This window comes from Apium graveolens, chromosome 3 (genome assembly GCF_009905375.1).
Source record: "Apium graveolens cultivar Ventura chromosome 3, ASM990537v1, whole genome shotgun sequence".
In the NCBI taxonomy this organism is placed as follows: Eukaryota; Viridiplantae; Streptophyta; class Magnoliopsida; order Apiales; family Apiaceae; genus Apium; species Apium graveolens.
The window spans coordinates 194,107,544-194,179,632 of record NC_133649.1 but is presented as its reverse complement, the minus strand read 5'-3'; the positions used below and the strand labels follow the sequence as shown (position 1 = coordinate 194,179,632).

General features: G+C 34.7%; 3 protein-coding genes across 3 annotated transcripts; all 3 read left to right on the top strand.

Moving 5' to 3' along the window:
* The first annotated feature begins 36,756 nt into the window (after positions 1-36,756).
* Positions 36,757-38,766, top strand: LOC141713010 (small ribosomal subunit protein eS10z-like). The gene is made up of 5 exons (XM_074516196.1): positions 36,757-36,885; positions 37,025-37,073; positions 37,200-37,479; positions 37,585-37,720; positions 38,552-38,766. The coding sequence occupies exons 1-5, from the start codon at positions 36,883-36,885 to the stop codon at positions 38,612-38,614; spliced, it is 531 nt and encodes a 176-aa protein (XP_074372297.1). The 5' UTR covers positions 36,757-36,882; the 3' UTR covers positions 38,615-38,766.
* A 745-nt stretch (positions 38,767-39,511) lies between these two features.
* On the top strand, positions 39,512-41,891 carry LOC141713008 (putative serine/threonine-protein kinase At1g01540). Its single transcript, XM_074516194.1, has 7 exons — positions 39,512-40,127; positions 40,207-40,308; positions 40,403-40,525; positions 40,605-40,775; positions 40,861-40,990; positions 41,134-41,343; positions 41,493-41,891. Exons 1-7 carry the CDS (start codon positions 39,604-39,606, stop codon positions 41,541-41,543), a joined length of 1,311 nt encoding a protein of 436 aa, XP_074372295.1. The 5' UTR covers positions 39,512-39,603; the 3' UTR covers positions 41,544-41,891.
* A 140-nt stretch (positions 41,892-42,031) lies between these two features.
* Positions 42,032-44,067, top strand: LOC141713009 (beta-carotene hydroxylase 2, chloroplastic-like). Its single transcript, XM_074516195.1, has 7 exons — positions 42,032-42,594; positions 42,731-42,790; positions 42,877-42,948; positions 43,019-43,153; positions 43,235-43,360; positions 43,573-43,629; positions 43,719-44,067. The coding sequence occupies exons 1-7, from the start codon at positions 42,103-42,105 to the stop codon at positions 43,788-43,790; spliced, it is 1,014 nt and encodes a 337-aa protein (XP_074372296.1). The 5' UTR covers positions 42,032-42,102; the 3' UTR covers positions 43,791-44,067.
* Positions 44,068-72,089: the final 28,022 nt, after the last annotated feature.

Here is a 72,089-nt window from a genome sequence, read left to right as displayed (position 1 = left end):
CCACTGAAGTATTTTGAGGAACTGGAACATGTTATATTCCTACCTCAAGTGAAAGATAGATTAACAGATAGTGCTGCAGGTTATTTAAAGTCTCAAATTCAAAGACAGAAGAAGCTTTATTCTGTAATGTCTGACAGCACATACTGTCCCAAGTGCAGAGATCACAAAGGTGATATTGTCGAAATGAAGCCTAACTCTGCTAAGATCATAACTACTTTTCTGGGTTATAAGGCTGTGGAATTCAATCTAGAGTCTGACAAGGCATATCTGATCAGACTAGATCAGGAGATAAGAAAAGCTAAGATAAATGATCTCAGAGCAGCTATTTTTTAAACTGGTGAAGATACAGCTGAATTGATAAATGCTAAAAGGAGGATGGTCAATGAACTTGAATATGCTGAGAGATGTTTATTGAAGAACTATCTCAGAACAACTCCTGATATCAAAGAGATCAGAAATTGAGGCCAAGTCAAAGACCTACAACTGCTTAAATTATGAAGTGTATACAGACTGAAGCTGTTATCAAACCTTAAGATGGTAAAGCTAAAAGGACTATAAGTTGTAGTTATCTAGACAAATTCTCATGCATTTGTACTTAATATTTTTGACATCATCAAATATCTGTTAAACTTGTATATTATGCTAATTTACAAGTTGGGGGATATTGTTAGATATATTTGATAATGTCATGTGTAATATGATTTGTGTTTAGTTTTCAGATCTTACCTAACAGGATAAATCAGTACTTAACTGGAAATCAGCACTTATACTGAAGACAGAACTTAAGATATCAAAACTTAAGTTATCAGAACTTAAGTTATCAGAAGATATTTATCAGGAGATAATATCAGGACTTAAGATGACTTTCAGATAAGGCAGGCGGCTGATTGAAAGGAAAGAAGATCGAGACTAAGACAGAAAGAAATATGCATGAAGAAGGAATTCTATGAAGAATAGAATACTTGGAAGAAAAGATAACTAGTTGATATATTTTAGGAAGCAGAATTATATTCCATATCAATTAGAACATTATCTTGTAACTGTGTAGTATATAAACACAGGCATAGGGTTTACACTATAAGTGTTATCATTATCGAAGTTATTATTCATTGTAACCCTAGCAGCTCTCGTGATAATTTGTTCATCACTGAGAGAGGATAGTTCCATATTGTAACAGAGTTTATTGTATTGAATAAAATCTGTTTTTTGTTACTTGAGTTCTTATATTCGATTTGATTGTAGTAAATACTGTATTCAACCCCCTTCTACAGTGTGTGTGACCTAACATTTTATCAAAATGAAACTTTTATGATAAATATTAAAATCACTCAAGAAGCTCCTCGAGGTGGTTTTGTATTAAAATGGTAACTTTACGATTTATTAAAAATGATAGAGTGCGAGTTGCATAATAGTAATATTTGGTAAAGTTAACTCTAGAAGACTACTTTGATCGTCCGTTTCGACCAAGGATTGATACTTATTTCGAGCCGGTCGAATATTGAAAATTATTAAGTATTGAACTTATTAGAATATAAGTTGGTGATGAGAGTAGGAATGCTGATTAATATTATGATATTTGTTGATTAGAAAACCCGGAACGAGAGGAAGTCGGGAAACGTATCTTGGACTCCAACAAGTTTTCAAACTCTACCTTTTAAGAACTGTTGTGTTGTGATTGCTTTTAAATACTGCAATATATGCAGGATAAATGTTTTATGTTGATTTACAAATTGATATATATTGAATCATAAGATATGATGATTTTGGTATAATAAAAGTATCAGATTCGAAATGATATATTTAGACCAAGGATTGATCGGTGTAAGTTTATAAATACCCAGAAGTATTCCGGAGTTGTTATATTTGAGAATATTTACGATAACGAGTAGCGTGGTATTATATATTATTGATCAAGTGTCGGTCGATATGATTTATTTAAAAACCCGGAAGCATTCCGGAGACGTTTTGGACGACTAAAAGTCTGCATTTGTTATATTCCAAAGGACTCGATGTCCACTTGTGAAGTATTATATATCTCAAAATTATTTAAAACGATTTCCAAAGATCTTATTCCCTCAACTATAATTATTTATTTCAAATTCGATTAATTATATTATTAATGATTACTTTAATTTTTCCAACATAAATTAGTTGAGAAATATTATTTCAAATATTCTTTTAAAATATATAACTCTTCGAGGTTTAATTATCTAATAATTATTATCTAATTAATAAATATTTATTTAGTAGTGTAAAATGATTTAAAAGTCATAAGACCTACTTTCAAAATACTCTCTAAATTTCAAAACATCATTCGAATACTTTCAAATCGTCGAAAAATATTATATCAACTTACTTTAAATATTTTGACTATAGTTTCAAAAGAAACTCCCCCTATATATTTATCTGTTGACAACGGTCAACTCACATTATCTTAGTACTTCCTTTGAAAATTCTCGAAAATATATATGTATACATATATGTGATAAGCGGTGCCTATCAACAAGCAATAAAACGACTCGTGTATTTTTATTTTAATTCTATTTTATTTGGAAGTGTAATAAAGGTTTAAGTAAATAAATAAAATGTGTATAATGGTTTTTGGCAGCGGTTATTGATTATTATTTAATTAATTATGATTTGTTGATAAGTGGGATTGAATTGTGAGATTTATTAGTGAGTTACATGATTTATTTTGCTTGTAAAAGTGATTTTATGGTAATTTTAATTCCATAAATATTTGGGTTGTCTTTAAAATTGGTTTTCTAATTTTATAAAATTGGTTTTCTAATTTTATAATTTCAATAATTATTTTAAGGACTTTATAAAATTGAGAAATCAATGTTTCGTTAATTATTCATTTTTAAATGATTTTCTGAGTGTGTTAAATGCTAAAATCCATATTTAATTATGGGAATCTTTAAAAATTATGAAATTTATATTTTATTAAATTCATATTATACGAAGAATTTTAAAATTATTTTGAAAAATTTTTGGGATTTGTTTCACGCGTGTCATTTCATTATTTGTTAAAAACTGGGTACCAAGAGTACCTTAAGAATTGTTTTAAAAATTTTGAAATTATGTTTTTGTAAACTTCGGGAAATTTCTGAAATTTTAAGAGTATTTCGAGATTTTTCTGATACATTTAAATCGTATTCTGTTCCGTAAAAAAATAAGAATTCGGGTTAAAAATCGAGCCCCTGAGTATTCAGGGATACGTGTTAACAACTTATATTAAGAAGTTAACACGTATCCAATTTTGCAGGACACGTGTTCACAGCATCTTACACTCCCTCAACCTTATTCTTTTATCTCGGTTGTTTTTTTTCTTTGCCCTGTGCTCTCGGCTTCTTCTTCTCCGATTCACTTCGTTTCCTTTCCGTTTTTCTTCTTCCTTTTTCCCGATGATTCTCCGGCCTCCAGTTCCGGTAATTACTTTCGGTTCTTCTGTTCAATTTCCAGTCGATTCATTCCTTTATATATATTTATGTGTGCGTGATTGTGTATATATGTGTGAATATGTGTGTGTGTGAATATGTGTGTGTGTGTGTGTGAATGTGTGTGTGTGTTGGTGTGTTGGTGTGTATGGGCGGCCGTGTGTTGCCGTGTTCCGGCCGTGGGTGTGGCGCTCCATTCTGTTCTCTGTTGCTTGGTTTCTTTGTTGGGCCTTGCAGTTGGGTTGACTGTTGGGCTGGGCTTTGAAAGCAGTGGGCTAACTGTTATAATTTTAATTACTATTTTCTTTTCTGCAGGAAAATAAATGATTAGTATTCGTGAAATTAAAACTTTCGTTGCGGGAAATAATATTAATCAGTATAATTTATTTGGGAACCCGTATCATATCGGGCGCCAATAAATTGTGCCGCCGTTGACGATGAACTTCGGTGAGTCGACGGTGGACGGTGATGACGATGTTCAGAGTCCTAAATTTTATAAATAAATAAAATGATTTTTCGTAAAATATTTTCGGACTTAAATAATTAATTGTGATTGGTATTGGAGTGTAAGTTGTATAAAAGGATAAAATAATATTGTGGATGGTTGAGAATTGTTGACGTCGATTGCAATCGACGGGTAGTCTTATAAATAAAGAAGATGCTGCCAAAATTTCCTAAAAATATGTTCGAAAATATATATTTATGTGTCACCCTAACAATATTTCTGACTATGTGACTATGTGATTACGGGTTTGTGTGTATAATAATAATAATAATACGAGTCGGGTTGTCGGATTTGGGTTATTAGGATTTGAGGATATCAAGCATGTCGGCATAACTAATTAGGGTATTCTGTAATTGTAGATCCCAATCGAGTCGTTCCAGGATCGAAGTCAACGTGAAAGCTATTAGGGTTTGTAAAGCATTGCAAGGCAAGTACCCCTGACCATTCTTTTATGGTTCATTGTATATGGATAGCTAAATGTTTTATTCTCATAATGGAACAGAAATGTTTTAAGTTACGTATTCCCTGTAGTTATAAAATTTTTGTTTTCGAATTGTTTTGGGAAAAAGTAACTTCGAAAGGTACCTGTCTCAAATGAAATGATTTGCGAAACGGATTTTATATGTGTGCTGGCTAGATAAATTATTTTGAAAATGAGATAGGTACAAGTGTTTTTTTTTGAAAACTGGATAAAACGGTCAGATATGGGATACATTGGGGCCAGAGTAGGCCTATTGAGGTGGCGTAAGAGGCTAATTCGGTTGCGCGAAATATAAAACCGATTAGTCCAGCAGGTCAGAGACCTAGCTAGTCTCTGAGTTCCGGAACAGGTAAATGTGATGGCAGTTAGAGCCGTCTGGTGTTGATAGCCTGATCAGCTGTCTTCACATATCCGCTATGTATCTGATTGGGATTTGTGAATTATATGAAAGCATGATTGATTGATACAGCGGTTTTATAAAATGGTTAGCATGCTAAAATTTGACTCTGGTATTACGCAGCACACTATAATGTTGATTTCACAAAGCATGTTAATTAGTGATATCCAGTTACTTTGATTATCATTATGAAATGTTGATATCGTGATTACAGCTCTGTTCCCATTATTGTTACTTTACTATTTTAATCTGTTATTCATATTTGGTACTGCTGAGCGATTATGCTCACCCTTGCAAACTGTTATGTATATTTCGCAGATGCCTAGAAGATCAGTCAGACCGACCCGTGTTCCCGCCCCTATTGGACCTGGCTCCTCTGAGGTAGTTTGTATCAGACCATGAGGTCTGAAGAGTTGCTGAATAAAGTTGGTGTGTCTTAGATAGTGAATAAAGAGTTTGTATTATTGAGAACCTGAATTATACTTGAACCTGGATCGGATCTTGGTTTGGGGTCAAGTTAATATATTCTAATAATAATTCTGTTGTTTATATTTTTGGAAATTGTGTTTAGTGACGTCAACTCCTGACCCCGGGGTTGAGGCCGTCACAGTTGGTATCAGAGCTACAGGTTCAAGTCCCTGATTCAGGTTAGGGATTGTGTCAAGTAGGTGATAACGTGAGTCTTTAAGTGTGAGTCAGCAACTCATATAGAGGAGCAAACCTTTAGAGTCAGTCGAGGGTTCCGACGGTGTTACCCTGGCATCTATTAAATGTTTTGATAGAATTTCCTTGACCTGGTTGTGTCTTGCCTGTATATTTGTTATGTTGGCAGTGGCCTATTGCGATTTCGAGTTCTCCATCTCGGGCTTCTGATTCGGATAGCTCAGATATGGAGAAACCCCTTGATGCTGTTGCCGAGGAGACCCCTATGCCTCCTCTACCAGTTCCTTCTTATGTACCTCGAGACATTCCTGGATCTGGTCCTCGTCCCCGTTGGGTACGTAGGTCTGTGTCTGCTGTCAGGGATTTCCCTCCTGGCTGCGGTCCCAGTTCTTCCATGATGAGACCTCCGGCACCTCCTGTGGCCCCTAGTGGTATTTCTTCACCGATCCCTTATCATGTGCATAGGGCGGTGAATACTTCCTTTATCAGAGACCAGAGTCCGGAGTTTGCTGCCCAGTTGGACCAGGTACCTATTGCACCATTTCAGGGTATTTCTGCCCCTTCCCCTGAGGTGCGAGCCCGTGTGAGAGCACTGACCCAGATGGTTGTAGAGAGGGCTAGATCTGTTGACCGTTTCATTAGTTCAGAGTTCAGAGCTGTGCAGTATCAGGATCTAGTGAACTGGCTAGTGTTTGAGCTAGGTTCCATTGGTGGTAGTGGTAGAGACTAGACAGAGTTGCAGTAGAGGGATGCAGAGCTCAGAGTTGACTTTTAGGAGTTCTGTGGTTATTTACTTTGTAAATGTACATTATGTTGCGATAGTTTGTAGTAGGCGAGGCTGTTATGACAGCCAATTTTGGTGTGTATTCGAATGGTTCTTTGTAGTTGGATTTTCAGTTGTACCGGTTGGATTCTGTTGGTTATTGTATTGTAGCTGCTTTATCTTGTTTTTCAGTTTTTATATATTGTGCGTTGCTATTATTGTTGTTATTGTTGATTCTGTTGCTGGCATTTTTAGATTATAATCATTCACTCAGGATGGATCCAATTATAATGGGGGATGAGAATATTGTCTTAGTGGCAACGCTCTCATGATGCATGAATATAAACTGCTGGAGCAATCCATTTTCTTATATATATGACTATTATGTTTCAGGAGATGCCACTAAAGAGAAATTCTCAACCCAACAACGGATCTGTTGGGGATCCTTCCATGAGTGATTTGATGAACTTGTTGCGTCAGCAGACTGTACAGCTGGCCCAACAGCAACAACAATTCCAGCAGCAGCAGCAGCAACAATTGCAACAACAACAGCAACAGCAGCTCATACAGCAACAACAACAGCAAATCCAACAGCAGCAACTACAAATCTAACAGCAGCATGAGATGAGAGGGGAAAATCAAGGTGTTAGTTTTAAGTCTTTTCAAGCAGTGAAGCCCTCAAAGTTTAAAGGAGAAGTAAATCCTGTTGCTGCCAGGATATGGTTAAAGGAAATGGAAAAGGCGTTTGCGCTCACTAAGGTGAGTGAGGATTTAAAGACTGATTATGCTAGTTATTTTCTGAGGAATGATTCGAATTATTGGTGGGAATCTACGCGAGCCCTAGAAGGAGAAGGTCCAGTTCCCTGGGCCAGATTCACAGAATTGTTTTTGGAAAAATATTTTCCAGCCTGTCTCCAAAGTCAAATGGAGATGGAATTTTTGGAGTTGAAACAAGGAAATAGGAGTGTTACGGAATACGAAGCGAAGTTTACGGAGTTGGCCCGTATAGCACCGGAATATGTAAGTTCAGAAGCCCAACGAGCGAAGCGGTTTCAACAAGGGTTGAAGCCAGAAATAAGAAGTGGAGTTGTAGCCTTACAACTCAAGACATATACTTCGGTAGTTCAGGCTGCCCTGGTGATAGAGAGTGATCAGAAGTTAGCTGCAAAGGAGCAAAGTGAGAAGAAGAGAAAATTTGAAAGTGGACCCGCTAGATCAGAATCAGGAATAGCGAGTCGGAAGTTTCAGCATTGGTTCGGTAGAAATAAGAATAAAAAGTTTAAAGGGCAAAACTTTCCCCAAGTTAAGCCCGGTACAACATCAGTTAACTCTGCCCCGATGAGGATGAGTAAGCCGATGGTTGATTGTAAGACGTGTGGGAAAAAGCACAGTGGACAGTGCCGAGAGAATGTTAATTGTTTTAAGTGTGGACAGAAAGGTCACTATTCCACGGAGTTTAAGTCTGAGATTCAAGGAGTTACTTGTTTTAGTTGCGGCAAAGTGGGACACATAGCTAGGAATTGCAAGTCAGTGACTCAAGGTAATGCGGGAAGGAGTGTGTCTCAAGGACCAGCAACCAGTACTGCGAGAGCTAGGACTTTTAAGATGACCCAGAAGTCTCCAGTTCATGATTCTGATGTGGTTGCAGGTACGCTTATTCTTAATTCTGTACCTGTTAACGTTTTGTTTGATTCGGGAGCGTCCAAATCTTTTATATCTGTTAATTGTGCGAATAAGATGCAATTGATGCTAGAAGACTTAGATGAACCCTTGACTATAGAAGTGGCTAATAAAGATAAAATACGTGTAAAACAATTTTGTCCTAGTTGTTCCCTAGAGATTTCGGGGTATATGTTCCCTGTTGACTTAATACCTTTCGAGTTGGGAGACTTTGATGTTATTTTAGGTATGGATTGGTTATCTCGATATAGGGCAAATATTGATTGTAAGAAAAAGAGAGTTGTTATGTACACCTCAAATAATAGAAGGATCAGTTACCAAGGGCAGAGGCAAGATAGGAAGTTTCTCTCAGTAATGCAAGCAAGAAAATTGCTGAGACAAGGATGTGAAGCGTACTTAGCTCATGTAGTGGATACGAAGAAAGAGACCCCTATTTTGGATGACATCCCTGTAGTAAGAAAATTCCCTGATGTTTTTCCAGAAGAATTACCAGGATTGCCACCTGATCGTGAGATAGAGTTTTCCATTAATTTGATACCTGGAGCTGAACCAGTTTCTAAGACTCCATACAGAATGGCCCCGATTGAAATGAAAGAATTGGCTAAGCAACTTCAGGAGTTATTGGATAAAGGAGTTATTTGACCCAGTGTTATTTGTGAAGAAAAAGGATGGAAGTATGAGGTTGTGTATTGATTACAGAGAGCTGAATAAGTTGACGATAAAGAATAAATATCCCTTGTCGCGGATCGATGATTTGTTTGACCAGCTTAAGGGAGCATGTTACTTTTCAAAGATTGATTTAAGGTCCGGCTACCACCAATTGAAGATAAAGCCCGAGGATATCCCCAAGACTGCATTTCGAACAAGGTATGGCCATTACGAGTTTCTAGTAATGTCGTTTGGATTGACGAATGCGCCAGCAGCTTTCATGGATTTGATGAATAGGGTATACAAGGAGTATCTGGATAAGTTTATTATTGTATTTATTGATGACATCCTCATATACTCAAAGAATCCAGAAGATCACGCGGTGCATCTGCAGATTGCCCTTCAAAAGTTAAGAGAAAAGTAATTGTATGCTAAGTTTTCTAAGTGTGAGTTTTGGCTGACGGAGGTACAGTTTCTTGGACATGTGGTGAGTAAGGAAGGTATCAAAGTAGACCCGGTAAAGATTGAAGCCGTATCATAATGGGAGCAACCGAAGACACCCACGGAAATAAGAAGTTTTCTTGGATTAGCAGGATATTATCGAAGGTTTGTGAAGGATTTCTCAAAGATTGCATCCCCAATTAACTAAGTTGACCAGGAAGAATGAGAAGTTCGTTTGGACGGAAAAGTGTGAAGAGAGTTTCCAGGAGTTAAAGCGAAGATTAGTGACAGCTCCAGTGTTAGCATTGCCAGATGAGACGGGAAACTTTGTAATTTATAGTGATGCTTCTCTGAAAGGATTGGGATGTGTGTTAATGCAGCATGACAAAGTGATTGTGTATGCCTCCAGACAACTAAAACCTCACGAACAAAAATATCCAGTTCATGACCTTGAATTGGCGGCTATAGTATTTGCTTTAAAGTTATGGCGTCACTACTTGTATGAAGAGAAATGCGATATTTACACCGATCATAAGAACCTGAAGTACATATTCACGCAGAAAGATCTGAACATGAGACAGAGAAGATGGTTGAAGTTGATAAAGGACTATGATTGTTCAATTAATTATCACCCAGTTAAAGCCAATGTAGTGGCTGATGCCTTGAGTAGAAAGGAAAGGCTGAATATGATTAAGATTGCGGAAGAGTTGGCGCAAGATTTAAAAAGAATGGAAATTGAAGTTCGAGTACCAAATGAAAGTCAGGAGCAGCTATATGAAGTTACTTTCCAGCCAGCATTGATGGAAAAGATCAAAAGGTATCAAGAAGGAGTTATGGAACAAGAGTTGGATACTTTGACAGGAGAAGAGCTGTGTACTCAAAAAGATAGTCCAGGTTTGTATAGATTTTCGTCCAGAGTTTGGATTCCTAATGTAACAGAGTTAAAGAATGAGGTATTGCAGGAAGCACACAACTCTAGGTTTTCTATCCACCCTGGTAGTACCAAGATGTACCAGGATTTGAAGAGAAATTTTTGGTGGCCAGGAATGAAGAAAGATATTGCCAATTGGGTAAGTAAATGTCACGTGTGTCAGACGGTGAAAGCAGAGCATCAACGACCGAGTGGATTGTTACAACCTTTGGAGATTCCCCAATGGAAATGGGAAGACATTGCTATGGATTTTGTAGTAGGATTGCCAAAGACGAGAGCGAATCATGATGCTATTTGGGTAATCATTGATAGATTGACTAAGTCGGCACATTTTCTTCCGATTAATGAAAGGTATTCATTGGAAAAGTTAGTTAAGTTATACTTCGATGAGATAGTTACCAAACATGGAGTTCCTGTTTCTATAGTGTCGGATCGAGACCCGAGATTTAATTCCAGGTTCTGGACTAAATTCCAAGAGTGCCTAGGAACGAAATTGAATATGAGCACTGCTTATCATCCTCAGACGGATGGCCAAAGTGAGAGGACAATTCAGACTATAGAGGATATGTTGAGAGTCTATGTTCTAGATTTTAAGGGTAATTGGGATGAGCATCTACCTTTGATTGAGTTCTCATATAATGACAGCTACCATGCCAGTATAGGGATTCCACCTTATGAATCTTTGTATGGACGAAATTGTAGGTCACCGTTGTACTGGGATGAGGTAGGAGAAAAGAAAGTGTTAGGCCCTGAGTTGGTTCAGCAGACTAGAGATGCTATAGTGTTGATTCGGAAAAGATTGGAAGCAGCTCAAGATAGACAAAGAAAATACGCAGATTTGCATAGGAAAGACATGGACTTTGAGATAGGAGCTTTGGTGTTACTAAAAGTATCGCCTTGGAAAGGGTTAGTACGATTTGGTCAGAAGGGTAAACTTAGCCCTAGATTCATAGGACCCTTTGAGGTTTTGAAGAAAGTAGGAAAGGTCGCTTATGAGATAGCGTTACCACCGCAGTGGCAGCACATTCATAATGTGTTCCACGTGTTTATGTTGAAGCCATATTTCCCTAATTCGAATCAAGTCATAGAATATGAACCGATTGAACTTCAACCAGATTTATCCTATGTAGAACAACCAGAAAGCCCCCAAGGGTTGGCTCAGCTGGTTAAAAAGAGGAAAACTATCCTCTTGGTCACAGGTTCGAATCCCACGGGAGGAGAATTTATGATTATGCCTCTTGAGTCAGAGCCTGTCGCTTAAATGCGGTTTACCTTGGTTCACGTGGTTTGCAGGCTATTGCGTGAGCTCGTAGGGTTTACCCAGTGCGCACCCGAAGGGTAGCGGCTGCGGGTTACCTACGATAAAAAAAAAACCAGTTCAAATCCTAGACCGTAAGGAACGAGTCCTTAGGAATAAATCAATTTCTATAGTAAAAATTTTGTGGAGAAATCCTCGAGTAGAAGAGTCTACTTGGGAATTGGAGTCAGACATGCTTGATAAATATCCTCATTTATTTAGTTAAATTAGATTCTGGGGACAGAATCTTTTTAAGGGGGAAGGAATATAACGACTCGTGTATTTTTATTTTAATTCTATTTTATTTGGAAGTATAATAAAGGTTTAAGTAAATAAATAAAATGTGTATAATGGTTTTTTGGCAGCAGTTATTGATTATTATTTAATTAATTATGATTTGTTGATAAGTGGGATTGAATTGTGAGATTTATTAGTGAGTTACATGATTTATTTTGCTTGTAAAAGTGATTTTATGGTAATTTTAATTCCATAAATATTTGGGTTGTCTTTAAAATTGGTTTTCTAATTTTATAATTTCAATAATTATTTTTAGGACTTTATAAAATTGAGAAATCAATATTTCGTTAATTATTCATTTTTAAATGATTTTCTGAGTGTGTTAAATGCTAAAATCCATATTTAATTATGGGAATCTTTAAAAATTATGAAATTTATATTTTATTAAATTCGTATTATACGAAGAATTTTAAAATTATTTTGAAAAATTTTTGGGATTTGTTTCACTGCGTGTCATTTCATTATTTGTTAAAAACTGGGTACCAAGAGTACCTTAAGAATTGTTTTAAAAATTTTGAAATTATGTTTTTGTAAACTTCGGGAAATTTCTGAAATTTTAAGAGTATTTCGAGATTTTTCTGATACATTTAAATCGTATTCTATTTCGTAAAAAAATAAGAATTCGGGTTAAAAATCGAGCACCTGAGTATTCAGGGATACGTGTTAACTGAAAGGAATATGTCCTAAGTCCAATCATGTATTAGGATTTAGGAATAACTTCCTGTGTAATCTGTTTTGATTTCATTGATATTAATAAAAGACTAGTTTTGTTTTTATTACGGGCTTTATCTATTTAAGTGTTTAAATAAGATATATCATAGTTTAGAGTAAAGCTTTTATGGATTATGATGAGATCATAATAGTGAGACCTAAAAGATGATAACTCTAAACTTAAATAGTTCCTGGTCATAGGATTACTAACTGGTAATTAATAATCCGCAAAGATCAGTACATACTATGCTTGCTTCATTTTGAAGGATGTCTGTTCTCATAGATATTTGTGTGGTGATACTATAGCTAGTATGTAGGTGCTTATTATAGAATAAGTTCACTGAACATGACTCGCACAACTGAACAACTGATGGAGTTCACTCACGTGTCAGCAGTTGTTCACATAGTGATAGTTGTACAAGTATCCTTAGACTTGAGGTCATCATAGTCATCTTGTGTACACTGAACTATACTTTGGTTTAGTTCTTAGTCTCCAGGGACAATTATTAGGGCTCTACTGGGTATAGGAATTTGTACACAAAGATAGTGTATGATCAATAAAGGATCTACCCCTTCCAGTGAAGGAAGCGAATGTTCAAGGCTGATCCACTTATGCTAGTTCAAGAATCTCTGGCCAGAGTGAATGAAATTAGAAAGGAGTTTCTGATTTGCATAGAACTAAGCATAGTAAATGGTAAGCAAGTGATTAAATTAGATAGGCTTGACACGAGATCCATGCCTAGTATTTAATCGGGACATTGTAGGGTAGAATGAGTTTATTGTACGGTAATTATTCACTGAATAGGTTCTTGGTATTCTAAGCAGTGAATTCATATTATCCGGATAGTCGCGATATGCTGAGAAGTATCCCTCACGATGTAGAATAAATGTGATTAATTAATTAATCATATTTAATAAATTAGAGAATTTATATAAATAATGATAAAATAGTTTTATTATTATTTATTTCTACTACCGGCTTAATATTGAACCTACAGGGTCACACCATAAAAAGAGAATGATTTAATGGTGGAGGAATTAATTAATAATGGCTAATAATTATTTATTTGTGAAATAAATAATTAATTGGCAAATTTAATAATTGATTAAATGAGATTTAATTGATTATAAATTAATTAAGAAAAGTTCTTAATATTATTAATTAAGGATTTAATTTTTTGGAAATTAAATCAAGAGAGAGAATTATTTCTAAAGTGTTTAGAAAAAGGATTAATAATTAAAAGGTGTTTTAATTATTAATGAGAATAATAAATGGGATAATAATAATAATATTTATGGAAAATTTCAGCTGAAAATTTTGCGTATAAATATACTATTATAAACCCTATTTTTATTTGAACCCCAATTTTTAGAAAAACCTAATTCTCTCCACCTCCTCATCCTCCTTAACGTCGTTTTCTTGGTGGATACCGGTGAAGTGCTTCACGTTTGAGGAGCAGCTGCTAATCTCCGATCGTTGCTTTTGGATCTCATATTAAAGGTTAGTAATCGATCCCTATGTTTTAATCACGATTTATATGCTTTTATTTAGATTTTATATGTGTAAAAGTGTTTTACCATGTCTCCGCTGCGATTAAAATCCAACATTAACAACTTATATTAAGAAGTTAACACGTATCCAATTTTGCAGGACACGTGTTCACAGCATCTTACACTCCCTCAACCTTATTCTTTTATCTCGGTTGTTTTTTTTTCTTTGCCCTGTGCTCTCGGCTTCTTCTTCTTTGATTCACTTCGTTTCCTTTCTGTTTTTCTTCTTCCTTTTTCCCGGTGATTCTCCGGCCTCCAGTTCCGGTAATTACTTCCGGTTCTTCTGTTCGATTTCTAGTCGATTCATTCCTTTATATATATATTTATGTGTGTGTGATTGTGTATGTATGTGTGAATATGTGTGTTTGTGAATATGTGTGTGTGTGAATGTGTGTGTGTGTGTGTGTTGGTGTGTTGGTGTGTGTGGGCGGCCGTGTGTTGCCGTGTTCCGGCCGCGGGTATGGCGCTCCGTTCTGTTCTCTGTTGCTTGGTTTCTTTGTTGGGCCTTGCAGTTAGGTTGACTGTTGGGCTGGGCTTTGAAAGCAGTGGGCTAACTGTTATAATTTTAATTACTATTTTCTTTTCTGCAGGAAAATAAATGATTAGTATTCGTGAAATTAAAACTTTCGTTGCGGGAAATAATATTAATCAGTATAATTTATTTGGGAACCCGTATCATATCGGGCGCCAATAAATTGTGCCGCCGTTGACGATGAACTTCGGTGAGTCGACGGTGGACGGTGATGACGATGTTCAGAGTCCTAAATTTTATAAATAAATAAAATGATTTTTCGTAAAATATTTTCGGACTTAAATAATTAATTGTGATTGGTATTGGAGTGTAAGTTGTATAAAAGGATAAAATAATATTGTGGATGGTTGAGAATTGTTGACGTCGATTGCAATCGACGGGTAGTCTTATAAATAAAGAAGATGCTGCCAAAATTTCCTAAAAATATGTTCGAAAATATATATTTATGTGTCACCCTAACAATATTTCTGACTATGTGACTATGTGATTACGGGTTTGTGTGTATAATAATAATAATAATACGAGTCGGGTTGTCGGATTTGGGTTATTAGGATTTGAGGATATCAAGCATGTCGGCATAACTAATTAGGGTATTCTGTAATTGTAGATCCCAATCGAGTCGTTCCAGGATCGAAGTCAACGTGAAAGCTATTAGGGTTTGTAAAGCATTGCAAGGCAAGTACCCCTGACCATTCTTTTATGGTTCATTGTATATGGATAGCTAAATGTTTTATTCTCATAATGGAACAGAAATGTTTTAAGTTACGTATTCCCTGTAGTTATAAAATTTTTGTTTTCGAATTGTTTTGGGAAAAAGTAACTTCGAAAGGTACCTGTCTCAAATGAAATGATTTGCGAAACGGATTTTATATGTGTGCTGGCTAGATAAATTATTTTGAAAATGAGATAGGTACAAGTGTTTTTTTTGAAAACTGGATAAAACGATCAGATATGGGATACATTGGGGCCAGAGTAGGCCTATTGAGGTGGCATAAGAGGCTAATTCGGTTGCGCGCAATATAAAACCGATTAGTCCAGCAGGTCAGAGACCTAGCTAGTCTCTGAGTTCCGGAACAGGTAAATGGGATGGAAGTTAGAGCCGTCTGGTGTTGATAGCCTGATCAGCTGTCTTCACATATCCGCTATGTATCTGATTGGGATTTGTGAATTATATGAAAGCATGATTGATTGATACAGCGGTTTTATAAAATGGTTAGCATGCTAAAATTTGACTTTGGTATTACGCAGCACACTATAATGTTGATTTCACAAAGCATGCTAATTAGTGATATCCAGTTACTTTGATTATCATTATGAAATGTTGATATCGTGATTACAACTCTGTTCCCATTATTGTTACTTTACTATTTTAATCTGTTATTCATATTTGGTACTGCTGAGCGATTATGCTCACCCTTGCAAACTGTTATGTATATTTCACAGATGCCTAAAAGATCAGTCAGACCGACCCGTGTTCCCGCCCCTATTGGACCTGGCTCCTCTGAGGTAGTTTGTATCAGACCATGAGGTCTGAAGAGTTGCTGAATAAAGTTGGTGTGTCTTAGATAGTGAATAAAGAGTTTGTATTATTGAGAACCTGAATTATACTTGAACCTGGATCGGATCTTGGTTTGGGGTCAAGTTAATATATTCTAATAATAATTTTGTTGTTTATATTTTTGGAAATTGTGTTTAGTGACGTCAACTCCTGACCCCGGGTTGAGGCCGTCACAAGCAAAATGCTTGGGGAACTTCGATATAGTTCGATGTTCCAAAGACATGATAGGATTCTTAAAAGGACAGAGGAGGGGTAGAGATCCAGTACTTCGTGGTTTGGGGAGACTACTAATTTACTACCACATGAGAAGGTATCTTATATACCGAAGAACGTGTGTAATATGCGTACCTGGGAGGGATGGACGCAAAACCGTGTCTTGAGAGGGACAGACGCGAAGTGTGTACCTGAGAGGGATGGACACAGAAAAGGCCTAAATGCGGCCAGGGTGATAACCGATAACAAAAGGGAATCATCCTTCTACTAGTAGAAAAGGTTACTATTACCGTTATACGACTAATCATCGTATCTCAGGGGCTCTAGTGAATGTCCTATTCTTCCAATTTGAATTGAGATGCAATACCGTAACCCAAGCCTAGGTGTTGGTTTACCATTAAGGTATTCACGGGATAATAAGTCTACAAAAGAATTGTTTTCAAAAGAAGGTGTGTATCACCGAGGAAAACTATATTTGAATAAATATATTTATCGTATATGGAATTATACTTGAATTTCTCATACAGTCTTTTCATACTATACATTATTATGGTTGAGCATTATTGCTCACTCTTGCTTTCTTTTAAATGTCACAACACAACATATAACCAGTATGCCGGTGTGGGACTTAGTCGTTTGCAGTCATGGGGAGAATCCCTGACAGCTTTGTCTCAGGTGGGCCAGAGTATTAGATAGGTATAAGATATCAGTCGTAATTATTGTAACTTCATATAGAGGTTATGAATAATTGTTTGAGATCCTGTAAAGTACATATGAGTTTTAATAACAGATGATACTTGTACGATGTTTCTAAGGCTATAACTTGTGAGTGTGTGAGATTGGGGGTCTGTGATATGGAATTATTGAATTATTGAGTTAATACAGGTTAGACATGATTGAAAGATTGCGTGACGACCCAGATTCCTGACCCCGGATTTGGAGGCGTTACAAAATGATTTTGTGGTTTAATTGTCATTTTATATAATAGTAACTGGGAACGTAAAGTAACTCGTTCCAGTTTGATGAGTCAGCTAAGGGCTTAAGCTGTGTTGTCGGGCCATCAAGTTGAACGGAACCCGTATTAAAAGGGATTGAGGTGTTTAAGAGTATGAATGAGAAATATATTTGATGATCTTTTATTTTTGAATGTTATTTGATGTGTGCATGTTCAAATTTGTGTTCGGTGGTATTTTAAATATTTTTAAAAGGATTTATAAAGATTTTATTGATCTTTAAACATTTTTATAAAATTGTAGGAGTGTGATCAAGGTGAGAGATTTCTTTTATTATCTCTAAAATAGTCCAAGGGACTTTTTAAAAATGATAATCGAAATTATTTTGATGTTCTGATATTTTAAAATGATTTTCATGGAGTTTATTTTAATATTTGGGATTTATTTGTAAAATCTATAATAAATGATCTATTCGCCCAAAAATTTATTTCAAAATATGGGAAAAGAGCTAATTGCATGCTCTTTATTTTTAAAAATAGAATTTGTGATATTTTCTAATCTTATAGAGATGATTTATATTTTACAAAATTAATTTCATGTTAAACAAAAGAAAAGAAAAATAGAAATTCAGAAATTGATTGCATTTTACCAAAATGTCCCTGCCATTTTGGCTATATAAACACACCCTTCTCTTTTCTTTTTCTCTCTTCTTCACCCGGTCTCTCTCTCTCTTCTTCTCTTCTCTCTCACTCTCGAGCTCCTCTCTCTCTCTCTCGGTATACTCTCTCTCTTCGACCTCTCTCTCGCATCTCTCAACCATTTTCAGTTTCAAACCCATAGTTATGAAGGGTTTAGATTCCTTTATACATATATGTGGATGCATGTTGCGATATTTGAGTTTTCGGAAAACCCAAGTTGGGTTATTTGGTTCTTTGGTTTGGTTTTAGTGAAAACAAAAGGGGGATTTGATTTCTTATGGTCTTTGATGATGATTCTGTGATTGCATGCCTAGTTGTAGAGATTAAGTCAATTTATGGTAGAGTTTAGGTTGGAAACCCCAAAACGGGGCACCACTGTGCTTTGCCACCATCGGCGGTGAACCTTCGGTGAGCCGGCAGGGACGATGATGTACATGAGTCTGACAATATATATAAACTTATGTTTTTAAACATGTTTTTCTTGCATGCATGATGATGTTTAGTTCGAAAACTGAGTTTAGTTTCGTTTTTGTAAAGTAAATTGTTTGAATCATTGTTGATCATTCATTTTTGGTTTAAATCAAACCAGATTCATATTTTTAAATTTGCATGTTGATTTTTGCTAGTTGCATGTTGTTTTGGTTGGAAAAGTCGAATGATACTTAGTTTTTAAAAGAAAATAGTTTAAGTTATTTGGTTAATTTGATATAATTCACAATTTTGATTTAGATGGTGTTTGTAAATTCGATTTCGTGATGGTTGATAACTTGATTGGATGATTCTAGACTAGTGTTGCATGCATGTGCTTGTTCATAGATTTTTCTAGAATTCTAGAGTCTAAATTACTAAGAAAGATTCAAATTGGTATTTTGTTTAGGTTTGAGTAATCAATTAGTGGAAATTTGTTTTGCATGTCGATTTTGGTGTGTAAAATCGAATGGAGTTGTAGGTCTAAGGATTTGATTCAAAATTTTGTGATATATATGATTGGTATGATTTTGTTCATTGGTATTAAGTCGAAATAAGGTTTGGTTTCTATCTAAAAAGCATGAATGTTTGGTATTAGTGATTGTATGTCGATTAACCAAAAGAATTTGTTTGGTATACTTTATTTTGGTTCGAATTTTTTATAAAAGAAAATGGAAAATTTGATTTTCGTGTCGTAGTATTAGCATCGAGGATAATGTGCTAAATGATAAGTATAGTTATGATATTAAGAGAATAAGAGTATATCATATTATGTGTTATGTGATTATACTCGAGTATATAAGATGAAGTTTAAAATGTTGGGGTAGAAGTTAGACGTTCTGAGAGGCTTTAGGAATCGATCAAGTTGCTAATTAGGGTTTTGTTTTGTATTGTAGATTTGGATAGCAGAAGCATTCAGACTAGTAAAGGGAAGGAGATCTTAGGTGGCAGTAGCTCAATAATCGTAAAACAGAAAAGCTATTTAAGATAAGTAACTCTGCCTTCTCTTATGATTTGATTATAGAAAGGATATTGTCAATGTCGTGATAAAGTAATGATTCCTTATAATGTTAATGATAAGCCTGTTATTGATTTCTGAGAAACCCTGATATTGTTCTTTGTAACAACTTGTTATCAATCCCTGTTGATCCTTTATAATAACCGTATTGATCCTAACATTTATTACCTTACTCTATTACTGTGTTATCTTTTTATCTCGTGAATCTAAGAGAACCTTTATGAACCTCCTTACGTAATGTTGTGATTAACCTGGATTCTTCGATAACCCTTATACTTTGTTTTGTATTGATCTTTGGAACTATTCTGATCCCGAACTAGTATACCCTGTTTATCATTTGATCAAGATCTTTAGTATTGATTCCTATTTACTTTCGATTCATTCACTTTCCTTGAATTCTTGAATTGAACTTAAGAATGATTTTTGACTTGAATGAGTCCAAATGATTTCATATTCTTGGTAATGATCCAACTTTTCCTACTTCCAACACAAAGGTTTTCAAAACGAATTCCTGATGGATTGGATAGAGACGTAAGAGACTAGTGGGACTACTCCAGTCACATAAGAGGCTAGCGGGGCTAGTCTAATATAAGGCTGAAATAATGCCATAGGTATCATAACGACCAGATGGAGGTCGGTACGGGCTGATCACCCGTATTATATTTAATAGATGGATATTCCAATCAAGGGTTCCTTTATGTTTTGTAAAAGAGAAAATGAATATAATCTTTAAAGCAGATTGCTTCTTTTAAATGAAATGAAATGATTTGTATCTTCGTTAAAGATGTGAAACTTGTGACCCTGTTACTTTAATTAGTTGTTGAATTTCGAAGCTTGAATAATTGTTTCCTTCGATTGAGAAACTCTTTTAGAGTCCTGCTAATGATTTGTGATGAATGTCGGCTTTCTCCCAATCTTGAGTCTTGAATCCTGAAAGCCCGAAACCTTCTTCATGACCTTTACTTAGCCAATAAACTGCCACCTAAAGAATGAAAGTAGAATGCCTCAGATATTGATATTTATGTTGCATTATAGAACTGTCTATATAGTTACTTGCTGAGCTTCTTTGCTCATTTATTTTCTTTGATCTAACCATGACAATTAAGCAAGAAGATGGCCAGACTTAGGCGCACCGCTCGTAAGAGCGTTTCTAGCGGTCCCTACCGGGTTGTAGGTTTCCAGATGCCAGAGCAGGTAGTTGATGTGTATGTGAGCAAGCATGTTAGTTAGAGGACTTGTATAAGCCGGTTCAAATACTTTGAGTAATCTGTCATTTACAAGTCAGAATCGAATAAATTTGAATTTTAGTATATTTTAGGTTGTAATATATGTATTCTGGTTGGTAGTTGTAATCTTGTCTCATATTTAATCATGTTAGATCCTGTTATTATTATCGGGGTTTAATATATCTGTTGTCATTGTATTAGCTTAAAGGTGTGTGGGTCCTCATTTCCTAACCCCGAGATTGAGGGCATCACAATAATTCAAAGAGTTCTCTACAAGTATAAACTTTAGACTTATCAGTAACTCAGAACTGAGATAATTTAACTTAATAAATTATTTTGGTAAAATAATTTTGGTAAAATTCATTCTAATTTTATTTTGATTTATTCAAATAAAAATTAGAAACAATTTAGTTCATTCAGGACAAACTGGATATTTATTTGACATCTCGACAAGTCATTTTCTAGTTCTCGATAAGAGTCAGGAAAATGACATATCGATATGTATCTATTATCTCAATATGACTTCTCGATAAGCAAATCCCAAACATCAATTTTTAGTTCTCGATAAGTCATTTACCTTTTACTATAAATACCCAGACATCTCGACATACACCTCTTTACGCCTTTGAGATCTCTAAGTGACCTAATTTTCCAAATTCAAACCGTTTTCTCTCATTTCAAGCTCTTTCTCTCAAATTTTTCCTACCCACTCAAATTCAAAAACTTATAATGGCATCAAACACAGTTATACCCTTTATCCCAAAGGAAGGAACCAACTATCTTGCATTTACATATACAAATCAGGCTCCCGATACTTTTAAAAGTTTTATGAAATTTCTTTCTGAAACATACTTTGCAGGTGCTCTAACTGCAAATCCAGTATTGTACTTGGATGTTCTCAGGATTTTTGGAAGACAGCTGTGGTAAGGACTGTGGTGCATGAAAACTAGGTTGTATCTATTGTGGTTAATTGCTTCATTAGAGGCCAACAAGTGTAATTTTTTGAGGATGATGTCAATGTGGCTCTGGGCATCCCTACTGACAATTTGGTGGAAGTTCCAACACAAGATGAGCTAGCTGAGTTTATGGACTTCATCAATTACAGTGAAAGAATCAACTTGGCTAGCCTGAACAAGAAGTACCTAAGGAGGGAATGGTCTTTCTTGTTTAATTCAATTGTGAGGGCATTCACCTGTAGGAAGACATGATATGATAACATTTCAAGTGTTGTTCAGAAGCTGGTGTTCTCTATGGCTCACAACAGACACCTCAATGTAGGACACCTGATAATGGAGGAGCTAAGCACCAGGCTAACAATGCCTTTGACTTCAAGAGGTAAGGAAATTTTTCTTTCTAGATTCATAATGCCTGCTTTAAATTATAAAGTGCATGACATTCACACGTTAAATGGTATAGATAGAACACAAATAGGCAACTATAAGTAAGTGTCCAAAGTTCTATTTTGTTTACTTACTACTAAATATAAGGTACCTGTAAGTCTTAAAATCACTCCATATATGATGGAGAGTTTCAGGACTTACCCTTACCATATGCCTGACATGAGGTCTAACATTGAATCTAGTGCACTAATGGCTCCTATCCCTGTGGAAGTACAAACACAGGAACACCAACAGGGGCCTTCCCATACTAAGTCCCCTTCTTCTTTACCTATAGCATCTAGGAAACCAACCACTTCATCATGTCAAAAGGGTAAAGTGAGTAAAAAGAAGAGTAAGCATGCACCATTAACTATAATAAATGAGAGTGGTGAGGATCAAACAGAACCAGAGTCACGCTTGGTCAAGAAACCAAAGAAGGAAAAACAAATTGAGTTGACCACTCAAGCTACCTCTACATCCTCCCATAAGGATGTAGTTGAAAAAGAGGGATTTAAACAGACTCTAGGGGCGTCCTCTCAACAGGGTGTCTCTATTGAAAAGAGCACTCTACCTAGTGTGCCATATAAAGAGTCTGCACCAATACTTTAACAAATTCAAGTGTATGAAAGAAGAAATAAGGATGGTACACACAAAGAGAACACATCTTTTGAAGCTCCCTCATCTATTCAAGGGGGGCTGCCAACAATCAATTCTGAAATTCAAAATCTAATCTCCCAAATTTCTTCTTTATTTAATCAAACACTTGAATCTAATTCTCAAGTATTGCCAACATCATGTAACATGGTTCAAGAAAATGTGCTCACCACCCAGGACCCAAATTTAGTTGGTGAGAGGCTACATGCTAGGGTAGACCTTGATGACACAAACACAAACACAGGGGTTTTATCAGATTATACTGAAGACCCTGTGGTAGTTTCAAATGCACCTTCATGTGCAAATCAACCTTCACAGGTTGTAAGGTTTGAAGGTAGTACTCCTAAGGGGGAGCTATCTAAATCCTCTCCAATTTAATTGGAGGTTCCTTTTGAAGGAATAACTCCCCTCAAAACCCTAGTTGAGATTGCTCTCACAATTGAAGAGAGGAGTTCAATTGCCAATAATCCTGCTATTGGGGAGGCAAGTTTAGCACATTCAAGTTCAAGCTCACTGCAAAATGAGTAAGGGTTTGAGGCCATGGTACATAAAAGTAACCTGCTCAAATCCCCTCCAATTCAATTTGAGGTTCCCACAAGTGGTGAACAACAAACTATCATAACCACAGTTCAGCCTGTGAGTCAAACTGTGACATTTGTCACAAGTGGTTCTATTGAGTCTCAACCTTCCAGCTCAAATCCAAATGACCAACCATCAACCTCTAACCCTTCTCAACCATAACCTCATTTGATCTCACAATGGCTACAGGAGGCAGAAGCTCAACCAACAACTATCAATGATCTTTTAGTTGATCAATTCTCTGGACTTGCTCAAATTTCACAACTTTTCACCTCAGAGATGTCTAACCAAGATTACCAAGCTATCATGCTTTCCTATCAAATAAAGGTTCAAGAACATCAGGCCAAAATTATAAATGAAGCTGAACAAGATGGAAATTGTGATGCCTGGCTGGACAAAGACTTTAGTTTAGAGATGGATGCAGTGTTAGCAAGGTTCAAGGAGGAGTACTTGACCATTCTTGGGAGTAATCCCAAATCTCTAACTCCACAAGAAGTCTATGATGCAGTCACTGAGGTTTACAAAGCTCAACTTAAAGCTTTTCATCTCTTTGGTAAAGCTATAAAACTGCAATTGACTGATCATCAAAACAAAACAAGAAAACTGGTCAAGGACAAGCTAGATGAGAACATTCCTTCTCAGGTGGAAATCAAGCAAAAATTATCTAGATTTACTGATCAAATGGTCAAGTTTGATTTATCATCTGTAGACAAGAGCATCAAGAATCTCAGGGAGTCATTTATAGCTCTGCATGAAGTTGTCCAGAAGCAAATCACAAGTAATAATGACATCAGAGTCAAACTGGATCAACTCCGTCAGGCTAGATTTGAACCTTCAGCTCTTTTGATGGAGGGAATAAAGGAAGTTGTCAAGGCCACTTTTGGTGCTCCTCTATCTTCAAGCTCGCTCTCAACAACCCATATCAACATCCACCAACTTACAAATTCAAGCTCTCTAATCTCAAGTCTCCACTTTACAGTCTTCCAATGAGTCATTAACAACTCAAGTATCACAACTTATAGCTATGGTAGCAAGTCAACAGGCTGATATCCAGACCTTGGTGGACTCTCATAAGCACCTCCAAATGCAAAATTCAGTGTCTTTGGGAGCCATCATGGGTGCACTCAACATTTCTTTGCCTTCACTTCCAGAAGCTATTAGACCTGAAATCCCTACACCTCTCATCTTGCTTGCTAACAAGCCTAAAGGGGAGATAGAGGCTAGGTTATTAAAATCATCTGTTCAACAATCTGTCCAAGTTACTCAATCATCTGTCAAAACTGTTTAAAAAGGCAAATCTAAAGAAGTTGATATTGGAATGGAGAGGCTTTTAAAAGTAGCCGAGGGACCTAATTTGAAGAAGGAATTTGATGATTTGCTAAAGGCTCTCAGGGCTTCTCTCAACAACAACTTCATCACCAAAAAGAGGGCTTTGGACAAGACTATAAACTTCATAAGGGTGATTTTGATAACCAAGGACAACTTTCAGGAAAGAAGAATTATGATCAACATAAATGACTCGGGTGTGGATAGATGTATGCAGGTGTCCCTAAACTTTCTCACATCAAGAAGGGCATTTGAATTGGACATATTCATTGACAAAGTCAACAGAGTAATCAATAAAGACACTCTTCTACTTAAGGAGCTACAAAAAGCTCAAGAAGCTGCTTTTCCAGAAGCATATCTCCAACCAAGAAAGGGAGTGGCATACATATGTCCCTCCACCAAACAAATCAAGAATTTCCATATTCGTAGACACTGTGTCATGGCACACAGGAAGCTCATAATGTTTTTGAAGATTGAGCTGAAGATAAAGAAGAATAAGACTTTTGAAGATGAAGAGATGATTATGATATTTGGGAGATATTTGAGAGATCCTGAAGTCAAGTTTCCTAAAACATAAATCAATAAGGATGATTTAGATGATGATGAGCAGAAGAAAGATGATCAAAAACCTTCTGGCTCAAATCCAAGTCAATCCTCTAAGGCAACTGGTAGCAAAGGTGAAGATAAGAAAAGAGATGACAAGAAGACAGGAGATGAAAGAAGAAGAAAGAAGAAGGAGGATGGTTCAGGAACCAAGCAAAATGTTAATCAATCCAAATCCAGCATGCTCAAGCCACTAAACCTACTAGCTAAAACATTCAACTACCCTTGACCTCTAAGCCTAAGCTTCTATATAAACAAACTGCAAACACTCTACTTAAAATACAAATCACCTCCAGCCAAACTTCTCTAAAGAAAATCATAAACCTACCCTTATTCAAGCCACCAATCAAGACTCACTACAAATATGTTGGTAGTAAACCAAAGAAGCTGCAAGTTGAAGAAAGGGCTATCTGGAACTGTTTTAATCAAACTGATTTTCTACCACTAAATTGGTGCATCACAGATGATGATTACTTTCAACAATTAGCTGAAGAAATGGTCAAAATTTGGGTTGTATCATTGAGGGAAGTCATAATCTATTATCAAGATGGATCTTGCACTTTACTTGGCAGAAATTTAATGGACACGTTCTCAACCACAGAAATCAAAAGGGTGATCAGCTTTATGAAATGGAAGGACACTAGTACAAGAGCATGGAGGGATGTGTTGTGTGTATGGTTGAAAGTAAAAGATGAAAAAAAGAGCAAAAGCAAAGGCTGAAAAGGAATATGAAGTATGTAGTAGAAATTGCCATGTTTGAACAAAGATCAAATGAGCTCAAGGCAAAGGGGATGGACAGAATTTCTAAGGATGGACACTTTCTGAATATTAAGGTTGGAAGATTCTCAAGATTCAGAATGGTTACTTGACTGGTTATTCATTGGATGATTGGTTCAAGCTTGTGGAAGCTTTAAGAGGGACTGAAATCTTTGAAGAACTTGAAGTGCTATTAAATCTCAAGGACCTTATTAGAAAAGAGCCAGGCTATGAGAATTTCATGTAATGAATGTAATTATCAAACTCATGCAATCACTCAATGTATAAAAGCTATATTCAGTCAATTTTATATAATCTTTTATTGTTTATTGTAACTTGTGGTTAGTCTTGTTACCAGACATGAATTTGTGATAACAATATTCTCACAAATTGGGGGAGATTGTTGTGCAAGACATGCCTGTACTATAACAAGACTAAGTCATATTGACAACCCTAAGAATTAGTTGTATGATAATCTAAATTTGTATTTTATATTTTATTACTTGAGTCTGTAAAAATATGAAAGACCATACTGGAGTATTTTTCTGTAAACAGTCTTAAGCCTAAGAATAAACTCTAGAAGAAGATCATGCCTCAAAGAAATTGTGAAAAAGCTTGGATTTGAATAAATATGTTTTAGGAAAAATGTTCTAAGTCAAGATATCTATAAGTCACAGATCAAGTCATATAGAGAAGTCATTCGAGGACTCCAGAATGACTTATCGAGAAGTCCAAAATAACTTATAGAGAAGTCTCAAAGATATCGACAAGCCAAATGAAGACATGAAGATTGGAGATATCGACAAGTCAAATTATCATTAGAGATCTCAGAGATAACTACAAGTCAAAATATATATAGAGATCTCTGAGATATCGACAAGTCATTTCTACATTAGAGAACTCGGAGATATCGACAAATCAAAATAAAGATATGTAGATTGGAGATATCGACAAGGCAATTTTCTCATAAGAGATCTTAGACATATCGACAAGTCAAAATGCTTATAGAGATCTCAGAGATATCGACGAGTCATTTCAACATGCAGAAATTTGGAAACCTCGACAAGCCAAGTTCACTTATAAAGAACTTAGAGACCTCGACAAGTCAAAAACACTTATAGAGAACTCAGAGATCTCGCTAAGCCATTATATTTATCGAGATGTCAATTCTCTATAGATCAAACTGGAGATCTCGATATGAACCTCAAATACGGAATGCATAGAAGTTAAATATTCAAGATTATCAATCAACAAATGATCTAATCACCTAGATTAAAAAGTCTACAAAAGCAGCTTGAAAAGTGCAAGATCAAAGGCCAAGATTAACTGACAAAGGAAAGTCACAGACCTACACGATTTGCAAAGATACACTAAGCCATAAATGTAAAGCTTTAGAGATAACTTAAAGTAGGGTTTAGTACATCTTATTGCATGCTGTGTAAACCTGTGTTTACTAATCTATAAAGTAAACACTAGTCCTTTGCTTTTAAAGTGTATCAAGCAGATTTAGTTTTTCTTGTACTCTCTCAAAGAAGAAGCTGAGTTCTTTACTTACAAAGAACCCATGATTTGTAGCAAGACACTGGCTTCATTTTAATAAAAAATTAAGTGAGTTTTGAAATATTGTGTGCACTGTTTTTATTTCAGCTAACATAATATTACTACATTTCTAATCTGCTTTGTTAACCAAGTAACAAATATTTAAAAAGCCTTAAAATATCCAAAACACATTCACCCCTGTGTTGTATTCATTACCTAACAAAAATCCTATTGGAAAAAATTAGGGAGTATAAAGATTGTCCTCGAAAGTACATTCTATACAAAGCTAATAATAAAACTAGTTACTTCCAATATTTGTCAGAAATTTCACGTTATATCAAAATTCTTTTATACTCCAAGATCCCAGACTATATCCAGTTTTCGTTTAAATGGTCAATTTGATCATTTTTTATAGTTAGTTGAGTATTCCTAGTGTTTTAAAAATATTGACTTAACCGATTAATCCCATGCAAGGTACACGATCGATTCGATTTTTGAAATTTAATTAGTCCTTACAACTTTTTTCTTTATCACGGTATATATAATTATTTATTAAGGTTAAATACTATATTCATTTAAATATGAATAATAATAGAAATTATGGTATTATAAATATATATTTTGTTAATAAATACCTAATATTATCATAATAATTTAATTTAATATTAATAAATATTATAACACATCTAATTTTTACTCCAATTAATCCTTCTGAATAATCACCGATTTCTAATTAGTTATAAATCGGTAGCTCTACCGATCTTGTTCGATTCTCGATTTTTAAAACATTGTATACTACCTTAACTCATGAATAGAGAAAACGAATTTTTACATTTTTTATCTTCTTATTTATATAGTAATATACTTTTTAATAAATAATATAAATATTTAACTATAATATATTATTGACGATATTTGAATTTCTCGATGTACATAAAAAATAGATATGTTCGAAATATTCTTTACTTCTATTTTTCATTTATCAGTTTTAAAATCTAACATTTATTATTTAATTTTTTAAAATAACAGATAACCAACTAATTAAATATATATTATCCTTTTCGATAATGATATTTGTTATTCACTAACAATCAACTCTAGTTAATTTGTAGAAGGGGGGTTGAATATAAATTAAAAAATTTAACAGAATTCATATTTGTAAGTTGAAACTGAACTCATATATTCAAAATTTTAGGTCGTTTGGTTTCGACTAGCCAACTAAGGTTTATATTGAAGAAATAATTTGTTATGATTACAAAGTAATCTCACAGCTGCAATTTATAGTATTTCACTCGGAAAGGATCTTTCTCTAGCTCTTGAAAAATTATAAATCTATTTCTTAAGTGATACGACTGCTACAACTTGGTTTATATATCGCCAAGTTACAACCTTTACTGGTCAATATATAACACAATTTTCTAGTTCCGGTAAGATTGCTTCTGCATTCTTTCTCGTGAGCCTTGACAAATGAAGCTTGAATTTTATCTTGATATATTGCTTTGAATATCCCTCCAATTTTCCATGCATGGAAATAGAATGTTTCTTCTTCTTCAGAATTCAAGATCACATGCAAAGTCTGTCTTGACTTTCATTTTCTTTACTGAGATTTCCATCAACCCATGTGTTATGTCAGACTCAGGATTTGACCATTGTTAAGTCACTATCACCGGCTATTTACATGGCATCAAATATTTACATGGCCTCAATTATTTATAATTAGCCACCCTATTCGAGATTATCTATTGAGTCAACATGACTTCTGAATGAATAACAACATTACTATCTATAACAAGAATCTCATACGAAATGTTACAAAAACCTCATTAATTGATGGGCTACTTCTTCAATGGCTATCCCGTAGGATGGTTAGTCGTTGAAGGCTACAATTTGACTTAACATAATTTTTCTATATATTTATTTATCATCAAGATTCAAGTCTGATCTCAAAGTTCTCCCCTAGTTTATGACTGATAGAATAACAACCATAAATTAAAGCCTTGATGATAACAAAAGACATTATGACTTTTAAACATTAAGAGAGCATAATCATATTTTGTTAAGCTGCTGAAATATGAAATCTACAAGGAAATAACTTTGATGAAAAGATGTTACTCTGAAAGTAGCTCATTTGGACTGAGGAGATGAGAGATTAAATTCTTTTAATTTTTCTTGCTTTATGATATTCCAATCTGCTTTTTTAAGAATTTTAAGAAAGATCTCTTCACCTTAACATTCAGCTTCTTCAAGAGAAATATTGGATCTTCACCGATTCTCTAAAGTAATAGGCTTTTGATAGTGGAAGTGAAACTTCCAGCTCTTTTTAAGCCTAGAATTACCTTTTGTCAAGATTTTATATCCTTCTTTCAAGATCTGATGTAAAAGTCATATGTTACTGATTCCTTCCTTGCAGTCAAACACTAGCCTTTCAAGCAGTTTTGAAGTGGAATGCAATTCTCTAACTTCATGGATTTTATCAGGATGAAGATTGATATGGGAGTACTCATATATGTCGGCTAGATATACAAATGAGTCAATGTCTTCAAGCTCTTTCACTGATTTAGTCAATGAGTCAATGCATCGAAACAGATTTACAACTAGTAGATTAATGATCAACACCACCACACTCAACACAAGTTTTTCTTGGAGCATATTTATCAGAGGTGTAGTTGTTGTGCTTGTTAATCCCAACTTTTCCATTCATGTCGTTCTTCCTTTTTTTTATCCCGTGTTTTGTATTATTCAACTTATCCTTCAGTTCCTTGTTGGATAAGTGACATAGTTGCCTTGCTCAACTTTTTTGGTTTTGCTGCTCTCACCTTTCACAAAGTTCTTGCTTACTGGTCCATATTTCTCAATTAACTTTCCAGTTTCCAAGTATTTATATTATCTTTCAATAAATAATCTTTATCCTTTGATTTTCTTCCTTCAATAGATAATTATTATAGGTTGAGGCACAATAATCAGTAGAATCATCTGGTTCAAGATTCTTCTTCTCCATTTTTCAAGCATCTTCACAGAAGGATTCAACACCTTGAAGATCTATGAATTTGCTTGCTACATCCCTAGATTCCTTCCATTTGGCAATTACATCTTGTTTAAGATCCAATTGCCTTTTCAGGATTTCTTCTCTCTTCAATATCCTCAGCAAATGATCTTTAACAGCTAGGTAATCTTTCTTAGCATTTTCAAAATCAAGCAACTGAGTCTCTTGTAAAGTATTTCTCTCAAATAACAAGGCATTAGCATGTTTAATTCTAGCATTTTCCTTTTTAAGAGACTTCAGAGTGACATGCACGTTGTATAATTTAGAAGACATATGATTTAGAGTTTGTTGACATTCATTCTTACTTAACTTCAAGAGGTCAGTTGTGATTACCTGACTGCATCATGAGGCTATCTCTGAATCATCGTCTTTTGCCATATAGACAGATTCACAAATTCTTTGTTCCATCATGAGGAAATGTTACAAAAACCTCATCAGTTGATAGGTTGCTCCTTCAACAGCTTTTTTAGGGTGGTGTTTGTCGTTGAAGGTAATTACCATTTGACTTAACAAAATTTTGCTATGTATTTTGTTTATCATCAAGATTCAAGTATGGTTTCTAACAATATATGATCTTTTTAATTAAATAATTAGAATTGTTACATCAAAATATCAAAATTATATATTATTAAAGTTCCTATATTCGAATCCCGCTAAAAATAAAGATTTATAGGATTATATGTAATAAGAATTTGAGTATATGTAAACGTCGTCAGATTTCAAAAATGGGCACTTTGATTTTTCCCGAAAATCCACCAGACACCGAAGGAATTAAGTATAAAGTATTAAGATTGAAGGAATTAAATCCAGGGATATTAAAGGAGGATGAATAAAGTAATAAAAGATATTGAGAAGGTTTTAGGGAAACGCTAACAATAAAATCACGGATATGTTCCCATAGATGATCAACGAGAATGAGATATAAATGAGCCGTAAAATGAATAAATGATCAAGGAACAAGCTTATGCAAGTGGCAAGAGAGATTAACCAAGCAATTAGAAATGACTAAGTGGATTAAAACAAGGTGACATCATCACACCATAAGGTTGTAACATGTGGCAAGGAAGTGATGCCAAATGACATTAGCATTTGATTAAAGATTAATCTAGATATTTAACCAAGTGAACTATTGGATCAATTACAACCAAGAGTTATTGGCACAAGTATCAAAATCATCCAAGCAAAAGCTCTCCCCCCCATTTCCCTCACCATTGCTCTCGGCCTCTTTCAAGAAACAAAGAAATGAAAAGTCAAACTCCAAGCTTCACTCCATCATAAATCACAAGGTAATTTCCATGGCTTCTTGATTATTAAACTTAGTTACCCTAGAAATTAAAGCTTCAAAATCCATTCCTAGCTAGCTTAAATAAATCATCAAAGACGATGATGAATAGAAGTGAATAGTAAACTAACTTTGATTTCTTGATTTTTATGGAAGATAAAGGTTGTTTAAGCATAGATCAAGGTTCTTTGAGGCATTCAAAGCTCTTGTGTTGTGTTAAGAAGCTTCAAGAAGGTATAACAAAGCTTTCACCCTTTGATTTAAGTTATGAACTTGTATTGTTTTAGATTGTGAATGGATGTTGTGGTTAATGGTATGTTTTGGATGAGTTAGTGTTGATTATCATCATTGTTTGATCTTGTTTTGTACTTAGTGTTAAAGTTATGATACTTAGATATTTTGACTTAGAAATTGGTGGATTAGGGTGTTGTATGATAGTGATTGATGATTGGTTTGGTTGGGTTGATTGTTTGAATGGTTCGTAAAATTAGAAATCATTAGTTTATAGCCGTCGTAATGCCCGATTTACATTACCCTTGTTTTTTTGTAAAACTGGAGTCCAAGAACCCACTGTTGAACATCACCACCACCTTAATTAGCTAGTTCATGCTTTAAGCTTCATTTTGGTATATAGATCACGTTAATCGGATTTACAGTTTAGGAGAAACGGTTGTTTTAAGTAATAGCATTTCGCGAAATCACCCCGACCTTACGATTAACTTTGAAACTGTTTTTGAGACCCCTAAAAGACTTGTCGGATCACGAAACTTTTATGTACAGTGTTAAAGGCAGTTAGTAAGGCCCTCACGAAGGTTTGGCGTTAAAAGGTTTAATTATCGATTTTATAAAAATAATGGAGTCGTGGGTGTGCAAACGAGAGTTGTTAGTTAATGACTTGAAAGTGAGCTTTAATGCATATGAGAACTAAGACTTAGTTTCTTAAGCAACCAAGGACTAACCCTGGGTTATGTTATTGTTTATAGGTTATCGGACCAATCCTAGATCCACTATCACCCCCGGACTTTCAGGCAAGTTTTCGAACCCTAATTACTGTTGTTATGATGGTTATAATTATATGCAATATCTTGCTATATAAATGCATGAATATTTTGAAAGCTTAATCCTACGATATATATATATATATATGCATGCATGTTTTGAAATTATGATATTTTGATAGTAAAATACAATTGCTTAAAGTTGAGTTTGCGAGCTATATAATACCTATGCTAGCGGTAAGCTATGTTTTACGTATACCCTCAGTATAAGGCATACAAGTTTGAACATTGAACTTTAAACTTTAAATCGGGAGACGATATTCCCGAGTATGTTGCATACGGTTTTCGATAACTAATAATCGAATAAAGTGTATTCGATAATTTTAAATCCTAAAGTGAATATTATTTCGAATATTCAACTAATATTTTATTTACGATCAATTATTATTCTGATTATTCAAGTAAAGATTTTACTTATTAATATTTATATATTTATTAAATGAATATTAGTTTTGAATATTCATTTAAAGACTTTTAACTTTGATTATTATTTGAAATATAACTTTTAAATAATAATTATTTAAGGAATAATATTTAAATATTCATTAAATATTTTCAAATGAGATTGATGAATGATTTATATTATTTAAATCATCTTTACCTTAAACGTTTTCGAAAATATTTTCGAACTTTATCAGATAATTTTAAAAGTAAAGAGAGAATCCTAAACTCCGTTTTCAAATTTAAATCTTTTCTTACGAAGGGAATTTAAATATTCGCTCAAAATATGGGGGATCATGCTAAGTGATATATTTTATATTCGCAACGAAGTTGCCGAATAGATAAAAAAAGAGAGTTTTTGATTACTTACCCAACATTCGGGAAGTAAGTAATGAAACATGTTTAATCCATTAACAAACATCGCTTGGAAAATATTGGTCCCCTTTCCAACTAGATACGACTTCTTAGTGGAGTCATATCAACAAGTCTCTACTTGGGGAAAAGGGAGGTGAGCTTTACGTTTCAGGGTCATGAGTTTTATTTGAATTAGGAGTTATCGTAAATGGCCGAGTGGTGCCGGTCCAACATTAATTATTGGGCCCAAATGGCCTGGAAGTTCCGGGAAGGCGGTTCATTCCTTAGGAGTCCAACGATCAGTGGACAAGTAAATCCGATTGTTATCCCCTACATGTAGGTAGGGGTGTACATAAGAACCGCTCAATCGCATTGAACCGCTCGTAACTGAACCACACTTTGCGGATAATCGTGAAACGCGAGTTGATTGCAGATTGAAATTTTAATAATCGCTTATTTGCGGTTTGGATGCAGTTTTAAATTTTTAAAAATCACAAAATCACAACCGCAAATCTCTAAATATATTTATAATAAAATATATTTTCAAAAATATACTTAAAATCATATAAATTAATAAGTAAACACATTAATTTTTTTAAAAAAAATATTCTTTAATATTTTAGGATTAACATATCTTTGGTAATACTTAACTGGTTTGTTATATGTTTGGTCTTGGTCATCATTTGTGATCGAATAATGGTGTTCAAATTGGTTTATTTTTACAATGTCGTCGGTTACTTGTTTCACCATGTCATGTTTAATAAGTACCTATATTTATGCTCTCTTTTTATGATAAATACATCAAATTTGTTCTGTGTGCGTTGCTATTTGCTATTTTAGGAATCGGGAATTTAAGCAAAGCTTTCATTTTCTCTATCTCTGTATTGGTTTTATGTTTCATGTGCTCCTCCTTAATATTTTATCTTATACTCTATTTTTTTGCACATTATTAAAAAGTTTATATTAGGTTGTTAACCGCAAACCGAACCGCAATAAACACAAAATCACAACGATAAATGATGCGGTTAATCGCAACCGCAAACGCGGTTGCATATGAAAATGTTCTAAAATCGCTCTTCACGATTTGGTTCGACTTTTACCCCAAAACCGATTTGAACCGCGTACAACCCTACATGTAGGTATATTGTGGGGATGTACGACTGCGACTGATCATCCTAAGTTGCACACCCTAGCGTGACAATGCTCCAGAATTAGTTCATCATCGAGATTGGATATTTTCTACAACATTATCTAGAGCACCCCGATCAGAAAGTTCCGGCTAGGTGACCGATGAATGTTAGCAAGATCAAGCGTTCAAAATGATGTTTCGGAAATGAAATATCTCGTAACTTCATCTTTTAAATGATATTTCAAGGATTGATTTTACTTGAAGGGACAAAAGCCCTCAAGAGTTTTTACGAAAATAATTATACAAGTTCACCTTGTAACTTCATCTATATGATGAACCTTTGAAAACTTCTTATACTTTGAACAACAGTAGTTTTCAAGGAGTTTTACGAAAAAGATATATAAATCTATTGAAGTATCTCGTAACTTCACCTTTTAAACATATATCAAGAAAATGGTACCTTATGCATGACAAAGATTTTCAGAAAGATTATGATAAAAATACTTTGCATTGTTGATCAAATTATATATTATCTTGTGGGCTGTATTGCTCACTCTTACTTTATTTTATTTATTAGACAACAACAACTAGGAAAGATGGTCAGATTCAATTGCACCCCACGCAAGACCGTGGGAAACGCCTTGCGACTACCCATTGAGATCATAGCCGCTATCGCTGCAGAGGTAGATCTACATGTAGGCTAGGCTTTCAGATTTTGGGAATCAAACTTATTTATTATTATGACTTGTGAAAGATATTGGCAAGGAACTTGTAAACTTATTAACTAATTATTTTGGGTTGTAATAATTTATAACTTGTGGATCTTGTGACTGATACTTATCCCAGTTTCATCTCTGGGACTATAACGTGATGTGGATTGTATATTATTGTGGGGTTACATCATGCAGTTATTTATTTTGATTTAAGTTAAGTGTTATTAATGGAAAGAAAGACCGTGACAACCCGGATCCCCCACAATGGATCTGGGGGTGTTACATTTAGGTTATCATGTTTAATTGAGTTAATCACATATATTTTTATTATTATTTATAAAGATAAAGATAAGATTGATTGTTCAAATCTCATTAATTTTAATAGTTAATTATTAAAGCTAAAATTTTATAATTATATATAATATATGGGCTGGGTTCCATGGAGAACACCTTAATTGGAGAACACCAGAGAACACTTCATTTTTCTTATATTTTTTTGTATCTCTTATTCAAAATGCATATGTTATATTTTTTTGTATCTCTTATTCAAAATGCATATGTTATGTTAATGAAAACAAAATTTTATATATAGATAAAAAAAATATGAGAAATTTTTTACAGAACATATACATATGTTATGCACAAATCACAGAACATACTATACTTCTATATTTAGTGTTCTAGAGTAATCATGACAATATTTATTAAAAAAAAATTGTGTTATGTAAAACTAAAATATATTTATGAGAATATTTGATGCAACTCAAGAAAAAAAGTGAATTTTTTTTTGGTTATCCCTTTTAATCACGACCGTCGGATTTTCTTCATCAAATAATCAGAGCCGTTAGATCCAAATACTAAAAAATACACTCCACGAGTTCTCAGGTTCGAATCCCGTCAACAACAAATATTATATTATTATTATATAGATACATATAAGTTCTCAGGTTCGAATCCCCTTAACAATAAATATTTATATTATTATTTATAAAGATGCATATAAATTTTCAGGTTCCAATCTCACCAACAACAAATATTTACATTATTATTTATGAATAAGATCTCATCAATGATATACTATTTATAATATTTGAACTTAACTTGAAATTATACACAATGAAAGTATAATTATATAATCATTATTTAGTATTTAATTATTTATATAAAATTTAAATAAAATTATATAAAATAGAAATAAAAATATATAAATATTAATCAAGACCCGTACATTGTACGGACATAATCTAGTAAAACATTATTAGAGAACATAATAGTTCTCCGCCAACTAATTCTCATTTGACCTCTAACCCTATAAAAATATTAACGGGAATATAAAAAAATTGTACTTTCGGGGAACTATTATTTGTCCGAGGCTCCTAGCTTTTCGGCTAGACAAAACCTAGAAAATGGGCCTTGGCCCATGTTGCATACATCTATTTGTTGGATCAAATCCCGGGCTTGCATTTAAACCCTAAATTACCAATAATTCAGTTTCTAGGGTTTCCAGTTTGTCACAACATCGCCGTTTTCCACTCATCACCATTTCGCAGCAGCCATGGTAAAAATTTCAACTCTCTCTCTCTCTCTCGATCTCTCTCTCTCTCAATCTCTCTCTCTCTCTGTTCTATGTTTATTAATAATGTAAACATTTGTGCGTATATGCGTAACCAAGTAACAATCACAATGCTTATTTTCAGATTATTACTGAAAAGAACCGCCGTGAAATCTCAAAGTACCTCTTTCAAGGTTCTTCATCTTTCTATCCATTTTTTAATTAATTTATACAGATATGTATGTTTATCTTTACTACTGTGATGCTGTCTAGTTTGATATTTTACAAATGTTTAATTATGTGTATATGCTTAATTATAGAGGGTGTTTGCTATGCCAAGAAGGACTACAATTTGGCTAAGCACCCGGATATCGATGTCCCGAACCTTCAAGTTATTAAGTTAATGCAGAGCTTTAAGTCTAAGGAATATGTTCGCGAGACATTTGCTTGGATGCATTACTACTGGTACCTAACTAATGATGGAATTGAGTTTTTGAGGACTTATCTTAATTTACCATCCGACATTGTGCCTTCTACTTTGAAGAAGTCTGCTAAGCCGCTCGGTCGTCCCATGGGTGGCCCTCCTGGTGATCGCCCTCGGTATATATTTTAACACTGGATAATGTAGTTTATGTAATCTGGTTGTTTTTTGTCGGCTTATGTTCTGATTAATGTAGTTTGGATTGGTTGGATGGATTTTTGTAGTGGTCCTCCAAGATTTGAGGGGGATCGACCTAGGTTTGGTGACAGGGATGGGTATCGTGCTGGCCCAAGAGGACCACCTGGAGAATTTGGCGGTGAGAAGGGTGGAGCTCCAGCTGATTATCAGCCTGCTTTTAGGGTAAATACTCTTTCCTTGTATGCTTTTTGGATTCTGCTAGTTTACACTTATATGTGATTTTTATCTATTGTTAATTGTTATGAAGCTGTCTACTGTTTTTGCCTGTATGCATATAGGAAGTTGTATTATATATACAGTGTGGTGTTATATTTATGCCATGAAACCTAATTTTGATTATGCATCACTGTTTAACAGTCTTAAAGAACAGTATATGCACTTCTATACAGCTTGTTTAGTTGTGTTTGTGTTTTCGCTTGAACTCGAGGCTTTAGTAATTTTAGTAGTCTGCTAGCCAAATTAATCTTGTACCAAAATTCAGGGACATTTCTTTTTAGGATAAAAGAAGAAACTCAATGTCAGTCAAAATGAATTAGGATCTGTAGGATTCATAGATCCATATCTAACGCTTAGGATGTGCATCAATTTTGGGAAAAACTGATTAAAAGCCAAAGCAGTAACTGATTCAACCCTCATTTTCATTTTTTGAGGGTGAAGATTGTACCACCACTTGATTCCTGCTACTATTTCAAGGCTTTTAAGCTTGTAGGAAGATATTTCCATGCTACTATTATTTGCAATCTTTTATCCTCATGGCCAGGGTTGAAAAGTGAGTTACGACATTTATGTCTGTGCCTCTTTCAACATGTAATGCACCCGTTGCTCTGTGTCCTTTGGCTTTAAGAGCTGATTATGATGTTTTAAGTTTTGTTTCTATGATGCTAGGATTTCAGTTTTGATGCAGAATTTTGTTTCATCATAACAGAGTTTTGGTTTCTTAATAGCTGAGTTACTAATTAGTTGATGCGCTAATGTTAATGGCAAAAATTGCAGGGTTCTGGGAGGGGCGGCTTTGGACGTGGCTCTGGAGGCTTTGGAGGAGCACCGCCTAGTTGAAGCTGTTCTTAAAATTAAATATGCCAGAGTTGTAATATCTGCAGAATAGGGACTGGTTCAGACAATCTGGAACCATTTCTTTACACAATTGTGTGACTTCTATTGTCATCTCAAGATCAGAAATATTTATATTTTTGCCTTGCCTTTTTTGACATGATGTGTTCCTAATAAAATTTTGATTGCTTGTGTGCATTAGAATGCCATTTGCTTTTTTGCGGCATCTGGCATTCTGGTCCTGTTATTGGTTAAATGTAAAAGCCGCCTGCTCTGTTATGGCTTTCTTGTTTGATTATCGTAACACATCAGCCTAAAGCATATAGAAAAAGTATGTGACTAGGAATTTTTTGGTTATGCATTAGAACCTGGCTCTCCCCAGCTCGGGGCATGAATGTATTTGGGACACAGATCACAGATGCACAACACCCATTACCCGTGTACATTGAAGTACAGCCGACATATCTGAAAAAAGTCGCAGCTTACACCAAAACTATAAAGATAGCATGGTGATGCGAGGGGTAAACATAACAATCACAAGACATGACAAGGTATCACAAGTAGTAAATCCTGTTTGTTTACGAGAAATATTGCACAAAGTAACGCTGCACACCAAATTGACAATTGCGTGCGGCTTTAAAGTAATGAAATGCAATAGTGTTTAGCAACACTTGAATGATATGTTTTGAACTTAAATAAAATTAAATATTTTTTAATAATGATTTTTCTTTTCAAAAGAAAACATTTCTTAAGAAATGCAACATATAAACATGCGGATAAGGATTTTAGTTGTAGATTTATGATAGCCAGCACAATTGGTGGAATTCTGTTTGAGTATAAAATATATAGTTATATGCTCAAGCTCAACCTCTCTCTTAACTTTAGGAACATTTCAAACTTTATCTTAACAATCTTTCAACTCTCGTACTCATGTAACCATCGCAGATATTAGTAATCTTTTACTTCAGATACAGTAATTAATTAAATGTACCAGCATGTCTTTTAATTCAGTAGTATCATCTACTGTTAGAAAGCTCTCCACAAGAACCTCATTCTTTGGCCTCAAATTATGGCCTGTAATTCTCATATGCATTGGAATTTTCATCTTGTTGCTTCTTCTTCTTCTTCTTAAAATCTGCTGTGCTTGTTGTCGACGATCCTCTAAATATGGTGATTATGAGTTTAGTAAATCAGAAAGCAGTAGTAATGCAATCTCAAAAACTACTTCATCTTCAATGCTTTTAGCTCGTAATGCTCTGCCATTGGAATTTGACATAGAGTCATCAGGTTGTCGGTGGTCAAGACGGGAAGGTAATAAATGTTGTGATACTAAAAGTATTCAGTTGAAGCATTGTAATAGCATTGGAGGGATTAAACAATACACTATAGAGGAAGTCGAAACCGCTACAAATGGATTTGCTGATGAGAATGTTATCGGTAGTGGAGATTATGGGATTGTTTATCGTGGCTTATTGTTTGATCATTCTCGAGTTGCTATAAAGAAACTCGTTTTTAACAAGTATGAGGCTGTTCTCTAAATTTATCAAGGAAAACTCCGAAAACATATACTGACCCTATAGTGTTTTTATAAATTGCAGTGGTAAATCAATGGATTTTATTCAAGAAGTGGAAGCAATGTGGTGTATCAGGCACAAGAATATGGTTAAGTTAATCGGATACTGCACAGAAGGAACCTACAAGTTCAGTTCTTTTTCTTTTTCTTTTATATTTTGGTTGTCGGATAGATAGTTTAGTCACTAATATGTTATTTGTTTTTTTTTTCATGATAATCAGAATGCTTGTGTACGAGTACGTGGACAATGGTAATCTCAAGCATTGGCTACATGGAACAATAGGGGATGTAAGCACCTTAACATGGAACACACGGATGAACATTATCCTAGGGATAGTCAAGTGGTTAGTGCTATTTTAAACCCTGCTTTAGCTGCCATTTTCGTGTTTATTGATGGATTGGGTAATTGATATTATTCTGCAGTTTGGTGTATCTTCACGAGGATACCGAACCACCTATTGTTCACCAAAATTTGAAATCAAGTAATATACTTCTTGATCGCCAATGGAATCCCAAGGTATCTGATTTTGGTATTTCCAAGCTTTTAGGACCTGACTGGACTCTGTCTATGGCTCGACCAACAGGAAGTTCTGGGTTAGTTTTTGTGATTCATCCACAAAGCTGCTCTGCATGATTTGATAACTTATGTAGTGTAGCTTTTTTTGTTTGTTTTATGAAGCTACATGGCACCAGAATATGGTAGTACCCGGGTTTTGGATCAGAAGACCGATGTTTATAGTGTTGGGGTGCTTATCATAGAGATCATAACAGGGAGATCCCCGGTAGAGAGAAGAGGATATGAGCATGAGGTGATTTGAGTCAATAAACGCGTTGAATAGATATTCAGGAATAGATTTCTACAAAATAGTGGAACGTTGTGTGCATCTCTGATCCAACTGCATAAATTTGTTTACAAATAATCAACTTTTATTTCTGTGGATTTGATGTGCAGGTTAACTTGGTTGAGTGGCTACATTCCATGGTTAGGGACCAAAATATAATCCAAATTGTGGATCCAAAGTTGGCTGAGATGCCTAACAAGAAGGAACTAAAGCGAATAATATTGATTGCTCTACGATGTGTTGATGCAGATGCTGAAAATAGGCCAAAAATGGGAGACATCATCCACATGCTGGAGCCTCGAGACTTGCTTTTAAGTGATGTAAGAACTAGTAAAATATGTGCAACAATCTAAAGTTACAGCTATGGAAGTCTCTGTTCACATTTGTATTCTGTTCTCACCGTGTGGCTACTGGCTTTAACACTTTTTTATTTTATTTTTTTGTTTTTGGTAATTGGTAATGGATACAGGAACGAGTAACGAAAACAGAGACTTTTCGTGGCAATGTTGATGCCAATTGAGTATCAAGGGTATTGTGTAACTATAGGCATAAGAGACGTCAGGAGTTTATCATTTCTGGAGACTGACTGAATGATGGAAGCCTGAAGGAGATGGTACTGATCATGGAGAAAAATATGTTAAAAAATTCTTCATCAAATTGTGCTTCTTTCAGTTTTGTATCATGCTGAGATTAAATAAGGTAGAGAGCCAATGGTGTGTATTACAGTTAACTAGTTATGTTTTGTAAAAACTGTAAACTGGAGAAAGGAGCCCCCAATGCAAAGTCTGTGCTTGGCAGTGTTTTATGATTAGTTTATTTTGAGGTTTATGATTGGTTTATTTTTAACAAATACTAGGGGACAATTGGGAGATTAGTTAGAAGAGCAGTTACTTAAATATGGGTTAAGAAGGTTCGGAACAGATCCTACAAATTAGTTATCCAATCAATGTGACAGACGTAGGTTGGTTGGGGCGCCCCAGTCAATCTGATTCCTTAAAACAAATAGTGGAAATGGATGAGTTTAGCATCTGGGTGTACATTGATTCAAAGGGTGACAATAGTAGTAGTCCACATAACACATGTGGTTCACCTCCATTTATACCTCCCCCTCGGCCCCCAAGAACCCACATGCACCCACTATCTCTTGTCAAACAACCAAACCCCCCCCCCCCCTCCCTCCCTCCCTCTCCTCGATTATTATGGCAGCACCTAGAATCTCCTTGGGGGGGTCTTTTCGTCTAGGAAATGCCCAAATTCAAGGCCCTAAACATATGACCACTGTCAACCCATTTTGGCAACTAGAATCTCCACCATTTACAGCTCTAAGCTTGCCAAGGAAGCACAAACTCATGACCATTTGTTTTGCGGTGGAGGAAACTGAGACTCCCGTAACTGCCGCTGCACAAGTAGAAGAGGATATCGAAACACACATCATAGCATCCTTTACTGATCGAATGGCTAGAAAGAATACAGAGCGGTTCACTTACTTGGTTGCGGCTGTCATGTCTAGTTTTGGAATTACATCCATGGCTGTGTTCGCTGTCTACTCCAGGTTCGCTTGGCAAATGGAGGTACACTCTTTTTTTCTTTTTTTTTTTTTTTTTTTTATTTCTACATGCTGCACACCGTGTTTCATAAGTATCTGATTTACTTTCTGCGAGCCTATCTCAACACTGAAATGGATTTCGGGTAATTATACGTACATAGGGTGGAGAGACTCCGTTGTCGGAAATGTTTGGTACATTTTCACTTGCTTTCGGTGCTGCAGTAAGTGATTCCCTTTTAATTCAAAATGTTTAATGAGCAGCAGATAGAATTAAGTTGATTGTATTGAATGATATTCACCGCTTCAGGTGGGAATGGAGTACTGGGCAAGATGGGCACACAAAGCGCTATGGCACGATTCGTTGTGGCACATGCACCAGGTATATTTCAAGGATTGTTCAACATCTTTAGGCAGCTACTAAATGAATTCGTAATTATGTGTAAATGCAGTCACACCATAAACCAAGAGAAGGCGCATTTGAGCTGAACGATGTATTTGCTATAATAAACGCGGTTCCAGCTATAGCACTGCTTGCCTATGGTTTCTTCCACAAAGGCCTCTTTCCTGGTCTTTGTTTCGGTGCTGTGTGTATCTGACTTTTCTGTTTCCTCAATTTCAGTAGTAGTATATTTTTATTTAAAATATATATATGTATGAAACAACAGGGACTCGGAATCACGGTGTTTGGGATGGCCTACATGTTTGTCCACGACGGTCTTGTTCATAAACGGTTTCCTGTGGGTCCTGTTGCAAATGTCCCCTACTTGACTAAAGTTGCCGCTGCTCACCAGGTTTGGTTCACACACTGTATTAACAACTATACATCACTATTCCCAGCTCTTGGTTCTGGCCACTCCATACTCCAACTTAAGTACTAGAACAATTACGTTAAGCAAATACAAGTTCTAAAAATATAATATTTGAACACATGAACACTTGTAACCGAGTGAGTTGAGATAGCAAAGCTTTATGTAATTAATTCCACCTGATTTTACATGTATAGCTACACCACATGGACAAGTTCAATGGAGTACCATTTGGGTTGTTTTTGGGGCCTCAGGTTTGTGGTCCACATTTAGCTTTTCCTCTTTCTTTCTTTTTTTCTCCTTGATGTTTTAGACGGAAATTAAATTATATGATTGGCTGCAGGAAGTTGAACAAGTGGGAGGGATTGAAGAGTTGGACAAAGAGATCAATCGGAGAATCAAATCCTCTTCCTAATAATCACTGTTGCATAATCGACCATATATTATACGCTACACATTAGTGAAATCATAAGTGCAATTTTATACTTCTCTTTTAGTTGTTTTTTTTTTGCCTTCTTTTGCTCATAACTTGTACTCTTCTAGTGCTAAAGCTGTATCTCTAAAATCCAGTTCTAACAGACCAACTCCAGACCCTCTGTATATATGTATACATAATTACAAAAACTTTGTAAAATTGCATCAACATTATGCTAAAATAAAGTGTAACTGACATCAAGTTATATCAAATTCTCCTTTAAACGCTTACATCATCAACTCCTATATATCAAGTTTTAATTAATTTTGCCATTTATCATTCTCATTTCTCTCTTAACCATTTCTAATTCTCTTTCTTTCTCATTTTTATATTCTTAAATTAATAACCTTTAATAGTTTCATTTTATTCACTAATTTTATCTTATTTAAAATTAATTTCAGTTACACAAATATTAAATATTATATTTTTTGTATTTAATAAAAAATTGATAATCAATATTCGTAGTTTGAGTAATCTCATTTTTTAAGTTTTTATGTTTATATTTTATTCTATTCTCATTAGTATGTAATAAAAATATTGTAATAATATATATTATTCAAATTAAACTATTTCAACATAATTTTTTTAAAAATATTTATAATATAACTGGGAATCGGGAACTAATATAGTTATAAATAAATTGGTTTCTGAGGTGTGAAGGGTTCTCTTTTAACCGGCACTTGACTTTCAATATGAAAATTGGTCATTTTCGTCTATGAACTCGCAGTTCCATTTAAATGGTGCTTAATTTTTAACATGTTCAATGAAAAGAATAATAATATTTTTTACTACATTTAATTAATTTGAAGTATTTCCTTCGTGGGAGTATAAAATTAAATTTAGAATTAAGGTGAAATTTGTTAAATCATATGTGGGGGGAAATAATGGAAGTATTGTTAGAAGTAAATGGAAGAAGCAGTGGACCCCGAAAAGTTGACAGAAGGTTTTTTTATCAAACATTCCACTGATCATAGAAAAAGGCACAAATTTTGGAAAACACTGAGTCCTTATTCACGAGTTTTTTATGCAAATAAAGTAAATTATTAGCTGGTAAACTATTTTTATTTATTTTTAAAATAAAAATATATTAAATTTACATTAATCATCACTTATTTTTTTTAAATCCGGGAACATGATTTCGAGAAAAAGTAAAATTACTTTAATTATCTTATATTTACTTTTAGTTATTTTTAAAACTAGGAAATAAGGGATGAAAATCCCAATAATATTGACAACAGGGGAGAAATATAGGAAGGGTTAAAACCTCGTGTTTAAAAGAGAGATTAATTAAGGGATATAAAAGATATTGGTAGATGTTGGATGTGAGACATTATATAATGCCATCACGCCATGCGTCTTCACAAGGATTGACCGGCGGCAGGGGGCCTAAATAAGTCTATTTTATCTGTCGTTAATGCTGTTACATACTACGATTATTACGCAACCCCGTGCATTATCTAGGCAAGTGCTAGGGCCACTTTGTCATGATACGTAAATCCTCGGTCCGTTGACTTCTGCTTAAAAAACGGTTGATAGGATTTATATTTATCTTCTCAGTTCTCACAGACACATATCTGACGATCTCAATCTCGGGGTTAGGAAATGAGAACTCACACATCATTAAACTAATAATATCAACAAATATATTAAACGCCGATTAACTACTAACAAGATCTACACAGGATTAAGTTTGAGACAAGATCAAAATATTAATGAATTCAATTTCATTCGATTCCTAAATGGAACCGACAAATAACTCATTGTATCTTAACCAACTTAAAGAATCCTTCAATCTACTACGCATGCTCACACTCACTGCTACCTGCTCTGGCATCTGGAAATCTATGACACGGTAGGGACTGTCGAGAACGCTCATGCAAGTTGTACGCCTAAGTATGGCCATCTTCTTTCTTAACTGCCATGGTTAGAGCAAAACAAATATAAATGAGCACAAAAGCTCAGCAAATAACTACATAGCAGTTTTATAAAACAATAATAATAACAATAGCAAAATTTGAGGCATTCTACTTTTAAATCTCTAGGTGGCAGATTTCTATATTTGGCTATACAGAGGTTATGAAGAAAGGTTTGGGCTTTCTAGAATCAAGGATCAAGATAGGGTGAAAGCCGATATTCATCGCAATACAATAGCATAAATCATATCAGAAAAGCATATTAATATCATGGAACAAGATATATGGTATCATGGCATCATTATTCAAATCAATACTTTTTAACCAAATTATTGCTCAAAATTATTTTATGACGCTACGGATTACAGCCGGTGATCAGCCGCGAAGTAATCCCGAACCTCGCTGGGTTCTAAACAACATTGGTGGGATCCTGAGGCAGCTTTTAAGCCTCAAATAATAAGTGTGGAAATGACATGCGTCTTACTCCAGATCCACTATTCTCAAGAAAATATTTTACCCCTTTGGCAATTCTCAAGAAAACATTTTTGCCCCTTGGGCAATTCAACTTTTAAAAACTTTGCATTTTTATATAAATTAGATGCCATAAAGAATAACATTTCAAAAGTTCTTAAGGCATGAAAGAATCATATCAATTTTTAAGGGATTCCAAAAAATAAGATTACCATCAACAATCAGAGGATTAGGATTACGAGATTCTTATCAAAAGAAGAACTATCCTCATACTAAAGGGGTCATCAAGGATGAATATCAATGATTCAACAACTAAGGAAGGAGTATTGAAAAGGAGTTATAACGATAATCAACAAAGGTAGGGATGTCTGATATCAAGTGTAGTACATGGTGTACATCCAGTTACAAAGTTTGGATATGGAAATAAAGGATAGTTATCAAATAATTGTAGTTCATGGAATTTGAATTATAAGCAATAGTCAAGATAGGGAATTATTGAAGCAATACTAGAAATCAAGTTCGAGGTATTCAAGAGAATTAATCATCAAGGCAAAGGTATTCAAGAGAATTAATCAACAAGACAAAAGTATTCAAGTTAATGAAGAATTCAGGTTACTCAAGATATTTCGCAAGGGAATTCATAAAGGTTCTCTTAGGGTTTACGAGATCATAGGGTGACAGGAAATAGGCAATATAATCGGGTATGAATCAATCAAGTGGTTGTAAACAGTCGAACATGATTCAATAACAAGTTGTCACAAGAATCAATATTAGGGTTTCTCAGAAATCAATAACAGGTTTATCACAAGTATAAAAAAGAATCACTACTTTATCATGGCATTAACAATATCAATGCATAAGACAAGGCAGAGTTACTTGCCTTAAATCGCTTTCCTACTTTACTGAAATTGAAACTGAACTACTGAAGCTGAACTACTGCCACCTAAATTTCATTTCCCTTTTCTAGCATGAATGCCTCCACTATTTGAATCTACAATCCTGAATGCCTCCGCTATCTGAATCTATAATCCAAAACATAATCCCTAATTAGATACTTAGTCGCATTCGACGTTCCCTGAACGTCTGACGATTATCCCAACTCGCATTAAAGCTTAACTTATATACACGAGTATAATCACAGAATATTCACATAGCACTTAGTAGTATATACTTATATACTTAACTCGTATAACACATAACGAGTATTTACTTGTATACTTAAATCTATATCTTAACAAAACAATCACGATCTAAATAACTCGACAACCAAACAACTATTCCTTCATTTTTAACTAAAAAATTTGAACAAAAACAAATGGTACCAAGCCAAGAAATCAACATGCAACCACTGAACTTGACATGCAACTAATCAAACATCTTTTAAACACCAAATTAATCTTACACAAACCATATAATTAGACTCTAAAATTTAAACTGACCAAACAACTTGAATCAACCCTTTTTAATACCATATACCATTCGACTTTTTCAATAAAATATAAATAATTTATCAAATATCGACATGCAAGGTTCCATTTACAATTTAAACCTATTTTAATCCATTTCAAACAAGAACACTTCTTGAAATCATTTCTTTTAAATCAAAAACCGAACCAAAATATTATTTTTGAACAAAATCTTAACATGCATAAATCCAATCATTTATTCCTTTGAAAACCGAATGAAATCCATGCTTTTAATAATCAAAACTTAACTTATTCATACTTAACTACCCACATATCCAATATAAACCAAATTCTATTTCCAAATTAAACAATAACCCAATTAACAACAAAACAACTTGTAGAATCGACATGCAATCAATCAACTCAACATGCAATACTCTAAATCACAAATCCAACTTAATTAAACCCATGATCTAATCATTTAACCCATCTTTTTTCCAAACTAAATAAAATATAACTTGATTACACTTAGGACTTTACATGCATGCAAGGAAACCAACTCAAAAATAAAGGGTTATATATATATATATATATATATATATCATCAAAACCAATCGAACATTAAAACCCTTTTGCAAAACTCATTCATTCGAACCAAAAACCAAATCTTTGAACCAAAACCCTTTGTAAACTTTGAATCAAAATCAAAACCCACTTTTTTAATAGAAATAGTCGAACCTATCTCCAAAACAAATCAAGAAAATCATTTAACTTATGTACTATACTCTCTCTTAAGGTCATAAACTAAGAAATTATATTTTCTTAGATATAACCAAGAGATGTTGAAGCAAAAACTTCCTTAAACGCTTACATGCAAAGAGTATATGGATAGAGAATTGAAAAGGATGAAGATAAATGGCAAGATCTTTGAATTCTAAGTAGGATTTGATGTTGTATGTAGAGGAGAGAGAGGAAGAGAGCTCGAATGAGAGAGATAAGAAGAAGAAAGGGAGAGAGAATCGGGAGAAAAAAAAGGAGAAAAGAGAGAGATGGGAGAAATGAAATGAATGAAGTGATGGTGAAAGTAACAAGCTTTTGTCTCATCTTTTTATTCTCAAAAGTTATTGGAATTGTAAAATTACCAACCTAACCTTCTCTCACTACTAGCACAAAAATGCATGCAAGGATGATATGGTCATTTGGCTAAGTTGAAATGAGATAGCGGGGTGGTTAATGACACAACTACCCTTCTCTTATATTGTGAGTGGAAATGCATGCAAGGGCAATTAAGTAATCTAATAATTATTAATCTAATTAATTACAAAGAATATATTTTATAAATAAAACCATAAATCTCTAAATTACAAGAGTGATATCATAAAATAGATTAGAATTTTAGGAATTTAATAAAATCAAATTCGAAATTTATAAATAAAAATATTTTTTAAAAAAATATTTTTCTTAAAGAATAAAAATGCATTTATAACCTATATAAATAGCAATTAATGCACTTTTTTAAAAAAATTCTAAATAATATCGTACAAGCATATAATCACATAATCATGCACCTTAATATAGATTCACATATCACGTATCGTAATGAAACATACTTAATCGTAAAATTTTCCTTTTTACTAATATTCATTCTTCGCGTAACGGGTTGCGTCCTGACTAACGGCCCGACGCTGAGCGTTTTCAAATACGCTTCACAATCATTCTCTTTATACCAGCTAACACGTCAAACTGGAATATAATAATTATTTAAATATTTCCATTCTCACATAATAACACATAATTTACATAATTACACTTTACTCGCATAATTAATTCACGAAATTCCCAGTTGTTACATTCTACCCCCCTTAAAAGGATTTTGTCCTCAGAATCTAATCTAAACAAATAGAATGGGGATATTTCTCCCGCAATTCACTTTCTAATTTTCAAGCTGACTCTTCTGTCCTGGGATTTCTCCACAAAACTCTAACTATAGGCACCACTTTATTTCTAAGCACTTTTTCTTCACGATCTAGAATTTATACTAGAAGCTCCATATATGATAGATCTCGTTGAATTTCCACGGGTCCTAGCTCAATCACATGACTAGCATCAGTATTATACTTCTTCAGAAGAGAAACGTGAAACACGTTATGAAGATGTTACATCTGCGGAGGTAACGTTAACTTATATGCTACTTTTCCAGTTTGCCTTAGCACTTCTAATGGTCCAGTATATTTAGGACTCAGCTTGTCGTTCTTCCCGAATCTGGATAGACCTTTCCATGGAGGGATCTATAACAATACTTTGACTGCGGGTGCGAACATCACATCCTTTCTTGTTTTGATCAGCATCTTTCTTCTGTCGATCTTGAGCAGCAATCAACCTTTTGCGAATTACATCCATTTTCTCTTTTATCTGTTGCATCAACTATGGGCTAATAATTTGCGTTCTCCAACTTCGTCCCAGTAGGTAGGGGATCTGCACTTTCTTCCATACAATGCCTCGTAAGGCGGCATGTCGATAATTGCGTGATAATTATTGTTATAAGAGAATTCAATCAAAGGAAAAAGGTCATCTCAATTCCCTTTGAAATCCAATGCACAAGTTCATAACGTACCTTCGATTGTTTGAATAGTCGTTTCGCTTTTTTCGATGTTCTGCGGATGATATGCCGTACTTATTTTTCAATTTAGCTTCCAAATGATCATGAAATTGTCGCCAAGATCTCGAGTTAAATTTCGGATCTCTACCGGATACGATAGACACTGGAACTCCGTGATGCATCACGATTTCATGCACATACATCTTAACTAAAATTTTCCAATGAGAATCTTTCACTGATATGCAAGAAACGCGCTGACTTTGTCAATCGATCAATTATTACCCATATTACGTCATGATTAGACTTAGTATTTGGTAATATTACCACAAAATTCATCATAATAAGCTCCCATTTCCGTTCAGGTATGTCTAGTGGTTGAAGCAATCCACTCGGTTGTTGATGTTCCGCTTTTACTTTTTGGCACGTATAGCATTTACTTATCCATTTCGCAATCTTCCTTTTTCATATTTGGCCACCAATAACTTTCTTTTAAGTCCTTTTACATTTTTGTACTTTCATGGTGAATCGATAATCTTGAGTTATGCGCTTCATGAAGAATCTCGTGTTTTAATTCCATAACACTAAAAATTTCAGATACGCGAGCAACTTGGTATATTCCTTTATTATCCTTTTGAGCCTTAATTTCTTTTTCAGACAACTTATCCTTCTCGTGGTTCATCATTTGTTCTTGATGACGTCGAATATTTTCTAAAATTTCCGGCTGAAAAGTCATTGCATACACTACCTCACTTCCCGTTTCTGGAATTCGCACTTCTATTTCCAACTTCCCAAAATCCTTGATTAATTCCTCAGATGAAGTTTAACACATTCAACTTTTCTTTACGTCTTAGTGCATCTGCTACAACATTCGCCTTTCCAGGAGGATAAATGATAATACCGTCGTAATCTTCAATCAATTCCAACCATCTCCTTCGCCACATAGTCAATTCTTTCTACGTAATAATATACTTTAAGCTTTTGTGGTCCCTATAAATCTCACACTTTACACCATACGAATAATGCCTCCAAATCTTAAGGGTAAATATAATCGCTGCTAATTCTAGATCATGCGTAAGATATTTCTGCTCGTGTGGCTTTAATTTCCTTGTCACAGATACTATCACTTTCTCATGTTGCATCAACACACAACCTAGCCCTTTATATGAAGGATCACTGTAGATCACAAACTTATCTTTTCGTTGGGTGAAACCCACACTGATGCGGTTACCAACTTTTTCTTTATGTATGATGGCAAGAGGTGGCTTTTACTACTTCATTACTTTTACTGATGATTTCAGTAGATATGGATATGTGTATCTTTTGAAGAACAAATCCGATTCTTTTGAAAAGTTCAAAGAATACAAGGCTGAAGTGGAAAAGCAAACAGGGGAAAGTATAAAAGTTCTACGATCAGATCGTGGAGGAGAATACTTAAGCCTCGAGTTTAAAGGTTTCTTGAAGGAGTGTGGTATCGTATCACAACTTACTCCTCCTGAAACGCCTCAATGGAATGGAGTTTTCGAGAGGAGAAATTGTACCTTGTTGGACATGGTGCGATCGATGATGAGTCTAGCAGATCTTCCAATAAGTTTCTGGGGTTATGCTCTAGAATCGGCTGCATATACACTAAACCGAGTTCCAACTAAATCGGTTCAAAAGACTCCATATGAGATGTGGACTGAGAAACGTCACGGCATATCTTTTATGAAAGTATGGGGATGCGAAGCGTTTGTGAAACGCTTGGTGTCTGACAAGTTGGGACCAAAATCGGATAAATGTATTTTGTGGGATATTCTGAAGAAACTAATGGGTATAGTTTCTATAATCCTACCGAGAACAAAGTGTTTGTTGCTCGAACCGCTGTATTTCTTGAAAGAGAGTTACTTTCAAAGAAAATTAGTGGGAGGACTATAGATCTCGATGAAGATCGAGTTGTACAAAATAATATTGAACCAGAGTTGGAAAATGGGCAGGAAGTATATCAAATGTTTCTGCTCCGGAAACACCGGTTGTTCGTAGATCTAGTAGGGCTCGTCACGAGCCAGAGAGATATTATGGATTTCTCTTGACTCAAGATGATGATGTAATGCTCATAGATAATGATGAGCGTCTTACCTACCAAGATGCTATGAACAGTCCAGAATCTGAGAGATGGCTAGAGGCCATGAAATCCGAAATGGAATCCATGTATCAAAATAAAGTATGGACTTTAGTTGACCCGCCTGAAGGGGTAAAACCTATAGGAAGCAAGTGGGTTTTCAAGAAGAAAACTGACATGGATGGTAAAGTACAGACCTATAAAGCGCGACTGGTGGCAAAAGGTTTCAAACAAGTTCATGGTATAGACTATGATGAGACCTTTTCACCAGTTGCTATGGTAAGTCTATCAGGATTTTGCTAGCAATAGCTACTTACTACGACTATGAGATTTGACAAATGGATGTCAAAACTGCTTTCTTAAATGGGAGTCTTGAAGAGGATGTATAAATGGTCTGTAAGTTGCTTCGATCTATTTATGGATTGAAGCAAGTCTCAAAGAGATGGAATCATCGTTTTGATGAAACAGTCAAAGAATTTGGCTTTATTCAAAACGCAGATGAACCATGTGTTTACCAGAAGGTTAGTGAGAGCCATGTGGCATTCCTAGTACTATATGTAGATGACATATTACTTCTAGGGAATGACATACCTTCTCTACAGGCAGTTAAGACTTGGTTGGGAAATAGTTTATCGATGAAGGACTTGGGTGATGCTACCTATATATTAGGGATTAAGATCTATAGAGATAAATCAAGGAAATTAATCAGCCTAAGTAAGAGTACATACATTGACAAAGTATTGCATCGTTTCGGGATGCAAGAGGCAAAAAGAGGATATGTCCCAATATCTCATAGGATATTGATCTCAAAAGACAACTGCCCTAAATCATTTGATAATAAGGGCCGTATGAGCAAAGTTCCATATGATTCGGCAATTGGATCTATAATGTATGTGATGATATGTACTCGTCCTGATGTTTCGTATGCCTTGAGCATGACGAGCAGATACCAATCTAATCCTGGTGAGGGTAACTGGACAGTTGTCAAGAATATTCTTAAGTACTTGAAAAGGACTAAAGATTCATTCTTGGTGTATGAAGGAGATGAGAAGCTGGTTGTAAAGGGTTACACTGACGCCAGCTTTCAGACAGACAGAGACGATTCAGTATCTCAGTCAGGTTTTGTGTTTTGCTTTAATGGAGGTGCTGTATGCTGGAAGAGTTTAAAGCAAGAGACAGTAGCTGATTCTACAATGGAAGATGAGTATATTATTGTCAGTGAAGCAGCCAAATAGGCTGTTTTGATACGGAAATTCATAACGAGACTTGGTATGGTTCCATCGATCACAGATCCAGTTGATCTTTACTGTGATAATAATGGAGCCATCGCGCAGGCTAAAGAACCAAGGTCCCCTTCCCGGGCAAAGCATATACTTAGGAGATATCACCTCCTTCGAGAGATTAATGAAAGAGGAGATATACATATATGTAAAGTCCATACTGATGATAATGTTGCAGACCCACTAACTAAGGCTTTGTCGCGGCAAAAGCACGAAGGTCATACTAGTTCCATGGGTATTAGATATATGGGTGATTGGCTCTAGTGCAAGTGAAAGATTGTTAGTGTTTGTGCCCTAGAGACAACACTATTATGTATATATTATGAAACATTTGGATTATTAATTATGATTATATGGATTATTCTTAGTAATTTATTATATCTTTATTTTCTACTATAAGATGTTAGATTAATAAATGTCCTTGGAATATGATATGTAAATCTATATCTCTAAGTACGTGACTTAGAAATGAGATTATGAGAATAGTATTGATATTCCTAAAGATCTCTAGTCAAGTATTACTGTTAAGGGACGATAATAAATACATTGAGACTAGTGTGTTTGTTGGTTGATGATCACATCTCATTGATCATAGGCATGGTGATACTAAAGTCAAAACACAGGCACATATATTAAATACATGGTGCAGTATTGATCCGTTGTGAGATATTACATGTTTATAGTGTCATAAGTTAATCTCACAGTGATAATGATGTGTTGGTGCTTTGACCTGAAATCATTATATTTCTATACAGCAATTAATATAATTTGATACTATTAAAAGTTATCCTTGACCGGGTAATAATAAAAGTAGACATTGGGTACATTATGAATCGTATGAGAAATATGAATGATCTAGATGGGATTTAGCCCTCCTTTATTAAAGGAGTTATATTATTGGCCTCTTGATTGAGTAAGACTATAAAATGCATGGTCGTGCTCAATTACTGATTTGTTTAATAGTTTACTCATTGATCAAGGAAAGAAGGATTGAAAGTTAACAGAGGATGACACAATGCATGCCTCGAGTTTGATCTATAATATAAGGCTAAAGGGATTATATTACATTATACATTATTCACGAAAGGTTTAATTGATCACCGATTTAATTATTATTACTTGGGTAACAATGATGTATTATTAGATGCCACTCATTGTTTATGATTTTAAATTAGATTTAAAATTGTTGCTAACGTAATAATAACCTAAAGGGTCGCACAAAGAATGATTGGAGGATTATTTATTTTAAATTCGGATTTAAATTAAATTTAAGTAATTCAAATTATTTGTTATTAATTAAGTGTGACTTAATTAATTAAATAAATAGGAAATTCAAATTTAATATTAAATCCAAAATTAAGTTATTGGATGATTAAGTGAGACTTAATAATACAATAATTAGAATTTCAAATTTAATAATAATAATAACTCTAAAATTCAGTTTAGAGTTGGAGGCCCATTAGCTCTTGCCTATATAATATCTTTTTCTAATAGAATTAGGGTTACACGTTTTATTTGATAAAACATAAACCCTAGCAGCTTGAAGAGAGATAGAGAGAGCAAGAAGGCGGCCTCAAGAACGTGCTAGTACACACCCATCCTCCGGGCGATCATTCGTGTGGATACCTTCAAGGCGTAGATCGTTCCAGCGACGGGCTACGTGGTGATCATTCAAGACCTCCATCTTTCCATTAACGTAAAGCTTCTTAAGGTAAACATACTGAACTACGAATTAAATATTATTTTTTGCATGGATCCCGCAGAGGGTTTCAATTTTTAAGATTTAAATTTACATATTTCGTTGCGTTTATGTGCTAAAAACCGTTCAATGGTATCAGAACTACTTGCAAAAAGTTTTAATTCATTTATGTGTTTGACCATTTTCGATATATGAGCATGTACATGATTTGCCATGATTTAATGTTGATATAATATGCTTATATATGTATGGTTTTGAATATATGATATTCATGTGAGTTGTATAATCATAAGATGATTATATAATCTGTATATATACTGATATATACATGATTTATGTTTGTTCTAATTATGAGAATCGTATTAGATACGGATTCTAAATTGGCTGCTGCAGATTTTCTGAAATCTGGGTCTGGTGTCTGATTTACGCAAATGAATACTCTATTCGATAGGTAAACGAGCGTCTGTACAAAACAGATAGCTAAAGTTATCATCGACTCGTCCGTAAGGCGTTTGACGTGGTTTACTACCCGTAAACAGTGATTCTTGTGTTTCTGATTTGATCCTGATTTTTGTCATATTTCTTTTATGATTAGATCATGGATAATATGATATATTAAGATCAGATTATGTGTTTTAACATGCTTTTATGTGTTGTACGAGCATAGTGGATGGTTATGGCCTTTAGACCTTAGTGTAATGGTTTTGGTTTTGGTTTTAAATACGACTTGCATGTCGTCAATCTTTGTAATCATAAATCTTGAATGCAACTCGAGTTATTCTTGTAAGTTCATTAAAATAGTTTTATCTTCAATCATTTAATGTAATTGAAGACTCAAGAAGGCTATCCAATGAAGGTGATTCAAAGAAGAAGACGAGGCATACAAGAAGTCTAAACAAATAAGAAGACTTATGTAATAAGTAGTTGTATTTATTTCCATCACCACATTAGATTGACCTTGATCTTTATCATGAGCTTGATAAAGATCACATAGGATGGGGCTATAACCAAACACATTTACTTTATTGCACTTTACATATTGATGTATGAATGTATGCATAGAATAGTTAATGATGCATACTTTAATTAGATTAATCATGCATGAATGTATGTATTAGATACGTCATCAATGCCATGCCTAAACAAGATAAAATCTGTAACGACTCAAGATTTTAAAATTTACAAACGATTATGAGATTCTCATGTTTATGAAACACGGAATGAAATACAAATCTTCTTTATTTCCGACATGGGGCGATTTTGTCAACAACGGGTTCATAGAACTTGTAAGGCTGTGGGTTTTAAGCGAGACCGATGTGACTCCTCCACTACTTGGAAATTAAACCATTGACGAGTATTGATTTGAAGTATTTTATTCAAGGAAAAATTGGGAATCTCTTTATGATTGGATCATGATCGTTATAATACTAACAAAACCCTAATATTTATATTACGTTATTTAGATGTCTTCCAATATGTCCAACGCGTTAACCCCTAGATCGATAAGGAGTGGGTTCGCTAGAGCGAAGTACTCCCATCTATCCTGGGACGGCGTGTTGAAGTATATGATACTTTTTAGACCTTTGGGTTTTAACTTAACTAAGTTACCACTATAGGATTGTGAATTTAGAGGCATAGAGTTTGGTGAGATTTATTGGATAAATAAGAATAAATGTTGTTCCACTAAACTATCCAAGAGTTATATAGTTGAGATAATTGACAAATGTTGTCTACCTTATTGAATCATGTTTTAGGAGTAAAGCCAAAGCTGAACTAAAGCGTTGTGAAAATTTGGATCTTGGCTCACTAGAAAGTATATAGAAGATACTCTTTCCGAATTAATAGTTAGGGCTATTAATTTGATAAAATAGCGGGAGATATATATTTTGAATATATATGAATAATCACTTGAACATAATTTAATAATCATCTGTAAACTAATTTATCTTATACACTTTAAACATTGTAGATATCAAATGGCAATCAATTCAAACAACTTCTCTGTGCGATCAGTCCTTGAGAAGGACAAGCTGACAGGAACAAACTTCCTTGACTGGAAGAGGAACTTGAGGATTGTCCTCAAACAATAGTGCAAGATCTATGTCACAGATATCCCTCGCCCTGCACCTCTCCCTGAAGGAGCATCCCGTGCTCAACATAATGTTTATCAAAAATATATCGATGATGACACAGATGTTAAATGTCTCATATTAGCGACCATGAGTGTTGAACTTCAGAAACAACATGAGAATATGGATTCTTATGATATAATTGAGCACCTTAAATGTATGTTTGAAGGACAGGCTCGTTAGGAGAGGTTTGATACTTTCAAATCGTTGCATGCATGTAAGCAGGGAGAACGTGATCCGGTTGGACCACATGTTCTAAGGATGATTGGGTATATTGAGTACCTTGCCAAGTTCGGTGCCCCGATTATTGTGGAGCACCAGATTGGCCTAATTTTACAATCTTTAAACAACATCTATTCTTAATTTGTGATGAATTACAATATGAATAAGATAGATAAAAACTCCACCGAACTGTTGGCTATGTTGAAAACTGCTGAGACCAACGTTCAAAAGGCATCCCCTGCTCCCATGTTGATGGTGAATAAGGGAAAGGCCAAAGGAAAGGGTAAATGGAAAGGCAAGAGGAAGATGAGATCTAAATTGAATGCCAATCCGAAACCTGATCCAACCAAGGCTTTGAAGCCTAAAGGTGGTGTATTAAAGGTTGGTGATTGTCACTATTGCAAGAAACCAGGTCATTGGAAGAGGAACTGTCATGCTTATTTGGAGGATCTGAAGAAGAAGGCTGTTGTTACTTCCTCCAGATTCAGGTATTTATGTTATAGAAGTCAATTTGTCTACTTCTACATCTTGGGTAATAGATACTGGATGTGGTTCTCACATTTGTATAAATGTGTAGGAACTACAGGAAAGTAGGACATTGGCGAAGGGAGAAGTCGACCTACGAGTTGGCAATGGAGCAAAGGTTGCTGCTTTAGCTGTAGGGACTTATCGTTTATCGTTGCCCACTGGGCTTGTTTTAGAACTAGATAATCGTTTTTATGTTCCTGCGATTTGCAGAAACATTATTTCGGTTTCTTGTTTGGACAAGAAAGGTTTTTCGTTTTTGATTCAGAACAATAGTTGTTCCTTTTCATTCAATAATGTTACCTACGGGATTGCACGTTTGTTTAATGGTTTATATGTTCTTGATATAGATACTCCTGTCTATAATATAAATAATGATAATAAATGTATTAAGATGAAAGACTCAAATCAAACATACCTTTGGCATTGTCATTTAGGTCACGTAAATGAGAAACACATTTCCAAATTACATAAAGATGGTTACTTGAATAAGTTTGATTTTGAATCATACGAAGAATGCAAATCTTGTCTCATTGGCAAAATGGCTAAAGCTCGTTTTACCGGACAAGGTGAAAGGGCCACCGAACGATTAGGACTTATACATAGTGATGTATGTGGTCCAATGCGTATGATGGCAAGAGGTGGCTTTTACTACTTCATTACTTTTACTGATGATTTCAGTAGATATGGATATGTGTATCTTATGAAGAACAAATCCGATTCTTTTGAAAAGTTCAAAGAATACAAGGCTGAAGTGGAAAAGCAAACAGGGGAAAGTATAAAAGTTCTACGATCAGATCGTGGAAGAGAATACTTAAGCCTCGAGTTTAAAGGTTTCTTGAAGGAGTGTGGTATCGTATCACAACTTACTCCTCCTGGAACGCCTCAATGGAATGGAGTTTCTGAGAGGAGAAATCGTACCTTGTTGGACATGGTGCGATCGATGATGAGTCTAGCAGATCTTCCAATAAGTTTCTGGGGTTATGCTCTAGAAACGGCTGCATATACACTAAACCGAGTTCCAACTAAATCGGTTCAAAAGACTCCATATGAGATGTGGACTGAGAAATGTCACATCATATCTTTTATGAAAGTATGGGGATGCGAAGCGTTTGTGAAATACTTGGTGTCTGACAAGTTGGGACCAAAATCGGATAAATGTATTTTGTGGGATATCCTGAAGAAACTAATGGGTATAGTTTCTATAATCCTACCGAGAACAAAATGTTTGTTGCTCGAGTCGCTGTATTTCTTGAAAGAGAGTTACTTTCAAAGAAATTAGTGGGAGGACTATAGATCTCGATGAAGATTGGGTTGTACAAAATAATATTGAACCAGAGTTGGAAAATGGGCAGGAAGTACATCAAGATGTTTCTGCTCCGAAACACAGGTTGTTCGTAGATCTAGTAGGGCTCGTCACGAGCTAGAGAGATATTATGGATTTCTCTTGACTCAAGATAATGATGTAATGCTCATAGATAATGATGAGCCTCTTACCTACCAAGATGCTATGAACAGTCCAGACTCTGAGAGATGGCTAGAGGCCATGAAATCCGAAATGGAATCCATGTATCAAAATAAAGTATGGACTTTAGTTGATCCACCTGAAAGGGTAAAACCTATAGGATGCAAGTGGGTTTTCAAGAAGAAAACTGACATGGATGGTAAAGTACAGACCTATATAGCGTGACTGGTGGCAAAAGGTTTAAAAAAGGTTCATGGTATAGACTATGATGAGACCTTTTCACCAGTTGCTATGGTCAAGTCCATCAGGATTTTGCTAGCAATAGCTGCTTACTACGACTATGAGATTTGGCAAATGGATGTCAAAACCGCTTTCTTAAATGGGAGCCTTGAAGAGGATGTATACATGATACAACCTGAGGGTATTGTCGATCCCAAGTTTGCTAAGATGGTCTGTAAGTTGCTTCGATCTATTTATGGATTGAAGCAAGCCTCAAGGAGATGGAATCATCATTTGATGAAACAGTCAAAGAATTTGGCTTTATTTAAAATGAAGATGAACCATGTGTTTACTAGAAGGTTAGTGGGAGCCATGTGGAATTCCTAGTACTATATGTAGATGACATATTACTAATAGGGAATGACATACCTTCTCTACTGGCAGTTAAGACTTGGTTGGGAAATAGTTTCTCGATGAAGGACTTAGGTGATGCTACCTATATATTAAGGATCAAGATCTATAGAGATAGATCAAGGAAATTAATCGGCCTAAGTAAGAGTACATACATTGATAAAGTATTGCATCGTATCGGGATGCAAGAGGCAAAATGAGGATATGTCCCAATGTCTCATGGGATGTTGATCTCAAAAGACAACTGCCCTAAATCATTAGATGATAAGGGCCGTATGAGCAAAGTTCCATATGCTTCGGCAATTGGATCTATAATGTATGCGATGATATGTACTCATCCTGATGTTTTGTACGCCTTGAGCATGACGAGCAGATACCAGTCTAATGGAGGAGATGGGAAGCTAGTTGTAAAGGGTTACACTGACGCCAGCTTTCAGACAGACAGAGACGATTTGGTATCTCAGTTAGGTTTTGTGTTTTGCTTTAATGGAGGTGTTGTAAGCTGGAAGAATTTAAAGCAAGAGACAATAGCTGATTCTACAATGGAAGATGAGTATATTGTTGCCAGTGAAGCAGCCAAAGAGGCTGTTTGGATACGGAAATTCATAACGGGACTTGGTGTGGTTCCATCGATCACAGATACAGTTGATCTTTACTGTGATAATAATGGAGCCATCGCGCAGGCTAAAGAACCAAGGTCCCATTCCCGGGCAAAGCATATATTTAGGAGATATCACCTCCTTGGAGAGATTAATGAAAGAGGAGATATACATATATGTAAAGTACATACTGATGATAATGTTGCAGACCCAATAACTAAGGCTTTATCGCAGCAAAAGCACGAAGGTCATACTAGTTCCATGGGTATTAGATACATGGGTGATTGGCTCTAGTGCAAGTGGGAGATTGTTAGTGTTTGTGCCCTAGAGACAACGCTATTATATTTATATTATGAAATATTTGGATTGTTAATTATAATTATATGGATTATTCTTTAGTAATTTATTATATCCTTATTTTCTGCGATAAGATGTTAGATTAATAAATGTCCTTGGAATATGATATGTAAATCTATATCTCTAAGTACGTGACTTAGAAATGAGATTATGAGAATAATATTGATATTCCTAAAGATCCCTAGTCAAGTATTATTGTTAAGGGACGATAATAAATACATTGAGACTAGTGTGTTTGTTGGCTAATGATCATATTTCATTGAACATAGGTATGGTGATACTAAAGTTAAAACACAGGCACATGTATTAAATACATGGTGCTGTATTGACCCGTTATGAGATACTACATGTTTATAATGTCATAAGTTAATCTCACAGTGATAATGATATATTTGTCCTTTGACCTGAAATCATTATATTTCTATACGACAATTAATATACTTTGATACTATTAAAAGTTATCCTTGACCGGGTAATAATAAAAGTAGACATTGGGTACATTATTGAATCGTATGAGAAATATGAATGATCTAGATGGGATTTAGCCCTCCTTTATTAAAGGAGTGATATTATTGGCCTCTTGATTGAATAAGACTATAAAATGCATGGTTGTGCTCAAATACTGATTTGTTTAATAGTTTACTCATTGATCAAGGAAAGAAGGATTGAAAGTTAACAGAGGATAGCATAATGCATGCCTCGAGTTTGATCTATAATATAAGGCTAAAGGGATTATATTACATTGTACATTATTCACGAAAGGTTTAATTGATCACCGATTTAATTATTATTACTTGGGTAACAATGATGTATTACTAGATGCCGCTCATTGTTTATGATTTTAAATTAGATTTAAAATTGTTGTCAACGTAATAATAACATAAAGGGTCACACAAAGAATGATTGGAGGATTATTCAATTTAAATTCGGATTTAAATTATATGTAAGTAATTCAAATTATTTGTTATTAATTAAATGTGACTTAATTAAATAAATAGGAAATTCAAATTTAATGTTAAATCTGAAATTAAGTAATTGGATGATTTAGTGAGACTTAATAATACAATAATTAGAATTTCAAATTTAATAATAATAATTCTAAAATTCAGTTTAGGGTTGGAGGCCCATTAGCTCTTACCTATATGTAATAACCCCAATTTTTGGAATTTTTGAAATCCTTATGAATAGTGTTTTGCTGATTATGCTGAATAAGAAAACTTTTAATGTCACACTATGTAGGGGTTCTTTTATTGATCTTCTGGGATATTATTAGTACTCTATGTGGTATATAAGTGTATGTAAAGATAGTCAGAATCCAAATCCGAACACTTTGATTTTTCCCGAAAATCTACCAGATACAGAAAGAATTGAGTATAAGGTAACAGAATAAAAATGATTTAAATTCAAGGATTATAAGAGAGGATCATGAAAGGAATATAATGTATTGAGAAAGGTGAAGGAAACCTAAGTAATAAGATCCCGGGTATGATCCCTCAAACGATAAACGAAAACGAAAGTTAAGCGAACCGTATAACAGATCAGCGGTCATTAGCCAAGTAATTAGAAGCTAATCAAAGAGATTAGTGGGGATGATGTCATCAAACCAATAAGAAGAGGACAAAGGTGGGAGGGTGACATCACATGGTGACATAAACATGACCAAGCAAAGTGTGTTGTTGGTTGATTTAGAACCACACAAAAGTTACCATGGTAAAAAGGTAATAAAACAAAACAAAATAAATCAAAATGTCAACCAACCAAGCCAAAACATTTCATTTTCACCAAAAACACAAAATTATTTCATCTTCTTCATCAAAGCTCTCGGCTTTTCTTCTTTTCCAAAGAAAGAAAAATCAAAATCCTAGTTCCAAGCTTTGTTAAATTGCAAGGTAATTATCTAAGACTCCTTATGCATAGTTATGGATATCCTATAAGTTTGAGCTCCTAAATCATTCACAATCTCTCCCTAAAAATCATGGAAGAAGATGGTGAATAGTGTTTTTCAAGAACTAAAATTTTTGTTCTTGAGTTTTTGTTTAGATTAAGCTTGGATAAGGACTTTTAAGGGTGATTCCAAGCTAATTACTTGATTCTCCACTCTCCAAGGAAGGTATAACCCCTCCAAACCCTAACTTTATTTGAGTAATTAGGTTTAGTTTTGTTGTTATAATTCATGAGAGGCTTGTTTGTTGTGAATGTAGAGATTAGTTGGTTTTGTGAGTTTTTGGAGTGGTAATTCTTGGATTGTTGATTAATGAACTTAAGTGTAGTTTAAATTTATGTTTAAGAATAGTATAAATTGATAATGTGGAGTTGTTGGGGCTGTTATGATGAATTATGGATGGAGTTTGGTTGGGATGTTGATTGTGAGTTGATTGTGAGATGATTTGGAGTGGTTTAAATTTGGGTAATCGCGTAAACATAGCCGTCGTAATGTCCGATTTACTTTAGGCTGTTTTTGTTCTTAACATTAGGACCCGTGAACTCACTGATAGGTTTTGACCATTGCCATGATTAGATAGTTCATGTTACGAGCTTCGTTTTGATATGTAGTTCGTTTGATTCCGATGTACGGTTTAGGAGAAACGACCGTTTTAAGTAACGACGTTTCGCGACCGAACCATTACCCCTCACCTTACTTTGAAACCTTGGTTAAGGACCTTAAATGACTAATTGGGCTATGAAACATTTATGTAAAGTGGATTAGGCAGTTGGTAAGGTACTCGCGAAAGAATCGCCTTAAAACCCTTAATGGTTAATTTATTAAAAATGGTGGAGCCGAGGGTACTCGAGCGACTTAAGTGAATCGTTAAGCGCGAAAGCGAACATTAGGACTCTAAATGGTTAAAGTCTAGTTTCTTAAGCGACCGGGTTTTAATTCCGACTTATGTTGTTGTTCATAGTTTATCGGACCCACTCTAAGCTTAAGTCTATCCGGGAGCACTCAGGCAATTTTTCTATCCATTATACTGTTGTTGTGATGTATACATATGTATATGCATTATCTTGTGATAGATGCATGATGGTTAATTAGCAAATTCTTGCGATATATTGTAGCATGTGATATGGTATATATGCATGCCTGTTTCGTATTCTTGATACATATATCTGTTGATTCAGTTGATAATACCTATGCTAGAGATAAACGGTAATTTGCATATACCCTTAGTATAGGGGACCCAAAGGTGAACTTTTTTCTAAAACCGGGAGTCGATGCTCCCGAGTAAAATATATATATATATTTATATATATATATGAATAGTTTTTAAAACTATGAATCAAATAAGGTTTATTCGATAGCCTTATTTTATTAATGAATATTATTTTGAATATTCATTCGAGGGCTTATGACTCCGTTGATTTTATTATTGAATATTATTTTGAATATTCATCCGAGGGCTTATGACCCCGTTTATTTTATTATTGAATATTATTTTGAATATTCATTCGAGGGCTTATGACCCCGTTTATTTTATTATTGAATATTATTTTGAATATTCATTCGAGGGCTTATGACTCCGTTGATTTTATTATTGAATATTATTTTGAATATTCATTCGAGGGCTTATGACTCCGTTTATTATATTAATGAATATTATTATTTGAATATTCATTCGAGGACTTATGACTCCGATTATTTACTAATTATTATTCTTTATTTTATTAAGGAATAATGTGTCGATAATCAAACTCACTTTTGATTATTCAAATAAAGATAGTACTTTCGTATAAGTATATCTTTGGTTATTTAATATTCATTGCAAGTATAAGTTTTAAAACTTCTACTTCAATTATTTTTATAAAGATTATTCTTTATGAGGATATTATTTAAATAATAATATTCAGATATTTCCTAATATATCGGAACTGATTTATTTTAGTAAATCAGCATCACTCCAAACATTCCTAAAAATGTTTTGCGAGTCTTCAAAATGATTTTAAAGGTTAGGGCGGATCCCAAAGCTCATTTTTATATTTAAGATCCTCCTTTCGAAGGGGATTTAAATACTCGCTCAAAACCTGAGGGATCCGGCTCTGTGGTGTATTTTATATTCGCAACAAGGTTGCTACTCTGATAAAAGAATGTTTAATTACTTACCCAACACTCGGGAAGTAAAATTCTTGGAACAAGTTAATCCATTAACAGGCATCGCCTGGGAAATATCGGTGAGTTTTCCTTTCCAACTAGATACGACTTCTTGGTGGAGCCGTATCAACAAGTTTCTACTTGGGGAAAGGGGGGACGAGCTTTACATTTCAGAGTCATGGATTTCATCTGAACTAGGAGTGGCGTAAGTGGTCGAGTGGCGCCGGCCCAGCCTTATTATATTGGCCCAAAATGGCCTGGAAGTTCCGCTAAGACGGTCCATTCCTTAGGAGTCCAGTGTTCGGTTGACAAGTAAATCCGACAGGTTCTCCTCTATATATAGAAAATGGTGGGGTTGCACTACTAAGACTGATCATCGTAAGTGGTCTTCCTGGCGCGGTAAACTCCCGTAATGAGTTTATCATCCAATTAGATATTTCTGTAACACTACCCAGAGCACTTCGATAGAAAGGCTACGGTTGGGCGATTGTTGAGTGTTGGCAGGGTCAAGTTTTCAAAATGATGTTTGCATCAAATGAAGTATCTCGTAACTTCATTTTATTTTGATGATATTTTAAAGATTGATTCTATACAAGTTTTATCTCGTAGCTTAATCTATGGGATGAACTATTTATACATTGAACGGGGGTAGTTCAAGTAGTATTCGGAAAAGATATAAGTATATTGAAGTATCTTGTAACTTCATCTTTTAAACTTATATCTAGTAAATGATTATCTTGTGCATGTCAAAGATTTTCAGAAAAACGTTGAGACAAGGTTAGATATATGAGATCACCTTGCAACGATATTTTTTATACAGTTATAAACTGGAACTCTGTGTATATTATACATGTCAGAGGATTTCAAAGATTGTGAAAAGTATATGTATATATATACTGAATATTTTGCGACTTGGTCGCATCAAAATATCAGCTTGGTTCATTTCTTCTTGACCAAGACATTCATGCGTACTATGAGAATGCTCATATATTGTTAATTATTATACATATTATTTCGGTGGGCTTGTTGCTCACCCTTGCTTTCTTCTTTCATCACACAACATCAGATAGACAAGATAAACATGACCAAGCTCTCAATTCGCGAGCGGATAGGAAACATTCCGCAGTTTCCTATAGGCGTTGATGTCGCTGTAGCTGAGGTAGGAACTACCAATAGGCTAGGCTTTCAACTTTTGATGTACCAGACTTATGTATCTTTATCAATTGTAATAATGGCAAAGAAATGTAAATTTATTCAGAAACCCTTTTAAGGTGTAATGGCATATAATTTTGGAATAAAATGACTCGTGTTATTTTTGGATATTCATGTCTGAGACTATAACTTGTGGTGTGTGTGTTTATTGTGGGGTCACAGTACAGAGTAGTTGATTGTTTATTAAGATTGGGTCTTATTAAGGGAAATGGAACTCGTGACAACCCGGATCCTCGACCCCGGATTTGGGGGTGTTACACTATATAATATCTTTTTCTAATAAAATTAGGGTTACACGTTTTATTTGATAAAACATAAACCCTAGTAGCTTGAAGGGAGATAGAGAGAGCAAGAAGGCGGCCTCAAGAACGTGCTAGTACACACCCATCCTCCGGGCGATCATTCGTGTGGATACCTTCAAGGAGTAGATCGTTCCAGCGACGGGCTACTTGGTGATCATTCAAGACCTCCATCTTTCCATTAACATAAAGCTTCTTAAGGTAAACATACTGAACTACGAATTTAATATTATTTTTTGCATGGATCCTGCAGAGGGTTTCGATTTTTAAGATTTAAATTTACGGTTTTCGTTTCATTTATGTGTTAAAAACCCTTCATTTGGAAACATGGTATGTAAAAGAGTTGATAAAGATTTCCAGGGTTTACAAGGCGAAAGATTTATATAAGGATTCAATAGTGCATAATAAAGAAGTTTAGGTACAATAAGTTCGGGCATAAGGTACAATGATACAGCAGGATAAAATAGAGGAAAACCGGAAAACATCCCCCTTCCTACCCTCAACTTCTACCTAGCCTCTACTGACTACAACCATAGAAAACCAAACATAATACAACAACATCGACAACTACTGCTCCACCAAAGGTCCTACATGCTCATCACCATCTAACTATCCAAGATCTCTCTCAATACGGACTACATCCAATGAATGACCTTATAAAAAATGAAATGTCCACCCAAGATTTAAGAGTAGCGAAATTCCTTGTCGGTAAGTTCTGAACTTTTCGGCCAAGGAATGAGAAATCTTTCTCTTCTGGTCCAGTGGGTCCGTAAAACTCGCCCTCCGGGCCTCAACATCTGCATCACTAGTGGATGGTCCCTCGTCCAATCTCTTCCGGCAAACTGCTCCACCATCTTAACACGAACTATCCACTTGTCGTCCAACACTAAAGTTTGTTGCCTAGACTCACGAGCTAATCTATCCACCAAAGCTCTCAACTCTTGATATTAATACTCATTTTAATGTCATATCAAATTAGATATCAATACGAACTTTGATGCTCACAACATCCCATATTGAAGTCAACATCAATCATGTATATTAATACCACTTTTGATATTTAACAACAACCTAAGTATCAACATCAATCAGAAACGGAATTAAAACTGCTATCTTCTGAACTAGGGTCCTGAGAGAAGACAAAAAATAGCCGCCATGGAACAATATTAAGGTTAAATAAACCTTCAACTAACTCAAAGCCCTAAATCTATTCATGCTCTTCTCCTATTCACTTAGACTATACCTAATAGTCTAACTCAACTCTATATGAGTCGAACACACTCGCAATATAATTTCCCAAATACCCTTTATCCTAACTTGTCTCAGGGACTAGATCATGTAGCTCTAATACCAAACCCGTGACGACTTCAATCTTGGGGTTAGGAAATGAGGACTCACACACCATTAAACTAATAATATCAACAGATATATTAAAGTCCGATTAACTTAAGCTTGAGACAAGATTGCAACTACCAACCAAAATAAATATATTACAACCCAAAATATTAATGAATTCAATTTCATTCGATTCCTAAATGGAACCGACATATAACCCATTATATCTGAACCAACTTAAAGAATCCTTCCATCTATTATGCATGCTCACACTCACTGCTACCTGCTCTGGCATCTGGAAACCTATGACACGGTAGGGACTGCCAGGAACGCTCATGCGATCGGAATGCCTAAGTCTGGAAATCTTCTTTCTTAACTACCATGGTTAGAGCAAAGTAAATATAAATGAGCACAAAAGCTCAGCAAGTAACTACATAGCAGTTCTATAAATCAATAATAATAACAATATCAAAATCTGAGACATTCTACTTTTAAATCTCTAGCTGGCAGATTTCTATCTTTGGCGATACAATGGTTATGAAGAAAGGTTTGGGCTTTAAAGAATCAAGGATCAAGATAGGGTGAAAGCCGATATTCATCGCAATTCAATAGCAGAAATCATATCAGAAAAGTATAATAATATCATGGAACAAGATTTATGGTATCATGGCATCATTATTCAAATCAAAACTTTTTAACCAAATCATATCTCAAAATCATTTTATGATGCTACGGATTACAGCCGGTGATCAGCCGAGAAGTAATCTCGAACCTCGCTGGGCTTTAAACAATATTGGTGGGATCCCGAGGCAGCTTTTAAGCCTCAAATAATAAGTGTGGAAAGGACATGCGTCTTAGTCTAGATCCACTATTCTCAAGAAAACATTTTTCCCCTTTGGCAATTCTCAAGAAAACATTTTTGCCCCTTTGGCAATTCAACTTTTAAAAACTTTGCATTTTTATAAGAATTATATGCCAGAAAGAATAATATTTCAAAAGTTCTTAAGGCATGAAAGAATCATATCAATCTTGAAGGGATTCCAAATAATAAGATTATGTTCAACAATCAGAGGATTAGGATTACGAGATTCTTATCAAAAGACGAACTATCCTCATACTAGAGGGGTCATCAAGGATGAATATCAATGATTCAACAACTAAGGAAGAAGTATTGAAAAGGAGTTATAACGATAATCAATAAAGGTAGGGGTGTCTGATATCAAGTGTAGTACATGGCGTACATCCAGTTACAAAGTTTGGATATGGAAATAAAGGATAGTTATCAAATAAATGTAGTTCAAGGAATTTGAATTATAAGCAATGGTCAATATAGGGAATTATTGAAGCAATACTCGAAATCAAGTTCGAGGTATTCAAGAGAATTAATCATCAAGGCAAAGGTATTCAAGAGAATTAATCAACAAGCCAAAGGTATTCAAGTTAATGAAGAATTCAGGTTACTTAAGACATTTCGCAAGGGAATTCATAAAGGTTCTCTTAGGGTTTACGAGATCATATGGTGACAAAGGAAATAGGAAATATAATCGGGTATGAATTAATCATGTTGTTGTAAACGGTCGAACAAGATTCAATAACAAGTTATCACAAGAATCAATATTAGGGTTTCTCAGAAATCAATAACAGATTTATCACAAGTATAAAAAAAATCACTACTTTATCATGGCATTAGCAATATCAATTCATAAGACAAGGCAGATTTACTTGCCTTCAATCGCTTTCCTGCTTTACTGAATTAAAGCTGAACTACTGAAGCTGAACTACTGCCACCTAAGTTTCCTTTTCCTTTTCTAGCCTGAATGCCTCCACTATTTAAATCTACAATCCTGAATGACTCCGCTATATGAATCTACAATCCAAAACATAATCCCTAATTAGATACTTATTTGCACTCGACGTTCCCTGAACGTCTAACGATTATCCCAACTCGCATTAAAGCTTAACTTATATACACGAGTATAATCACAGAATATTCACATAGCACGTAGTAGTATATACTCATATACTTAACTCGTATATTCAAGCATAATCATAGAGTACACATATAACACATAGCGAGTATATACTTGTATACTTAAATCTATATCTTAACAAAACAATCATGATCTAAATAACTCGACAACCAAACAACTATTCCTTCATTTTTAACTATAAAATTCGAACCAAAACAAATGGTATCAAGCCAAGAAATCAACATGCAACCACTGAACTTGACATGCAACTAACCAAACATCTTTTAAACACCAAATCAATCTTACACAAACCATATAATTAGACTCTAAAATTCAAATTGACCAAACAACTTGATCAACCCTTTTTAATACCATATACCATTAGGCTTTTTCAATAAAACACAAACAATTTATGAAATATCGACATGCAACGTTCCATTTACAATTTAAACATATTTTAATCCATTCCAAACAAGAACACTTCTTGAAATCATTTCTTTTAAATCAAAAATCGAACCAAAACATTATTTTTGAACAAAATCTTAACATGCATAAATCCAATCATTTATTCCTTTTAAAACCGTGTTAGATATATTTATAATGTCATGACTAATGTGATTTATGTTTAGTTTTCAGATCTTACTTAAACAGGACAAATTAGTACTTAACTGAAATCAGCACTTATACTGAAGTCAGAACTTAAGTCATCAGTACCTAAGGTTCAGGAGATATTTATCAGAAGATAATATCAGGATTTAAAGGAAACTTTCAGATAAGGAAGGCGGCTGATTGAAGAAAGAGAAGATCGGGACAAATGTAAGAAGAGATTTGCAGGAAGAAGGAATTCTATGAAGAATGGAATACTTGGAAGAAAAGATATCAGATTGATATAATTTAGGAAGTAGAATTATATTCCATATCAATTAGCGATTATCTTGTAACTGTGTAGTATATAAACACAGACATAGGGTTTACACTATAAGTGTTATCATTATCGAGAATATTATTTATTGTAACCCTAGCAGCTCTCGTGATACTTGTTCATCACTGAGAGAGGACAGTTCCGTATTGTAACAGAGTTTATTGTTTTGAATAAAGTCTGTTTTCTGTTACTTGTGTTATTAGAATTCGATTTGATTGTGCTATACACTATATTCAACCCCCCTCCTACAGTGTGTGTGACCTAACAAGTGGTATCAGAGCCTATCTGTTAACACACAAACAGTTTAAGATCCAAAAACAATCATGTCTGAAGTAGAAACTCTAACTAAGCCCACCAAAACTGAAGAACCTCCAAAGACACAAATCATAGTCGATATGAGGCTATTAGAGTTCCCATATTGAAACCATCTGAATATCCCATATGGAAGGTGAGGATGACTATGTTTTTGGAAGCTACAGATCCAGAATATCTTGATAGAATCAAGGAAGGACCTCACAATCCAACAAAACTCGCTGTTGCAGTTGCAGGTGAAGCAACAAAGTCTGTACCAAAAGAGAAGAGTGATTACACTGCTGAAGATATCGCATCAATTGCTAAGGATGCTAAGGTACGACACTTACTGCATAGTGCCATTGATAATGTAATGTCAAACAGGGTAATAAATTGTAAAACTGCAAAGGAGATATGGGATGCCTTGGAAATAAGATGTCAGGGAACTGATTCGATTAAGAAGAACAGGAAGACAATACTCACTCAAGAGTATGAACACTTTAACTCAAAGGCTAACGAGTCATTGACTGATTTATATAATATATTTATCAAACTCTTGAATGATTTGTCACTGGTTGATAAGGAGTATGATCTTGAAGATTCAAACCTTAAATTCCTGTTAGCTCTTCCTGAAAACTGGGATTAAAAGGCCACAATCATAAGAGACAACTATAGTCTTGAAGAAACAACTCTTGATGAAATCTGTGGGATGCTCAAGACTCATGAACTT

What these genes read in the sequence shown, in the direction of transcription:
- LOC141713010 (XM_074516196.1), top strand. An exon ending in CTCAAAGTACCTCTTTCAAG is followed by an intron (nt 37,074 to 37,199) that starts GTTCTTCATCTT and finishes GCTTAATTATAG; the next exon opens with AGGGTGTTTGCTATGCCAAG. An exon ending in CCTCCTGGTGATCGCCCTCG is followed by an intron (nt 37,480 to 37,584) that starts GTATATATTTTA and finishes GGATTTTTGTAG; the next exon opens with TGGTCCTCCAAGATTTGAGG.
- LOC141713009 (XM_074516195.1), top strand. Translation starts at nt 42,103, where the DNA reads ATGTGGTTCACCTCCATTTATACCTCCCCCTCGGCCCCCAAGAACCCA. An exon ending in GGTTCGCTTGGCAAATGGAG is followed by an intron (nt 42,595 to 42,730) that starts GTACACTCTTTT and finishes ATACGTACATAG; the next exon opens with GGTGGAGAGACTCCGTTGTC. An exon ending in GGTTGTTTTTGGGGCCTCAG is followed by an intron (nt 43,630 to 43,718) that starts GTTTGTGGTCCA and finishes GATTGGCTGCAG; the next exon opens with GAAGTTGAACAAGTGGGAGG.
- LOC141713008 (XM_074516194.1), top strand. Translation starts at nt 39,604, where the DNA reads ATGTCTTTTAATTCAGTAGTATCATCTACTGTTAGAAAGCTCTCCACA. An exon ending in CGACCAACAGGAAGTTCTGG is followed by an intron (nt 40,776 to 40,860) that starts GTTAGTTTTTGT and finishes TGTTTTATGAAG; the next exon opens with CTACATGGCACCAGAATATG. An exon ending in GAGACTTGCTTTTAAGTGAT is followed by an intron (nt 41,344 to 41,492) that starts GTAAGAACTAGT and finishes TAATGGATACAG; the next exon opens with GAACGAGTAACGAAAACAGA.